The sequence below is a fragment of the Amblyomma mixtum genome, unplaced genomic scaffold (genome assembly GCF_055824585.1).
Source record: "Amblyomma mixtum isolate Tamu unplaced genomic scaffold, ASM5582458v1 scaffold_34, whole genome shotgun sequence".
NCBI lineage: Eukaryota > Metazoa > Arthropoda > Arachnida > Ixodida > Ixodidae > Amblyomma > Amblyomma mixtum.
This window is the reverse complement of record NW_028317731.1, coordinates 51,242-123,330: the sequence shown is the minus strand read 5'-3', so window position 1 is coordinate 123,330 and position 72,089 is coordinate 51,242. Positions and strand designations below refer to the sequence as shown.

The 72,089-nt window shown below is 44.2% G+C and overlaps 1 long non-coding RNA gene across 1 annotated transcript; it reads right to left on the bottom strand.

The window, feature by feature from the left end:
• Positions 1-52,851: 52,851 nt before the first annotated feature.
• Positions 52,852-64,747, bottom strand: LOC149324429 (uncharacterized). Its single transcript, XR_016286844.1, has 3 exons — positions 63,708-64,747; positions 62,551-62,624; positions 52,852-53,181 (listed from the first exon to the last, which is right to left on the bottom strand). It is a non-coding gene; the product is annotated as an uncharacterized LOC149324429 (long non-coding RNA).
• Positions 64,748-72,089: the final 7,342 nt, after the last annotated feature.

The following is a 72,089-nucleotide window of genomic DNA, read 5'->3' as shown; positions in this document are numbered from 1 at the left end:
GGCGGGCAGTGTGCAGGGAAAGTGTGCTTGCGGTGCAGGTTCAGGAAGCTGGTGATATAATTTGGGCGCCATTTGGGCTAGCGAGAACGTGTCATTCAATGAGTGTGGAAACACATCGGTGCAATGCTAAACTTGAATTTGTTTGCAGCTCGCAACAATAATCCCTCTGAAACCTCAGAGCGAAACGTTCTTAATGCTAGTGTGATTTAGCACCGTCGTACGGTACATCACTGTTCAACTGCACGTTAAAATATGACCTATCAAGAATTACAACAATAGCAACACCAACGTGTTTCCAATTGGTAGAGTTGTTGTACAGCTCTGCTGAAATTCTTTGTTAGTTCTGAAATGTTAAATCTGTTTAAAGACTGCCTGAGTACAGAATTTAAGGACGAATACGCAGCAGAAAGCATTGTTTTCGTGTAGAATGAGCCATCAGCGAAACTGATTCCCTGTAACGAAGTCATCATTTCGCTTATGTAACACAATATGTCACTAGCTCCTATTTTTTCTTAAAGTTCTTTTAATTTCCTTGAAGTGCGAGGCAATAATACTTGAGTATTCTATGAATTCATTCACTTTGTACCAAAATTATTTCGTTTGCTGGTAACTTTTTCGTAGACTTCATACAATCAAAAATTGTCACTAAATGTCTTCAATTCAAGGCACGTTTCTGAATTTCGGGATAAATGTTCTGTTATGAACTTTACCCTTTTCCCCGCACTCGAAAATGCGAAAACAGTAAAGCTAGTATTGAGAAAATTGAACTGAAATTTCTAAAAATCCACAGCGTGCTCGGCTATAGGAATGTGATTGCAAATTTTTGTTTCGTCTTCAAGGTTAGTTAAGTTGCCGCTTTGAAGTTGTCGGCTACAGTACTTGATTATTTTAGGCTTTTATTTGCTTATTCGCATCACCAAAATGCTTTCTCGGTTCGTAGTATATTTCTATTGACAGCAGTATATAAGCAGTAAGAAAATTGTATGAACTTTCTATCAACAAATGTTGATAAAATATGCCCTAAGAAAATGTGACTGCAAATGTTTGTTTCGTGTTCAAGGTTGCTTTAGTTGCATTGACATGTTAGGCTAGAGTACTTAATTAATTTAGGCATTTATTCTCATTATAAAACGTTCTGTCGGTGTCTAGTATGTTTCTACTGACAGCAGTACATTGAAAGCAGTAAGGAAATTGTATGAACTTCCTATCAACGAATGTTAATAGAATATGCTCGGCTAAGGGAATGTGAGTGTAATGTTTGTTTCGTGTTCAAGGTTGATTAATGGCTTTGAAGTGTTCGCCTACAGTACATGATTTGAGGCATCTATTCGCATGACCAAAAATGTTTTGTCACTTTCTAGAGTATTTCTGCTCACAGCAGTCCGTAAAGAACATAAAGTATTAAAATGGAATATATCTTTTGTTTTAAAACGTTTTCCCATATCCTGATTACATTCAAAACGCATTTGCTGCGAATAATGTTGGTCGCTTTTCGATATAGTGAAATTGTTGACTAGCTGCAACAGATTCCACCATGTAATCAGGTAAGATGTCGTCACGATTATGCGAACAAGATAGTGTTAATTACCTCGAACACCATGCAGTTTGTTCATTTATTTCTCTCAACGTGTCAAACTGCACCCAGATTTTCTAGTAACTTTCTATTGACAGGAGTAAATACAAAGAAGTAACTTCTACCAACGTTGTATGAACAATTGTTGATAGAATGTAAAAGTTACTACAAGGTTACTAGAGTCAATAGAATGTTAATACAAATTCTAAAGAAAGTTGATATCCATTTTTGTAAGCGCTACTCGGCGTAGCCGAAGATGCATAGCATCTCACCTTAGCGCAGAACCCCGCTTCCGGCTCTGGGGCCCAGTTTTAAAGCCCTAAAGGCCCGGCCCACATTCCATAGCTTCCAATCATGTTGCGGCCTTAACATCATTGGTTCATCCAGGGCATGGCCAGCCCTCTAGCTTCCGTAAGGTAGAGCACTCTCTCCACCACAAAATAAAAACAAACACAAATAGACATTCGTGCCAGCACGTGCGCGAATCGGTACCGCGGGGCGGGGTGGACACCCGTACTTCTTGGCGCGTTCGCGAGCGGCCGCGTTCCGAGAAAGGAGACGCTTCGCTTTGAGCGCTCCCAGCCGCGTTCCGATGACCCCGCGTACACTGACGATCCCTTACAGTAGTAATAGGGATTTCGAGAAAAAAACCGAAGAATAGTAAGTGTGAGTCAGGTTTAAACACATTTTCATGCACCAATGCAATACAGAGGATGTATGAGAGGGATTTTCAGCAGCGAATTTCCACCGGCACTGTGGACCTCCGTGGGGTACAAACGCGTGTACTGCAGTCGTAGCCTTGCTTCCGCTCGCTGTCCTGGCTGCTTTTTAGAAAACAGGATGCCGTTCTGCTAACACCCCCCACAGCCCCCCCCCCATCCCCATCTCCGTTTGTTTCTTCTGAAAAACCTTCCTTCTTTCTCTCTCCTCGCTTTTCATTTAGCGTTGAAACGTCAGTACACTTTTTTTATGCCTTTCAGCGTGCGTCTGTCTACTGTATAAGAATAAAGCTTCGGGTTCATACTGCCTCTTTCTTCAGTATCGTATGCGTGGAAAGCTTGGATGTTTCAAGTGCTTTCTTTTTTCGCCAGCTTACCTTCGTGTGTGTGTCTCGGAAATATCCTCATCAAAGCGGTGTTTGTATCTCACGGTTGAGCACATAGTCGCCTCTGCTTCCTGTTTTTTTTTTGTATACACTAGAATTTCTTCAAGGCCAAATTTCAGTCAATTGATGCTCTTAAATGTCAGGTCGAGCGCTGAAGTGCCCCTACGCAGGAGGACTTAGAGGACGAGGAACAAAAAACAAAGTATATAAATGAATTGCTCAAGAACTTAGACAGGACACAGGAAGAAACACAAACAACAGTTCACGTGCGCATTTGTTGTGGCGCAATTCACTTATATACTATGCAGAACCAACTAGCGCGACAACACGCTTATCTGAACAAGAAACAACAATAACAGATTGCGCTTGCGCCACGAGACTAAGATCGAGGGGAGAAGCCACTTTTGTAGACAAACTGATTACACACCACTCATGAAGCTACAACGACCGGAGCACTGCAACGCGAATTTCGACTGCGTGTTTGCGAAGTCACAGAGGCCTCCGCGTGTTGACAGAGTGTGCAGGGAACCAAAACCTCTTTAGTTAGGAGGCACTATTCAAAGGTGGTGGTGGTGGTAGTGAAAACATTTATTACGAATGAGCAGGAGGTATGTTTGGATCAGCCCGTAAGGGACCGATCCTTACAAACACTAGGTGGAGGTCCCTAGTATGGGACCCCAGTGGCGGTTGCCGCCCCCCGGGCGCGTCCGACTAAGGCTTGTTGGGCCTGTAAGTCGTGGCAGCCGAGCAGGGTCGCCTCCCAGTCCTCCCGGGTTGGGTTGGGGATGGGGGGAATAGCGGGGTTGGAGGGACCATGTGATAAGTGTCAGAAGACATTGCACTACAGTGTGGGCAGCTGCCGCTAAAAAAGGGGTCAAAATGTTTTAGCGCTGCCGGGCACAGCAATGTATTGGTGAGAACGCGGAGAAGGAGCCGCTCATCCGCCTTCTTCAGGCCTTTACATGGGCTAGGGTAAAGCCGATGACAATTTTGATAATATGTTGTAATATCTTTGAATGTATAGACCGGATTAAAATCGGGTTCCTGGTCGGACGGGGAGGAGAAAACAGCCCGGTGAGAGAGCGCGCGGGCGGCTGCGTCTGCTGCCTCGTTTCCTGCCAACCCCTGATGAGCAGGGGCCCATATAAAAAAACGGTGTCCGGGGTCCGTATCCCGTATGCAATTTTGGTATATTCGATAGGCTAGGAAGGGAGTGCAGCCTTGTTCGACGTTCCGACAGGCCCCTCGCGAGTCGGTGATTATGTATTTTGAATTGGAATATGAGGCCGCGAGAGCAATCGCGACCTCTTCTGCTTGTGTTGCACTTCAAAGGACGTTTTGCTTTCTTGCCTACAAAGGCGCTCTGGAAGAAACTTGGCACTGACAGCCGGAAGATTGCAACATTGGTGCAGTGTAGCGTGAATTTTTGACTAGGCAAAGGCGGTCGGCTTACTAGCAACTTCGTTTAAGTTTCCTTAAGTTTGAAAGGTTTCACCACGCTCACTGCACACACCCACAGCTTGTGGGACGACCACTATTCTTATAGTCGGCAGGTATACGCCGCTAGTCTGAAGCGTGAAGCAGCCTTCAGACAGGAACCCGTCGTTGAAGCATAGTGGCATAGATTGATTACATGGCTTATTGTGCATTTTTTCTGTCGCACTCAATAGGCTGCATCTTTGAAAACATTGAGTAGGGAAGAAAATGCTATATATCTTTGTTCAGCAGTGTCTTCTGGCGGGCTTGTTGATGCAGGTTGGTAATTTTGAAAAACTGCATGTAAAGGCGAGGGGCGCGGATCGAGAAAAGTCTTTAAAACACCAGTGACAAATCGAGACGGTAAAACTTTAACTTTGATCACAAATCAATACTTTTAGCAAAAAAAATAAAAATCAGTTTTAGGAAAGAAAAGGCCAGAGTAACTACCTCACTTCAATATTAACACCTCATCCGCGCTGCTGGGGAAAAGATGAAAAAGGAGGTGAAAGAAGGAAGTGAGAAGGAGCTGCCATTGTAGAAAGCTCCGGAATAATATTCATTACTTGGAGATCTTTTACGTGTAATGACATCGAGTAGCGCAAGGGCGCCATTTTCTTCGCATCGCCACAGAAATATGGCCTCCGCGGCCGGAATTGAATCCGTATCCTCCGGGTCAGTAGCCGAATGCGATAACCACTGAGCCTCCTCAGCAGCTGCCGAAGCAATTTATAACCTGCCGCTTCGAGTTGCGTGCGAGCTCAACTACCGAGTCTAACCGCCGATACCGCTGAATAAATTTTCTGCTGTCGCCGCCGCCGATGTATTAGTTAATTCATGATGTAGTTAGCCCCAAAAACGAGGACGAAGGTGGAACAAAGACATAACACGTTCATTGTTCATTGTGGGCAAAAGTTCGCCCAAATAAAGAATTTATTCAGCAACACACGAGGCTGCTCTTTTGTACATGATATCACGACACCATATGAAACTGTCATCACAATAACCGTGACATTAAGGAGCCGGATTAGCACGTATAGTTGAAGTAAAAACACTCTCAGATCATGAAAGTTGATAACCGTTTCCAGCGTCAGTAGCCGCTCGGGCGTTCTGTTCGTCTTGATTGGTTTGTTTGGTTTATTAGGGTTTAACATCCCGAAGTAACTCAGGCTAGGAGGGACGAAGTAGTGGAGGGCTCCGGAAATTTCGGCCACCTAGAGTTCTTTAACGTGCACTGACATCGCACAGTACACGGGGTTCTAGAATTTCGCCTTCATTGAAATTCGGCCGCCGCTGCCTGAAGGTGACTTCGAATTTGTGAGTTGTTAATTTGTGAAAAACAACGTTTATATATTGCTTCATTTCTATTAAAGTGTCAGTTGTTAGTCTAGTGTATCTACGCTGTGTTTCATTTCTCTCCATTTAACTTTTGAGATAATCTACAGGTTTCAGCAACCTTGTAGTCATCCTCTCCCTGCAGCGAACGCCGACCCCCCCCCCCCCCCCCCCACTCAATGACCTCTTTTCTTCCTCCGGTTCCCTTATTACCCTTGCAGTCACAGACTTATGTTCAGAAATTAGCGTGATGCATGAAGATCACGCGTCACCCCTGCTAGCTGCCATGAATATGCCGCCGAGTGACTAAACAAAACGAATGCCAATCCTGTACGGCCTCGAACTCGGCATCTTTATATCTATCGGCGCCAAGTTGCCGTAACCATGACCCTCGACCATTGTTCCATGAATCTAGTTGGTGCGTGCTGGGAAGTGTGGACAGACCCCAGTCGTTTGTCAAAGGAAGCCTTCTCGATGTGCATGAAACCTTGAGACGCTTCATTTCTCACGTGTTGGCTTGATGGTTACTGTCCCTGCCTTAAGAAACGCACCGGCAGCCTCTATGGTCCCACCCTGCCCGAGCGCAAGAAAATTGCAAAGTTTGATACATAAAATAATGCAATATTAGTCTTAATGCCGAATGATACTACTGTTTTACTCAAGTTAAACGCTAGTCGTATGTGTATTTGTACTGAGGTTTTAGCAGTATTTCCGTCCTCCTCTCAAACAGCCGTCAGGTTAATTAACTAAAGCCTTTCCGAGCTCAAGGGGATGGACTGACCATGTTGCACTGGCCGCTAAAAGTCCACAGTGCAGAGAACAATGTTGCCGCGGCGAATAGTGGACGTGATTTGCAGAAGACAGACTCAAGGAAAATGTGTACATTTGTGAAGACACATGTGAAAACCGGATGCTTTTCAGTTCTTTTTGGTGCCGTATCATTTGCGCACATGAAACACCGAACAACGAAACAGCTTAAAAGAAGCACAATACTGAACGGAGTTTTCTGAAAATTTCTGATACTTTTTGTAAGCATTGCGATTCTCTGGAACTAGAAATAACAAAGTTGGTTGTTACACTATGTATTTATGCACTGTGTAACGCTAAAACTTCTAAACACGAAACGTACCTTCCAAAAATATTAATAGCAAACACAGGTTCCGCTACCTTCTTTACTTGTTTATGGTTCAATTCATTTTTAGTCATTTCTGCGCTGCCTTATCGGCATGTGTTATTATTAGGCATTGTTAAGGTTACCTAAAACATCACATACACTTCTGTGCAGGCTCTCACTGCCATGGATTACCACGAAAGGAAGGAATGAAGTTTCTGCTTTTAGAAAGACAACAAAGACTTAATCTCCCTTTGCCCACTTTCTTTACCAACGCTGGTAAACTACAGCAAAAGAAAAATTTTAAGCCTACACAAGCCGCGGAGCATGTCCTGTCGCAGTAGTGTTCTTTGTGAGAGAAGTACGTGTACAAAAACTCGGCTGTGACGGTCGTTGGAGGAGGTCGGCGGAGCTTTGTTAAACAAAACTAGGTTTCGTAAAGGGCACCTTATTATAAATAAAAAGAAACAAGATCGAAGAAGCAGAAAGGAAAAATAACAATGTTCGTCCTTTGTGCTCGTAAGGGTTGCAGAGAAAGATAGGAAGAGCGTATTGGTAGACGTTCACAGCCACGCAGTAAAAAGGACGACGTGCAAATAAAGAAGGTAGTGGGAGGGGGGACCTGCTGGTAGTTAGCTATGATGGATGGAGGTTTCCTGAAAGGGCTACGTAAGTTAGATGGTGTTACCTCTGCCGGCAAACGATAAGCCTAACGCAACACAGGAAGAAAGAAACACCATTGTTCGGGGTTTTTGTCGAATAATAACCAGCCGGGAAATTCTGAAGAGGCTTTATGTACAGGTCCTTTGAAGGAAGAGAGGTCGTCGCTTAAAATGGCTGGTTTTCAACGGCCTACAGCAAATCCTATATGCGTTTTAGTTCTGATAATTGAGAATATGAAGAGTTCCTAAGGCCAGGGTTGCCAGATTGGGCTATTAATAGCCAAATTGGGCTACTTTTTGTCCGAGTTGGCGTCAAAAATTTCGTTTTGGCTATGTGGCTACTTTTGGGCTACATCTTTTTCATGCGTGAAAAAAACAGTTAAAGTAGTTATAATGTGCTCTGTTACAATTATAGAGTGACCGAAGTAAAAGGAATGCTGGAATCAAAATGCAGGCTATAGCAGGTTAAAGAAATTGAGCGCGTCTGCTACAAAATGACAATTTGTAAACGCTGTGTTTGAGGAAACTTATGTGTTTCAGGCGGTCAAGGATCATGGCCTTTCGATTTCTTTTATAAAGAGTGGACACTACGTGAAAGTTGCCCCCCGGAAACACGTCACGGCCTATAGATTCCACTTAATCCGCGAACTAACGCCACCCGCGCGCGCGCGCCACCGAACATAAACTGTTGCTGTCTTCACATGTGAGCGTTCTCCCATCGACGGTGCACCACGGGTGACCATGGTACCAGAATAGAGGGAAAACACTAAGAGAACTTAAGTCTTCTAACGTGGTGCGAATGCGTAAGCATTAAATGCTACTGTTTCACTTCTGTTGCCTGGTTTCGTGATCCTCACATGTTAACCGTTAATCGTAGACGTGGCCTAGTGGTTTGGGGCATCCGCTTCGGCTGCGGTAGGTGGCTGGTTGGAAACACACCGCCAGGCATGTTCTTTTCTTGTATTGTTTATTCTGGTTCTGCGGACACATTCTGCTCAAGATACGCATGAGGCAAGTAATTATTACGCATTAATAAGGTCTTTCTGTTTCTTCCTATTCTCGTGGTGGACACAGCAAGCGCGCCACTCGCAACTACGCTTTTTCTGCAGCCTCAAGCGGCACACGTGCAGCCCTCGAGATTCATTGCGAGCGACGCGAGAGTGCCGTGTCCGTTGCGTAATCTGCTACGTCGCTACGAGATCCGTCGCTACGAGAACTTTAATGAGAATGGGCGTGGGCGATGTACATCCGGAACTCCAAAAGGAATGGAAAAAAGAGCCGGAATTCAAGGGCAATATGTTTTTCTCATTATTGTGAACGTGCTGTTAGACTGAAGATAAAATCGACACAGATTACCATCTAATGGCATATATCCTTGATTTATTCTGAGCTCATGCATATCGTAGAATGTAGCTTCAAGAAGGCGCATGCTGGATGCTTTGAGGTGACGCTCTCAGTGAGAACCTTTCTCTTAAAGCATAAAATTGAAATGTGAGGCTGCGTAATTATACAGTAAAGTATTTTCACTGTCGATGTGTCTAATCTGCGCGCGAACATTTAAAAGGTGAAATATTTCTAAACTAGAGCTGTGATTACGTTATATAGCGCCGCCGTTCTTTTCCGCGTGCAGACTGGCTGTCGACACCTGCCTCAGGTGATATGGCCTACTGCGCACCTGCAAAGTGGAACTGCGGCCCCATCTTTAGAACCTGGTTAGCGCACCTGGTTAGCGCGCATGACGGATGGGAAATGTAACAACGGAAAGAACACGCCGTGCGCACCCCCTCAGACATCATGTGCAGGAAAGAAATCTAATATGTAAATAGCCGCCGCGGTGGCTGAGTGGCTATGGTGCTCGGCTGCTGGCCCGAAAGACGCGGGTTCGATCCCGGCCGCGGCGGCTGAATTTCTTTGGAGGAGAAATTCGAGGCCCGTGTACTATGCGATGTCAGTGCACGTTAAAGAACCCCAGGTGGTCGAAATTTCCGGAGCCCTCCACTACGGCGTCTCTCATAGCCTTTGTCGCTTTGGGACGTTAAACCCCATAAAACCAAACCAAACCAACCAATATGTAAATATTCTAGCCGAAAATTAATTGAATATGCTTAAGAAATGTCGTCACAAAAACAAATATTTTTGGCTACTTTTGGGCTACGCAAAAATTTCGCTTTTGGCTACGTTTGGGCTACAGCGGAGGCCAATTTGGCTACCTGAGGTCGGAGCCATCTGGCAACCCTGCCTAAGGCTGCAATCAGGAAGAAATCTGGAAATATGAAGAACAAAAATTAGAATGGCGGTCCTGTCGGGCAACTGTATCAGTGAAAAGTTCATGTCAGAAGGTGGGCGTGAGAAAAGGCAGCAGAGAGGCAATTAGTGCGCTTTCAATCACAAGTGACAAATAACGGAGTGCACTTAAACTGCTGACGCGGTTTCAATGCAAATGCATTTTTTTGTATTTCATTGTTCTTTTGCGTTTTGTAAATCCTTATTGTATTCTTCCTTTCGAACGACACACCTACTTATCACCATACGGTCGCAAGGTAACTCATATACTAGGCTCACCACTGTTCGCGAAGCAGTAATGTGGTTTGGTGGCCAATTTGTTGCGTGCTTGGCTTGCAATCAGAAAGTCCTGTGCTCCCTTCATCGCACCTTAGGAAGAAATTTAGTTTCCTTTGTCTGGTCGTATTGATTTTGGGAGGCCACATTTAATGAAGATTGGGTTTCGTTGCCGATGAGCCACATAATGCATCATAATTTTTACATGCAGTCATCCCTTTACCTCAGTGCAGGTAGCAAACCGGTTTATTCTTCCAGTTAATTTCCCTCTCTTTCCTTCCCTCCTCCTCCTCTGCGTTATGCATTCATATTAACAAATGGCAGACAGGAGCTGAGCAGACCTGAACAGCAAACGTGAGGCACTCCTTTTAGCGCTTGAAGTCGACCTGAGGGAAAGGGTAAACGCGCGAATGACACTGCCAGCGATGCTTTCTTTATTATGTTATCATAGTAAAGCGTGTTCTGTGCGTGTCACTTGATCGAGGACAACCGGAAGACACGAATGTGGGCTTCAATACACTTCCCTGCATAACGTTACGAGAACATCTTTCTGTCTGTCTCTATATTTTCCTAGCGTTTTCATATTTCATGTAACATTGAACAGACACGGACAGTGTACAAGAAGTAGGATCGAACTTGCATGTAAGCTTGATTCGCAGAAAGTCTGAAAAATAGGAGTGAAAGAAGAAAGAGGTGCCGTAGTGGACGTTAAAGATCCCCAGGTGGCCGAAATTATTCCCGAGACCTCCGCTACGGCACCTCTTTCTCTCTTTCTTCTTTCACTCCCACCTTCCTTCCACCCCTTACGGCGCGGTTCTGGTGTCCGCCGATACATGTGAGACGGATACTGCTCCATTTTCTTTCCTCAAAAACCAATTTGCCAATTTATTTAGTAAAAAAAACGTGCACGCACAACTAGAGTTCTGTGATGGATGTCCTGACATGTTGTTCGTTCTTGCTTTACGAATCATACGGCGAAGAAAGGACTTGGACAACACACGCGTCGGCCAGTAGTCCTGTTCCGTTCTTCGCACTTGTCTTTCCTTCTCTGTTTCTTCGAACGCGAACACTGTGACTTATGGCATGACAGAATGAGGGCGAGGGAAACAGAAACTGGCTAAGAAGCCTGCTTGTGTTCTAATTGGCTTTTGGTATGATTTTTTGCTCGATATGTCTGATACATAAGAATCGTTTTTTTTTTGGGCGTAATGAAAGTAAAAGGAAAAAGAAGGCATCATCATTTTCGGACTGTGGTTGGCACTCATTGTAGAGGCGCAAGACGCAATTTATTTTCAAAATACATTCGTTATTTACTAAGTTGTCCGAAAGGAAGTATATAATGCACACAGACTGGTAGACGCGCCTCAACGATGATGCTCTTCTGTATGTTTGCTTTGATGAGGGTCTCTTTTCTTTTCCAGTTGACGCTATGTGTTCTCCGCTTTGTGTTCTCCAGAGCCGTCGTGATCAGCTTTACGGAAACTGTTGCAGCGAGCAACGTCCAGAGTTTCTGTGATGATAAACAGTTCACGTTCTCTTCATCTTCGCTCTGTTTTTTTTTCTAGATTCTAGTTGCATATCTACTAGCACAGACTTCAGAGTCTTCCATAATGCGATGTGAAACTCTTGTAAGCCTCGCAGCAAAAGCACACTGTGCCTGCATCTCGTGATGCCAGCCAGGCTACGTGTATGGATTGCAAATAAGGGGCCGATAATTAGCCATGCCATTTTACTCAGTGTGGGTAATAGTGACAAGACGCGTGATATGTTTTAATTGATATAGCTGATAGTGGCCGTATCCTAGTATGCAAGCCGTAAACAGTGCGATGGCAAGAATCGAAGGCATAACTGAAGTATTACCGTAAACCATGCCGATTTATTGACAATAGTGCTAGACATACACGTAGTCATAGGTGATCTTGAAGAAAAGGCTACTGCACACAGCGCGACAGTTATATAGACATTTACACTTTGGTAGGCTTTCACGGAATAGAGTTTGTGAATGTGAGCGCGACTTTTCAAGCCTTTTTCGAAGCGTGCAGGGCTCTTTTCACAAAGCCAGTGAGACTGGTTATGTTTGAAATCTCTGATAGACAGAATGGTAGGACCACTTCGTGCATAAAAAAAGTGACCACCTTTTAAAAACATCAAATAAAGGTCAAAAGCGCAAAGATCCACTGTATACCTAGGAACTACTCTCTGATGCCGTAATTTCTTCCCTTCCTAACATGAAAAGATGGTTCACTATATTACTCTAAAGCTAATTATTTGTTGTGAAAAGAAGATGGAATGATAAACAAAGTAATTTACTGTACAAAAATGTATGTCAGAACAACAGGGCGTGAGCCTGAATGTCTGCCTCCTGCCTTAAATCCTAAAGTGTTTGGACCATAAATGTTATATTTGTGAAATGGGGGTTTTAAAGATGCATAAAATTATTCAGGCTTACCTCGATAGTATAACGTAATGAACCTCTGAAGGTTACAGTCAGCGGAATGTTTACCGAACATTATTTTTCGGAAATGTAGCTTCAGATTCAAGAATGCCCTAAGCGTTGAAATTCTTCATGAGCAAAGAATGGTGAACATGTAATCGCAAAGACCAGCACAAATTCAACATTGTCACTCACAAAAGTATACTTTCGTACCAATCACAAATAACAGATGAAATGTATACAGCGTAAGCTTTTAGCTGAATAAGGAGTTTTCGTAATGTATTCTTGTGCCATCTGTATACAGAGCTTTTGCCATCGACGAAAAGTGCTGTGAAGCAGACTCAAGTTCGAGAGTTTTTAGGGACCGCAGCTCAGTACGATGCACTCAAGATTCGGCCGAGTGAACAAGACACGAAATGGCACTTCTCTCTCGGTAGCCTCAATCGAAGACAAAATCGAAACCGAGCACGGCAAAAGCGCCAGCAGGACAGTTTCGCTAAGAAACTTCGCAGGGCTCTCACATTTGATTTTTTTTTGTTTATTCTGGCTTCTGCTGAACGATTACAAACACGGGCTGCTACGGGAAACGAGGAACAAGTTAACGAAAAAAAAAAAGAGGACGCTTTGCGAAAGGAATTGATTACGAGCCTTCGCAAGACTTCAAGCTTGCTGAGACTTCGTGGGCGACGAAAAAAAAAAAACTACGCGAAAAAAAAAAGACCTTATTTCGGGATCGAAAGGAACACATTAAGCGTTACGTTCTAAAATCTATGCGTTGCTCTGGTAAGCATATTCTCAATCGCAAGAGAACAAGCAGAAAAAAAAATAGAAATGCTGCTGATTGCTTGGAAGAGCGTCGCACTTTTGAGTTACTTTATTAGATGCACCTCTGCGGCCTGAAACTGGAACCGTACACGCCCTCACCTCTTTCTCTCTTATTTTATTTCCGACGATGCTCCCAATGAAGGCGAGATTGAAGTAATTCAAAATAACTTTTTATCAAAGCAAAAATAAACAATTAACAAGGCTTACGATGAGAAAAATTACAAGAGAATTTTTCTTTACTCACTTCCTGGCGGCTCAGGAAAAATTCTGCTTATTCCGCAAAAAATAATTGCGTTGTAAACGTGCGTGTTGTTAAATATTTGTATGCTAAAAATAATATGAATGAGTTACTTTTTTTGCACCACAATGAAATAAGTTGAAGAGTCATTCGTTGGCACAAGTTTGAATTTCTCTCTTTTCTGTACTTAATTTGATGTCGTGTAAGGCATGATTTCGTGCGTGAATGCAATACTGTATCTGACTGTTCTTTTGCATAAATTTTTATTGCACATTTAAATGTGAAAAGTTTAAGTGTAAGTCGGTGAAGACGTAATTGGCGCAGTGCATTGGCTCTATGCCTGAGCTGCTTGCAAGTACCCTTGTGCTTAATCACTCTATCTGTATAAGTGTATGTGATAGTTCTTGAATAAAATAACAGCAACCTTTTGTGTACTCCAAGCCAAAATTGTTCATTCTCGAATTTTCCCTTTCGTAGCCTGTTATGCAGTTCTCCAGAGCAAGGTGTGGGACGTCGAACCCACGTCCTCTCGGGATCAGCATTTGAGAGCACTACCACTTATGCAACGCGATGATTATTTGAAACATTAATCTGCTTCTCATTATTGCATGCCAGTCCTCACAAACACAGTTTTCCTGCCTGTTTCAGTGCCTCTGAGCAAGGCCTTTAGTATCACGCTTCACTCAGTCATTATTTCTAATATGCACATATCATGTAATCAATCGTTTTTAGGATGTGGTAATTCCTCTCCGAGCCCATTACGGTGTTTTATCTCCGTGCCCGCCAGTGTATCTCAAGCGGTGATAATGTTGCTTATGTTTAAGTATAAGAAAATAAAAAAAGGTTGAACCCCAGCGTATAGCGTTTTCGCAGGGAATTGTAGTAAAACGGCGTTATTTTATTTGTTGTTTTACTGCTTAAATTTGTGCGAAGGAACAAGTTCGAGAAATGCTTTTATTCAGATAGTTCAAAAAGACAATTACGTTGGTTAGTTAGTTGGCCTAAAATAAAATGGCACATACCCACTACGGGGGAGTGGCCAAGACACAGGCGGTGAACTGTTGGAAAGAGGAGCGTTTATAGAGAAGGAAAAGGAGCAGTAATAGGGTATAGGCTGACAGAATGGACAACGCAACGACAGGAAACCGGTTAGCTGGGAGATAGAAGACGGGACGACGGCTTTATGTGCAAATTCGAGTGCAAATCATGTGATGGTTCAACTTTGCACTGGCTGAAAGACAAAAAAAAATAATATAATAAAATAAAATTTTCAAAATCAGAGAAGTAAAAATATACAGAAAAACGAAATTAAATTAATATTAGCATGGGAGTCACTGTGTTTCTAGACGAAAATTTTGTACAGCACAGCCCGCACTCCTGTTGCTTCGTCAAAGCGAAGAAGTTGATGATGATGATGATGTCCTAAGGCTTAATTGCCTCTAGCGCTGGTCCTCTTTTTCCTCCTCGCTCCTTCCTTCCTCCTTGGCTCTTCCCCAATGACCGCTGTCGTTCGAATCAGCATCGTCCCCGTCCATGCTCGTCAGCTACTTCGGGGCCTTCACGCGAAGCTAGCTGCGAAGTCAATGGGGTGCTTTCTGCTAGAGAGGCGATATGCAAATCAGCAACAGCCAGCTGGATTGGAGAGATTTAAACTTGGTCATTTCGTCTCTAGATTGCGAAATTTCTGAGAGCCCAGCATCTTATAAAAAAAAAGGAACTCTCAACTTGGCACAGTGTTTGGCAGTTCCTTTCTCAAAATAAAGAAAGAGCAGTCAGGACACCGATGGTAATAAACTGCTTTTTTTTTTGGTACGTAAGTGACACGAAGCGCCGGAACGCGAAGAGTTGTTCTGGCTTAAGAGTTTGAGCAAACACAATCAACTTCCAGTGCCTGGAAACACAGTCTGAGCTCTCTTTCAGAAAGACAAAAAAAGGATGAAAATTGAAATCCACACGAGGTGCAACGCGAAGGATTCATTGTAAATTGCAATTATCTTCCCTGGTTCCTTGTTTCTCGCACCAAAATAATCTTACATTTTTTTTTTCTTGCCGTTACAGAGCACGGTCACAACTGCTGCGCGCTCAAAAACTTCGAGCAACGACTCAGGAAAGCCGGTGACGTTGCTAGCTGTCGGAGCTTTGACTCAGGCAATTTACCTCCGAGCATCACGCCTCGAAAAATTTGCGCGCCTTGGGGAATTTTGTTGAATTATGAGAAAGCATCTCCAACCATAGAACGGTCCCAGTGCGAGCGTGAATTAATCAGTGCTTGTTTAACCATCGCCGGTTAAGTTCTTTTTTTTTTAGCGTAGGTGTTCATCTTCCAGTAATCCGTGAATCAGGCAACCCGATCTTAAGTTTTACTCTTTATAGTATTGCGTTATATTGCATTTACCTTCAATGAATCGTGTGAATAGATCAGATGGCGCGTTCCCCAAACATTCCGCTCACAGAACTGGCTCTTTATCCACTGGATCGCGTAATCGAAGGTAATGATAATTGTCCATATGGCATGAGACACAGAAAATGCTTGTTATGATGACGCCTTTCAGAGTAACAACATGATGAACGCACCTCGGTATCCTCTTGATCTCTCTGCGGTTTCTTGCTAATGGCAACATAAATATTCCGTTGAGTTGACGTCCATTAGTGATTTTGCCAAAAGTGACTGCAGCGAAATGTGAAATTAATTTGAACAAATTTTGCACTTAAAACCTGTTGCACAATGTAGAAACGTTCGTGACGCAAATCACACCATCACACGTGAGATGCGGATGATGCTAAGCGGACTTATTCTCAGCACACACAATTGTATTTTGTTGAGAACGCTCTGGAAGCTTCTGAAACATTTCTGTAAAGAAACAAAACGAAGAGTCTCGCATGCTTTCCACGGCTTTGAACTTCTCACTGGCAAAACCGAACTTTTCACGTAAACTTCAGAGGTATTTTTTCATCGCTTTTATTGCTTCAAACTCTCACATAGGTCGCGCTCCTTCATTGTACATCCCATTAAGAACGTTGGGCCTGTGTTGTGGCGCACTTTTCAAACTATTAGTTCTAAAACAGTGTCTTTTGTTGTTGTGACGCCCCGAACGCATTTTTACAGTTATTTAAAAGCTTCCCCAGGTTTCATTTCCTTACTTAGCGCGTATCGTCGATAACACACAGGGCTTTTTGCGCTGCGAAGTGTCATGGGTTTCGACCCTGCTTAAATATGGTGACGCTGTTTTCAATTCGCGTCACATAATAATTCAACCTTACAGCAAAATTATGGAAGTGAAAAAGCAATTTAAGGAACAGTAATAAAATTATAATAGGACACTTATTTTTAACTTATATAACAAATACATTTTACATTATGTATGAATAAACATCGGCAGAGCGCCACATCGCTAGTGCTGCAGGCAGGTCAGGACACATTAATTATACTTTACGGGTTTTAGAACAATACGCACAATTTTTTATACCAAAGTAAAAAAAATTAGGGGGCACTTTGACGGTCTAAACTGAGCGAGGCGAAAGCATTTTCGCGCCGATTTGACTGTCCCTGTTGCTGCTGACTGATTACTAATTAATGACTAACTGCAAATGAACGAATAGTTATTAATTAATGAGTAATTTATAATTTATGATTACGACTTACTATGCGGCGATGAATTCAATGATTTTTGGTTACGGCGTATTATACCACTGATGACGTCATCAAGAGGAGTGACAGCTTCAGTGTGACAGTTTTCGCGGACGGTAGGACGGAGGGACAACTATGAGCCATTAAAGGCTTCCGCTTTATTATGCTGGAATGTTGGGCTTTCTTTCCAAGCGTCAGCCTGCTTTCCTCTCTACGACTACTTGAGACTACTTTTCGTGACATCTGGCTGTGCTAGAGTCAGCCTAAAGAACCATTTATGTTACCAGTCGAGGCGACAGCGCCGAAGGAATGGCGTAGAGCTACAGGTAAACACGATGCGCAAGCGTGTCACGTGCCCTCCTTTTCACTGAGACTACTCAAGCTTCATTCTCGAAGCATTCAGATTCGAAGGACACTATACAAGAACCACGTGTAAGGGATAGAAGCTCCTTGCCACAGCTGAAGTGACATTTGATAAACAGAGCACGTAGAGCATCGGAATTACTTGCGTCCGAATACGTGTACCATAGCTTCGGTTTCCTACTGAAATTTACATAGTGCTCCAGCTGGCAGTGTTTTGTAAAAATTTACGGTGTGCGAAGTCGCTGAGTTTGCTTGATGAGTCTGATGATGTTATTTGCTGGACATGCTCTTCATGCATATGCTCTCCAGTAGGCCTCCCGTTTGTTCGCGTCAAAAATCTTTTTATTGTGTGCAGCTTTCTAGGGCATCACCTTCAATTTGGAAGTAAATGCGTAAAGATTTTGGTGCGAAATTATTGATAGGAATGCCCATCTCCTTCTAAGTTCCTTCTAAGTTTGTCCTGCGCTCGGCAAAAGTAATTTAGGCGGCTCTGGAAAATCAATGGAGTGTTTTTTTTCGCAAAATATGTTTAAAAAAAACTACAATCGTCTTGAGGAAGTCTCAAGATATATACCGGAGAAGGCACTCATGTATTATTTTATATTGGCATCCACAGTACTAAATAAATAGCAGTAAACTCTTCAAAGTTCTCGAATGAACTATTTCAATTATTTTTCACGGAAAACAATACTACGAAAACTTACCTTAAAGCATTTTTTTCCAGCTGCAAAGGAAAATAAATTAAAGCAGATTTGCCGAGCTTTAACCACAAGGAGTGGTTTGCATCCACTCCTTGTGGCTTGTAAATTCGTACATCCATGTGAACACTGCCTACGAGTTTCAGTGGTTGCTAGCTGTCGTTCTTGACACAGAAGCTGATATCGGTCAATAGCAGAGTTTCGAACCAATGAATGAAATGTAGAAAGCTTCCAGAACCCGGTTCTTAAACTTCGGGACGGAAAAAAATTTTCATGTTTCAAGCAGGAAGGGAATTGCATGTAACTTTCACGAGAAAGGAACTTTATTTTCACTGCAATTCTGTCCCCAAATTTTCCTTGCAAACACCGCCTGCTTTCAGCCAATAAACCAAAAGAACAAATGTCTCGAAATCTGGTCTTTAAACTTCGTGACGCAAAAAAAATTTCCCGTTTCATGCAGAAAAGGAACCCACTGTAGCTTTCACCAGAAAGGAGCTTTTCTTTTCTCTACAATTCGTTCCGGAATCCGCCTCGAAAACAACTCCTGCTTCGAACCATTAAATGAAAGGGGCAAAGGTTTCAAGAACAGGCTCCTTAACTCTGCAACCAAAAAAAAGTTCAACCTTTCATGCCCCAAGCGCACTGGCTGCAACTTTGACAAAAAATAAACTGTTTTTTTTTTCTTTACAATGTCTTCCCGGAATCTACCTGGAAAACAGCTTTTGCTTCACGGCCCTCACGTACGTTACTTTCTTTTCCGAAACGGAAGTAGAAGCCCGAATGCAAACCGCTCGGGCCGAAACACGGCTTTGCTGTCGAGGCGGACACATAACTTCCGCGGAAAGAAAACTTCTGCTTTTCTGGCGAAATAAAGTGAGATCATCACACGTAGTGCGAAGTTTGCTCGATGGCAATGCAAGAAGAATAAATAAAGAAACGCTGCCCTTCGTCAAGGCGATACAGAGTACTATGGTGAAGCCATTAACTTTGATCGTTGCTCATTTTGCGGAGCGCTACTTTCGAGAAAGGGACTCTGTGGACCGTGAAAAATACCTCGAATACATCCAAGCAATAAACACTCCGAAAAACTCCGAAGCCAAACTACTCCCAGAAGAGTGGTTTGCGCGTTCAGGCATCGCTATCGAAGCCACCAATGCATCACAGCAGTGAAGCGCTTTAACGGTTAAAGTGTGCATTTTTGGTGTCGAGAGTTGCTTGCAGTAAGACACGGCTCTAACACAGCTTGCTTCTGTCGGGAGAAGGCGAATATTTCATATATTCGAAATACTATCACAAACTGCCATCTCTCTCGAAGTTTCTTGCAGGTTGATTGCTTCGTTAGCTGACCTTGCTATATCAGAACCGTCTGCCGACTTGCCTGACCAGCAGCCGATGGATAGTTAAGATTTTAGAAGGTGCCAAGGAGTTTTACATACCATGCAGTCATAATAATAAAAATGACTCGCAGAGTTCATGACATATTATTCTACTCACACAAGCAGCAGATATAGCGAAAAAGCAACATATTTGAGATTTCAGCCGACCAAAAAATCAGCGGGCAGTGAACTAAAGCCAATAAAATTTTGACAAAAAAGGGTCCTTCTGATTTCGACTGATTGCGGTGCCCTCCGCTCAAAAATCAAAACCTTGATTTCTTTTTGTTTTATATCAAATCTCGAGACTGTTTGAAGCCCGGCGTTCTGACACAGTACTGCACGCAAATATAGGAATCCACAACCCGGTGTGTATGAACCACGAGAGCAGGAACCAAAACAGCGCTTGATTGGCCTCCCGCCATGAAGACGAAAAGGAATAAATAAGTCGGAAAAGGATGGCAAGGCCGCTTGATCATCGGCCGTGAATGGGCAGGAAAAAAACAAAAAAATAGAGACGAAAGAAAGGGAGACATTTCCTTCTTGCTGCCTTCCTTCCCTTCTATTTGGAACGATCTGGAGCATGGCCTATCTGTACTCCATCGTGGAGACAGCGTGGCGCCGATGAAAAGAGCTGGAGCCATGAATCATTCACGGATGAAGCTTGTCTTTGGATGAGACCCTGTAGAATAAGTTCCCCAAACAGAGCTTTCGGAGTTCGTGAACACGAGTGCTGAAGGGCCAAACAAAAGAACCTAGCTGTTCTGAGAGATGGAAAGGGAAAAGTTTATTACTTTATCTAAGCTTAACTTAACTAGGTAGCGTAGTTTTTACTGCCAATCTTACTAGAAATCGAAATCAGAGCCCACGTTGTTTACAAGGTTGGGTGCGACTATACGACATACGGTTGGCTGTCACTGAATGCCAAGAAGCTAATATAAGTTAGTTTACTTATTTGCTGATATTTCCGCCTACTGATTAAGGTCGTCAGGTGTAGAGGAGCCAAGCAATAAAACATTGTTAGAAAATGTTTCAAGCCTTCTAAATCTATGTTTCATATTTAGAAATGAACCAGCATATAAACTAGCACCTTAACATGAGTTTATTTTTAAAAAAAAACGGTCAGCTTAGAGCATCATTTGTCACAAATAGTTTAAATTTTTTTCTACGTTTAGTTTTATTAGTAACAAAGAAAAACAATGGCATCAAAAAAAAGGAAGAAAACAACAACCAAAGCCAGATCGCTTGTTTGTTTCTGCTGTCCTGAATGACCATTTTGAAGCTTTCAAATCTTTAGAAAATGAGGTAATCTACAGCAATCTATCTAGATTTACGACGACGTAGATGCTGACCAATATACGAGAACATCTCCGCGAACACAATGCTTCTCGGGTGGAAAAAAAGTGTTTTGGTCTTTAATATACGTTGAAACAAAAACAATTCAGGAAATAAAAAAGAAGTCCACTGTTCATTCTTTGTGCGCAGTGAGTAACGAGATTCCAGTGCAGGTTTGTTTTGTTTTCGTGAGTGTCCGTATTACAATGAGAAAAAAAAATCGAAGTCAATCACCATGATCAATGTTGAGAATGCGTAGGCCGCTTTCAAACACAAATGTTCTCCATCCCCACGCGCCCTTTTTCAGGAGCGTAATCATTTGTGAGCAAGACGTGAAAACTAAAATAACCGCATCTGCCTCCAAACATTAAAAGTATGATGCAACTAGCCGCAGGGTGTCCATTCCCAGTTCTCTTCACCTTAACCTGAAAAACATGTGGAAATGTATAAATTGATGCTGCGAGCTCGTGTCATTAAAAAAAATACTAATGTGTAGTCCTCGGAAGTTCTCTGTTGTCGTTGTAGGGTGCAAGGTCGATAGCTTTTACGAACTCCGCCTTTCCTCTTATAAACAAGGTCACTGAAGGCTAAAAGCTGCTGATATGAATTTAAAAGCCCCGTCTGAGAAATTCATAAAGCGAGCGGCCGACGACAGTAACGTCACATACCACTGTCTCAGTATCACGAGTGAACACCGCTTTGTAAGTGTCGTGCCAATACATGTCAGCTCGCGTCAAGAGATGCGTACGAATACGGACGCCGCAATAGCATCGCGGGCACCCGGCGTGCGGTGTGCTGGATAGTATCTTCGTCTCTGTGCGTGCTTGCGTATCGCTTACATAGAGCCGTTCGCATCAGTACGAGGCTGCCAGCGGTGCGACATGAATGCTAATAAATGGTGGATACGCGATGAATAAGAATGGATACTGGTGAGCATCCACTGTCACCGATCTACGGGACGGCATTCGCAATACCGCGAGAGAAAATTATCTGGCTCCATGCAGCCCTTCTACTGCAACGCAGGACACTTGTATATTTAATGCATAATGCAACGGTCTGGAGAGAATCTCCTCTATTGTACGTAAGCGAGATGCAGCTGAAGTACCATGTAAATACATGACATTATGGGTGGCTTTTTACGAATAATAACCGAGAAAAATGTGGCGCAAGCCGATACAGGCCCAATACGTGATTTTCTACACGACATAAAACGTTTGTCAGTTCCTGAAATCGATTCATATTCTCTTGTGTTCTCGCGTGCTTCTTCGAACTGTCATTTCAGTGCAGTTCTCTTCGTAATAAGAGCAATTGAGAGATCAAACGACTTCCAAATTTCTGCACAACTTCATCGAGTTAATCATGGACATGTCCGCCTGAATTCGCCACTGGACATGTTCGCACGTAGGCATAGTCGCCATTAAAAAAATCACAGATAATTATCATAAAACTAAAAATGAAAGCCTTATAAAAATTATTAACGATACTGAGATTTCTTACGTACTCGGCTTTGGGGAATATTTATATCGCGTTTTTTTCAGTGCCAGCAGGGTTTCGTAGCCCCGAACTTTTTTAATTTTGCCAATTTTAGAAGTTCACTGTGTGCATTTCTATCAAATTTATATGACTGAATACTCATCGGGTCGGTCTTTAAACAAATCCCGCAACTTCCACTTATTCCGATCGTGTACGGTGAACACTCTGAAGCTTTCAGTGCACGGCTTTTATCGTTTTTCTGCCCACTTTTTTTATCTGTGATCTCATCTATATTTTATGGTTGGAGATTATTTACTACCGCGTTTAAAAAGAGCTATTTCTGAAGGTGCTGGAGCGCTTCACCACCGTGGCATGCACCAGCTTCACCAGTTTTGACAGACTTGACATATCGTATTTGCGCGCTACTTAAAATCTTTTCTGAAACGTGATTCGACTGTTTGTGGTCTCACCCACCTCTGAGCGTCCGTGTGTACACGAAAAAGAGCCGCGGATCGGTCTTATCGCACGTGCCTGCAAAATAAAATTTCTTCTGTTGTTTTTTATTCTACTTTTTTTAGGACGTCAAAATCGTGTATCCGGTGGCAATGTCATTCTTAACCAACGAAAACGACGGAGCAGTGTGATCCGTTCTTTTCCCTCTTTCCGCGGGCACGTGGATCGTTCAAAGCACAGGGCGGTTCTTCGAGCGGACGCCAGAAATATTCTTCGCAATCTGAGCAGTCCGCATACACCGCAGCAACGACCCTGTGAGTATCAACTATCCCGCTCGTTTAGTATAAAGAGCTCGTAACCGGCCTTTTGAGCCTCTCCAGAATAGCCTCACCGAGACTCTTCTCAAAATGTCCCGCGCCGCCGCTTTTACAGCAGTAAAAAAAAGAACTAAGCTAGAAGACAAACATGGACAACAGAAGAAGACGGTTCTACGCGTGTCCTGTCTTCTTTTGTTGTGTATGTTTGTTAGCGCAGTACCTGTTTTTAAAACGACGTCATTATAATTTTTTCAACCTGAATTATTTGAATTTTCAAAAAACAAAATTCAGTGTTGCCCGGCTGATTAATGTGTGCACACTATAGAAAATAGCGTGAAAAACTAAAATTTTTTAAATATTTAGGTCGCTTGATCTGCCCTGAAATCACCCTCATATTAATGTTAAAGCATGGAGAATTACTGGGAGCGCGTATGCGCCTGGTTCCTAACTAATGAATTTCTGCGCGCGATAGATTATGTGCCAGCGGACAGAGGATTTGGGCTCATTTTCTCGAACTGACTTCATTGAATGCGCCGGCGACGCGGTGTAAGTGCGAATTTTAAGGCGAAAGCCTTGAATGGCTCATGCTGTCGTCCGTTAGCAAAGGGTGTCACACGCGTTTAACTCGCGAAGTGAAAAAGATAGAAGAAAAACCAATGGTTGATTCAGCTAGAGGATGAAAAAAAATGAAATTAGAAAGCAAGTTTGATGGGTTTAGAGTAATTACTTAATTAATTATAGGCAAGAATGTCGAAAATGCGTCGAAATAGCGCGCATGTCGATATAGCCAGGGGGAACGGTGTGACGTCACATCCACCGGAAGTCGTCACGGCATAGTGAAAATTATCTCAGAATGGTCGGAAAAACGTCGGATTTGTGTGAAACTAGATGAAAAAAATGTGTAATTAAGCGCAATTAACAACTAAGATCCCCGACAGATGTATAATTTTGGTATCTATATAGCCACGGGAACGGTGTGACGTTACATGCACCGGAAGTCGTCACGGCATAGTGTCCTCAGCTTTCGCCTCTCAACACTTTAGTTGCCAAAGTGTCCTCGCAATTTTTGCACACTGCAGAAGCCGAGGAGAGAAAAGCAGAAAGGAGTAGACGGGGAAGATGGCGATCACATCATACAATCAGCCACATATTGTCACTGGCGTACTGGCATACACGGGATAACTGTTTCATTTTTCATTTAACCTACCACGGCTTCTGCCGTGGATAAGATCAAACCGAGTTATAAATAAACATGCTCAGTAGCCCATGGCCTGAGCATGCCCATTTCGACTGTTGCTGTTGCCGGAACACGAAATATTCTGTGTCCTTAGAGGCGACGAATCCGTCAAAGATTTTTGTTGAGAGAGAAGACCAGCTACCGTTAATTTAGCACGACGTTGTGACCCTGAGTAGGATTTCCGTAGGTCGTCTGGATGGCGGCGGTTGAATAAAACAGCCACCCGTGTTTTGACGAGAAATACTTACTACTCGAACTTGTTTTGTTGTTTTTTTAAAGAAGCGAACGTATTATTAACAGCGGGCTTGCAGCACGGGGTAACGGGGATGAGAAAGTTTAAGCGAGATTCGTAACGCTTGCCTGCATCGGGGAACACGCAATTCCCCTAAAAAACTGCAGGCCCTCAAGGTACCCTCTCATTTTTTGTTTTAGTTTCTTAGCTTCATACCCTTGCGGAACTGCTTGGTGTTCATGGCTCTAGGTACGCTATCTTTGCAATCAAGGACAAAAATATGAAAGGATAGCGAATATATGTGATGAACCGTAGTGTCGCCAGACGTCGTACAGGCCACTGCGCCACTGTTTCGGCCTCAACCGAGATTTCCTCTCGAAGTGACCCGCATCTTTGATCCATGACTCGTGGTAGAGGGCTTAAAACCTTTATACGAGCTACTTCGGCCACAGCTGCAAGGCACGGCCAACGACGACTCAACGACTTCTGGCGCAAGCCTTCTAGTCTCTTTTTTATATTTTTTCTCTTCCTTTCCTTATAGTATATGCTTTGGATGGGTGCTTCATATGGAGGATGGGGATCTCAAGCTATGCGGGTGGGCTTGGTAAGACGACTACGCTAAGGGCATCGGCCGATGAGACGTGACGGGCTTTCTTGCCGTCAGAAGCGAGACGTCCTTGAACCTAGGAAGAGAGAAAAAACTATGGGGGAACTGAGGCAGCCTAAAGTGCGCTGGGCGAAAGCCTTTGTCGCGCTACTTCCACTCCCAATGACTGCCTATGTCTTTACGGCTTCACCGCTTGGGAGCCATCCTCCTCCACTAGCTGCCGCACACCGACTGACGACGGAGCAGCGCTCGACTCCGCCGCGCCGACAGCTCCACCTGTCGACGAAGATTGGCAGCTGCGCTCGTCGATGAGTCACCCCAGGCGCTGGATGCAACGCCGGACGGACGGACGGGAGAATGAGCCATTAAAGGCTTTCGCCTTAATATAGGACTCCCCGTCTTCTGGAGTAGGCGATTAGGCGCGAAGGATGCGACGAGTAATGACTGAGTTAAGGGCAGTTGCCGTGCCATTTATATCAGTATTATCGTAGCAGACTTTAATGTTCCAATCGTGATGAAGGTGTGCGTGGAGTTCTCCAGCGCTGTTATCAGTATGATGTGAAAGGTTAATCCTCCATAAAAATTAAACTGCAGCTCGGCGTTGTGTTCACTCGTTCAGATGACATAAGTAAAAATTTCGCTTAGAGCTTCAATGCTCACGTCTGGTCCAATTACTATCGCCATTTGCTCGTCGGATCCCGCGTACAATGCGAATCAAAGCTGTCTTTTGCAGTGTTTCTAGCACATACATCAGCTCCAGAAGCCTAGGGACAAACGGAGATCAGAGTACTTACTGCGCTGGCTGCTTCCTAAATAATTGGGTATACGTAGGGCCATTCTGACCACCCTTCGAAGTTAATTTCCTTGCATGGCTCAGCTGCCTGCTGCTTGATAAATATCTCCGATGTTCCTCGCTGTCACGAAAGATATTTTGATACTAAGTGCACTGCTGCGTGATTTTAAGCTAAACTTGCTTTATAAACCGTTTTTCCCAGCTAATGGACCCGCTGACCAAAGCATGCAGACAGATGAAAGCAAGAGAACTGTTCAGCCAACTGCTGCGAAATTCAGCGTCAGAGTTAACAGAAATAGGGCTACACGCTCGAAAAGTATGTATTTAAATATTTTACTTTTGCAGGTGGCGCTGACATTAGCAGCGCTAGAGGTGAATTCAATTTCTACACACAGCGCGGATGTTTCAACTTCTCTAAGTCCATCACAAAATCACTCACTGCATATATTTTGCTGCTTCACTTTAAATGTGTTTTCCTAAAGCTGATGCGCAAGAAAAAATATTCTCTTCCTCTTTTTGCTTGAGAGAACGAGGTATTCGCCCTGTACTGATGCTGCAGGCCCGGAAATAACGGCTTTTATTACGTTAGCCGCGCTAGAACTGGCGAGAATAACCTGAATAAGCCGGAAGCTGCTGTCTCCAAACCAGCTTCCCAGTGAAATCAAAAAATGAAGACCCACACATTAGTCGCGTTGATCGAACCAGTCAGTGCTCTATAGTTGAGACCTAGAAGACAGAAAGAGCGTAGGAGCGAATTGAGTTCCATTTATATTGCTGGCAATTTCTGTTTCTCAACAAAATAAACACATAAAACTCTTCCTCACGATCAAGAAAGGCACCCACCTCTAGCGATTCCCAATCCGTGTGCTGCACTGGTTTGTTCCTTTAAGAGAATCTCGCAACAACTAGGCCTGAACAAACTGCCGCTCACTCTACTGCTATCGTGGTTTTGCCACTAAAAAAAAAGGACAGTAACTATGGAAAGGAAAATGATAGGTGTAACGTTAAGAGATTGGAACAGGTCAGAGTGGGTCACAGAACAAAGACGGCTCAATGACATCCTAGTCGAAATGAAGAGGAAGGAATGGGCTTGGGCAGCGCATGTAATGCGTAGGCAAGATAACAGATGGTCCTTAAGGGTAACGGAGTGGATTCCAAGAGAAGGCGAGCCTAGCATGGGGCAAGGAGAGATTTAGGTGTAAGGATCACATTAAGTTTGCGGGGCTAGCGAGGCCACAGCTCACACAGGACAGTGTTAATTAGGGAGATATGGGACAGGCCTTTGTCTTGCAGTGGGCGTAGTCAGGCTCATGTTGAAGAACTTATTTTCCCCAACGTCGGCTGCATGAATCTTTGCGACTCTTCGTCACGTAGGCGGACACCAAAATATATTTTCTGCTTGTATGTTAAGTGTGGGAGATATGCGCATCATTATTTCTTTTCGTTTTTTTATTGCGGCTATCCCTCTTATAAGGCAACGCCTTTCTTTATAAGGTTTTTGTGTTTTTCAGCCATTGTATATTGCTGAACACAAAATCTTCCCTTTATATGTTCCCCTTCCATGTTCCCTGCTTTTCTGTGAAAGAACAGGAGAACAAGTTGCAGAGCCCGCCTTGAGGAGTGAATACGTACAAGGCGCTACGTAAACGTGTACCGCCAATTCTAATAAGTAAGGAAAGGTGGAATTTGAAAGAAACTAGGTAGATCCTACATATGCAGCCAAGATCATTGGGTCTATCCGAATGGCAGAGTTCAGAATTAAACTTCATGCAGTGGTGCTAAAGGCACTTATAGGAATAGGAGCTAAAGGAATCAGTTATAGCTTTCTAGATTATAGCAATGAAAAAAAAAGGCCTAGTCCACAAGTTTAGAAGGGTAAAGGTCCTGGAAGAGCTCAATGGCGTAAAAACTGTAGCGTTATTACGGGGTGCTTGAAGTTATTTTGTACCGAGAGTTACATTACCCGCAGTCTCACCGTTTCGCTGTGGCTATCGATCGCCACTTGTGCGCATGCGCGAGGAGCCGAGTGACGTCAGAGCCGCGCAGCTGGCGCGCCGCGCGCCGACCACGGAGCAGGTGCCGCACCCCTCTTGCAGTCAATAAATCTGAATAGCACCTGCCGCCTTCACCACATGTCTGGTCTTAATGTCTAACACGCAGCCATGAAGATAAGCTAACCAACTAGACGTAACCAGGGCTATACCGTACCTCTCGCTACGTATAACCTGGCATAGCTGAGCTAAGCCACTGTCATTTTTTTTTAGGTTTGGAATGCAACGTTCAGGTCCAAAAGTAAACTGAAGCTAAGAATAATGTCTTCACCCGGGGCAGGTTAAAATGCCTTGTGGTGACCAGTGTCGTCCGCATTATAGAGACGAGGGGCGCCATTTGATAAAGCGAGTTGCGCATAGACAGCGCCACTTTAACTTGACGTTTAAGGCCGATTCACATGACTGTTTATTCGCTCGCGGCCCGTGGATCACGTGTTGATGCGTCAGCACATAGAGAGGCGCACTGACCAAGCCGTGAGCCGACAGCGCGCTTCTCAATGTGCTGACGCATGAACACGTAGTACGCGGGCCGCGGGCGAACGGACCGTCGTGTGAATCGGCCTTTAGGAGTGGTCGAGATTTCCGGTCTTCCATTCAGCACCGGTGTCGGAACCGCCAGGAACGGTGCAGTGGAGGCCAAGTTGTTGCTTGTGAAGGCAGCAAATCTGGATTCGTGTAATTCTGAGAGAATAGGTGGGTGGGATGCCGGGTTGTAGAACTTTTCATCCTGGTTCACAGGGAAGCCATTGGCTTCCATTATTTCTTTTTTACGCTAACACCCATGCGAGGCGATTGTAAAAGGAATCCAGTGGGGAAAGTTAACAAAGGAAAAAAAAATTCAGGTAAGGCTGGTGCACGTTGCGAGCAAAGTGAAGTAAACAAGAACGAAAAAAGAGAATGAAGAGAGATTTAGTTGTTGAAAACGCCAAGTGGATTAAAGGGCGCTGAACTGCGCGCCCGGAAATTTCAGAGAGGATTTTTACTCTTTGTTACTTTCGATCCTTTCAAGACAGGCATTTGTTAGCTTCTGAAAAAAGAGCTTTGACTAGTTCCGTGGTATTAGGAAAACATTTTAAGTTATAGGCAAAATAACGTGACCCCATTCGAAATCTTTAGACACAAAAGTCTAAAGACACACGGGATAGTTTAAGATAACATAGTTTCTTTCAAGGAGGAAAGAAGGTGGGTTTTAGTTTTTACGCACTGCAAATCAGATGCGTTCAAAAGTTTGCGTTTAAATATTACCTAGGAGATCATTCGATATTCGAGTCAGTCTATTATAGATTGATTATTACGAGAAGACAGTGCTTGCGGCTGCTTGACAAGAAATATTCAGGCTACCTGCATGCGCCAAACTTTATTAAACGATTATTTCAAGAGAATACAGAGCCTTTACTGAACGCCTTTACGCTAATGCACTCGACGGCTCGAATCTGCATTCAAGAAATTAGGCTTCGTGCAGATAAACCGCATGAAATATTCCTCTTAGTCCAAAATACAATTTCGCCTTAATGCAAACTTAGTAAAAGAAGCTTCTTCTTCACGTGAGAGACCACGTCCACAAATATTCGCTATGTCGTCCGGTGTATTTAAAAACAAAACTGATTAACCTATAAGTAACATGAGAAGAAATGTCTGAAAGTATTACGAAGTGAAACAGCTGCCTTTCATTCCTGGTTCCTGCAGCTTCTTTTTGGTGTAATGAAGACTACCGAATTAAAAATCCCTGAAAGATTCGATCAATAGGGTAACTGATTGGTTGAATGAGTTAGTGAGCCGTAATTTGATTTCGGTCAATTAATAGACTGGCTGGTTGGCTGGCTGACTGATTGACCGACCGACTGACCTACCGACCGACCGACCGACCGACCGACCGACCGACCGACCGACCGACCGACCGACCGACCGACCGACCGACCGACCGACCGACCGACCGACCGACCGACCGACCGACCGACCGACCGACCCACTGACTGCTTGATTGATTGACTGATTCGCAAAACGGCTAATCTGGCCCCTCTGAGAAATGTACGTGCGCTCCTTTCCTGCAATTGCATTCCTTTGCGCAGCACTACGTCATGATAGCGTGGGATTGACAACCACCATAGCCGTAGCCTCTGCGACGCTCGGCCAATTACTCGACACTCGTCGACCTGCCTCCACTACTGCACAGTTGATGACTGTGACTAAGCTTCTTAATTCGCAAACCAGTCGTACGGACCAGAATGTGTTTTTCAATTCGCTTACATACGGGAGGTGCGAAGTTCGAACAAAAATAAGTAAATACTGAACCAACGGCAGTGAAGTTAAACACGCATGGTTGGACTCCTTTCTCAATAAAAATAAAGAAGGAGCGGGGAAAAAGTCTGAAAACTGACAGGACGCTTACCACGGCGCAACGCAGATGCAGCGGCAGCAATTTGCAGTGTTGAATAGAAGAGAGAGAAGCCAAACCAACGATGGGGAGCGGCGCCATTTTTAATTAGCGTAACGAAACGTTCAAGCTTACAATGACATTAGATTACCAGCTGAAATAATATACCCAGTTTGTCCAGCTGTTGCAGAGGTTGATACAGAAAAGAGTAAAAAGTACGAGGAAAACAAGGCGTTCCAGTTTCGCGGCCCGAACGATTCTTCTGGCTGGAGGCAAGTGAAAAAAACAGGAGGACGTGTCCATGTAGCGGAAGGTGAGGAAGACATGGTCACCTCATTCAGTGAAAAACGGCTTGAGTTCTGCGTAGGCCCTTACATTAAAAGAGCCAAGGAACTGCGTGTCCTTGGCCCCAAATATTGTTTCCGGGGTGTGGTAGAGAGATAAATGGTCGTACGCTCCAGGGTCTTTTCTGAGTTTCGTTTCTTTTTCTTTTACCTTAACGATGCTTGTAGTTTTTAAAGCGAAAGCTTTACTACTTTCACTTTCATCCTTTGCCGTGGCGCGGCGGTGCCACCATTGACCTTTAGTTGACCTCTGTGTGACGTCATGTGTGACATCACGCCGAAGAGAAGAGCAACCGACCCGCGCCGTCGCAAGCCGCGGCGGTGCCATCACCGGCGCCTAACTCCTGCGCTCTCCGCTAGGAGCGCAACAGGTGCTTTGTGACATCACGCCGAAGATTAGGGCGACCGACTCGCGTCGTCGCAAGCCGCGGTGGTGCCACCCCCGGCGCCTAACTCCTGCGCTCTCCGCTAGGAGCGCGATTGTGGCGTTACGCTGAAGAGATTAGGCTCGACTCACGTCGCTAGAAAGCAGTAGCTGTGCCAACCACCAGCGGCTTAACATTGCTTCGCGATCTCGCACCGTCCGTGTGCGACGGCGGTGCACATGAACGGTGGCCTGACTGGACTCGATTGTACTGGACTGGATTGGATTGGATTAGAATAGAATAGATTACATTAGATTCAATAGATTGGATTGGATTGCGTTGGATTGAATTGGATTGTATAACAGATGAACCGCCGCAAGTCTAACCATAAGCACCACCACCAGCTACACTACAAGCTGAACCATGGCGTAGGTACGGATATTGCTTTCGCAATTACCGGGCTTAACCAAGCTTAGCCACAGCGAATTTTTTTTTTTATTTCTTGACATATACTCCGAAAACTTAGCACCTAGGTATATCATTGAATGGTTTTTTCGAATATGCATCTAGATTTCAAATATCTCAGCTGGAAAGAAATATATGGTGAAATAAAATATCCTAATTAGGTCATTTCTTACGTGACTTTACAGTAATTTATCAGTTTAAAAGAGATTTTTAAGAATAAGCAGACATTTGCGAAGGCCAAAAGCACATCCTAAAGCAAAGAAAATGTCTATAAAATCATTTTGTTGTTCATAATTAAATAACAAAGTTGAAAGGAAAAAATGAGGCGGCAGTAATTAGCCCACACTTGTCCTGATTGCTAATATATCATGTTTAAAGGAAAAAAAGCAAGCTTTACTATGTGCGGTGGGCGTTTGGGGATGCTTGCATATTCTTCACAAAAGCTTTTTTTTTTAACTGATACATTATAAAGGCCCGTAAGATATGCCATAATTTGGATGTTACTTTGTGATAAATCTTCCACGTGAGATATTTGAAATCGGCTTTCTATACTTTATGTCGTATCTTAATCGCCAAGTTCGCAACCAAAGCCGGACAGCTGCTTTAAACGACGCCATACTCAAAAGCACAAAAAGAATGTCTCATTTTATGCTGCATTCATTTGATCAGCGCTTCGAAAACCCGCTTATTTCTAAATACTTTTTCAGTTCATGCACGAAGCCGCTCGTCGCACACATGTCTTTTTACTGTCCATGTGACCATGGAGTAGTATATTAGAGCAATAACTAAAAAATTGGCTGTCGCTTAGCGAAGGTTAAGCCTGGATATCTCGAAGCGAAAAGCTGCGGCAAGGTGGAGGAGGAGCCGCGCGTGTAGTCAATATGGTGCTTAGAAGGTTGCTTTAGAGACATGTACTGTGGTGTCCATTCCTTTCGGGTGTACACAAAGAGATGAGAGATAGGTATTTCCTTTCCTTAACAGCAATTTTCATTTGATTTCATTTCCCTGAAAGGTGCACTGAAGAGGATTCTGAACTTGTCTTTTTGCCGCGGGAACTCGATCTACACGTTCTGAGCTTTCTTAGAAACTTCGATGTACATGTATTGCCATCTGTGGCCGATTTCCCTAATTAAATCGAATTAACGTCCGGCTCCCGCCTTTTTTTTTTTTGAATTCCCCCTCGTACAGTGGGCGGAGTCGACCAACGCGTGGAGCTCCTTTCACCCAGTCCCGTGGCGGTTTGCCGCTCTGCCATCGGCGGAGTAATACGTAGTAGTCCGTAGTAGCAAATAGTCCGCGCGTATTTTTATTTCTTCGGGCTTATTTTGCGGCTATATTATCTGCGAATGAAACTATTTATTCATGGAAACCTAAAAAACAAAATAAAGCGAAAGCAAAGCCTCCACGGGACTGGGTGAAAGGCGCTCCACGCGTTGGTCGACTCCGCCCACCGTACGAGGAAGAATTAAAAAAAAAAGGGCGGGAGCCGGACGTTAATTCGATTTAATTAGGGAAATCGGCCATACAGGGCAATAAGTTGCAGTTTCTAAGAATGCTAGGAACGTGTAGATCGAGTTCCCGCGGCAAAAAGACAAGTTCAGAATCCTCTTCAGTGCACCTTTAAGGCCCTTACGGTGTGGTTCGGGTATCCACCGAGATATGAGAGAGGCAGGAGTCATTTCCTTTGCTTAAAACGAACGGCGGCCTGACTGGACTGGATTGTACTGGACTGGATTGGATTTGGTTGGATTAGAATAGATTAGATTAGATTGGATTGGATTGGATTGAATAGAATTGAATTGGATTGGATTGTATAACAGATGCATCGCCACAAGTCTAACCACAAGCACCACCACCAGCTGTACCATGGCGTAGGTACGGATATTGCTTTCGCAATTACCGGGCTTAACCAAGCTAAGCCACAGCGAATTTTTTTTTATGTCTATTAACAATACTTCCGGTTTTTACAAAACCTAGCGACACTTGATTTTTGCTTCTTCGTTATTAGTTTAAGGTTGTAGAACTGAAGAAAAATGTTCGTTTCTCTCGACCACACATTACTTCCTCGGGTCGTGTAGCACTCTTGCAAAAAGCGATGACATTGGGCATTGTTCCTGGGTGACGAAAATGCGGAAGTATGTTAAAGCTGCCTATCAGCGCACACAAAACGGCTTTTTCTTCGCCGGTGCCCTTTTCTTGAGGAATGAAAGCAGCCGAATATCTAGTGAATCTGTTTAGTTAATTTAGAAAGATTCTGGGTACGTTCAGCGCAGCGAGGGCATCAATCATGTACTCATTAACGCTTCCCATGTGTCGCCTAACCTAACCTAACCTAAAGTTAAGGTTGTCACTGTAATGTTCTTATGAAGCCAACCTGCGAAATAACGACCGGAACATTCCTGCCAACGGTTCCTTTGGAATAGTGGTAGTAGTATAAAATTTTATTCCGCAAAATGGGACTGGGTTTATGGGTTGGGGTCTTGAGCTGCAGGTGGTTTCTTTAGAGCAATGCAAAACGAAACAGTGAGTGTCATTGAATGGGGGGTCTCGCTATATTCAGCAAACCATAAAAACGAGAGGAAAATAAATGTAACAAGCCGGAGGTAGAAAAGAAACATGCGCTAAAAGAGCGGCGAAGCGAACATTTAAACAGCATGAAATTAGTGCGCTAGTTCAGCGAGAAAATTACGACTCTGCCGGCAAACTGCATGCAATAAAAACTCCAAGTTCGTGACAACCCAAGAAATGTCAAAGCCTTATTAAGAACTGGAGCCAATTACTCAGCCCCCTCCCCCCCTTTCTCCTTGAATCCATAGTTTTCATTCAAGGCTTCAGGACGCAAGAAACTTAAAAAGATGCTTGTGGTCGCTCCGATTTAATGAAAACTGGAGTCAGTGTGAAACCAGGGGATCATTATCGACTGATCTGCCTTTAAATATGTGCATTACATTCCTTACGTTTTCTTTCTGTTCTCAATGATAAATGACCATCTGCCAACGGACGCGGAGCCGTCCTGAAGCAAATTGGCCGGTCCAATTATATGGGGGGTGCACAGACCCCTAAAGACAAGTAGAGCAGTTGAGTTCATCTATCTTCATTGTTCGCCGCGTTATCTCGCCACGGTGGAGAGACCGCGGTGTTCATTACACCTCGCTATCTGGGGGTGATAAAAGCGTAGTTTGTGAACCTGAAGTTCCAAATGACTGGAGCACAACCACATACACCGAGCCGTGAGCTGTGCACACTCACCTGTTACTGTTGCTAAAGCTCGCACTTGACTGGTCAGGATTTCAATAGTGCTTTTGAGTGAAAGAGATGACGGAATAAATTTCTCACTACTCAGGCGGTGCAAATAATTATAAAAGCTATGCAAGCCAACTTCATATTACTTTCTTCTGAAATAAGTAGTGAGAAACTGTGTGACACTAAACGCTGTGCTATCAGTGCGGAAATTGTAAAAGTAAAACCAGCCTCTTTTAATTCACAGAAGAACGTCGCAGACATGTATTCTATCCCAGATGTATTTTGGCGGGAGGCAGGACCGTGGATCACAAGGAAGGGGGGGGGGGGGGGGAGTGGGAGTTACTAGATCGCATTCACAGCCCGGCATTTCTTCGCTTCAAATTCACCTCCAACCATTTCCTCATCACCTTCTCTTCCTCCATGTGATTCGGACTACAACTTGCGCGTAACTCACGGGCAGCAAGACTGGCAGCTTCCATATAGAGAATCGTGCATCTCGCTTCGGGACCGCCATTCTGTGAAAAGTGTAAGACATTCCCTGAAATAACGACTACCAATGCGACCCTAACAAGAGCAGTTTAAATAGCTGCGCTTCCTCTTTTCAAGCAATCTCACGCGTGCCTCATTGCAGACCAGGGTCAAAGGAAAGCACTGGTAATCCGAGCTTAGCGTTAATCGCAGACTGGCTCCAGTAGATCTTACGTGTATTTGATATTGGCGAACACATGCGCTGTACCGCAATTGCACTCCATACCGATGTTATTGCCGCAACTATGGGGAGCCATGTCCATGAATGCAGACGCCATCGAATGTAAATATTAGACAATTCCTCACTGATGTGAATTTCCACAGTATCATCGGATTTTGACAAATTAACCCGTTTCTGTCTACCTTTTCTCCCGTTCTTCCATTCACTCTCTTTCTCACATGTTGCGTTGTACAATGAGATGAAGAGTTGAATAACTAGAGATGCACCACGGCAACTGGACGAAGAAATTTGTTTGTATTTTTTTTTCTCAAAACGCCGCTACGTAGCGCATTTTTAGCATTCATCACCCGTGCCAATGGCTCGTAGTAGGACGTAAGCCACACCTTTCTATCAGGGACGCTACGTCCTGACGACTATTGAACGCACAGCCTAGGCCGTTCCGGCGCACTTTAGGAGCCACTTTTACCCCTTGATATGGTGTTAATTTATGTAAGCTTTTTGTCGAGGTATTTTCCATCCAGCAACTGTATTTGAATTTGTTGAAAACGTGTCGTAATGATACATTAAGCTTAGAAATTTTGTACCTTTTGTAAAAAGGATAAGACATTGACAGTCCATTACTATAATTCTTAAGAAATATAGACGTTATATGGATGGGGTCAATGGCTACACGCAGTGGTACAACACAGAATTTAGAATCACAGGGTTTCATGTTCTATTCATATCATTCAAGAGATGCGAACCATTTAAGGCCATAGACACATGATTCTTTAACAGCCACCTGGAGCCGGTGTCCCGAATGGTTTACAAATCATACACTCGCCAGCTTAAATCTGTATCTCAATTAAAGGTCCTGGCTTCGAAGATTTAATAAAACTCTGCAACCCAATTTTGAAACTTATGTGTGCTTATGTGAAGGGTAGATAGAAAATAATAATCAAGAGCAACCTAAACAGGGAAAATAAGAGACACACATACAGGAATCACTTATTCAGGAATAGCTACCTTGATGCGGAACCGGCCACATTCCAAGCTGCACGCCATTCTCGGACTTGTGGCACATTTTCTGTTGAGTCATACAGTGCACATTGTAGTACAGTGTAGTATTAACATTCTTACGGATAAGGAAGGAGACTCCGATGTCATGGGAGATATGTGATAGGCAGGAGAATCAGGGAAGTCCACGCTAATTAACGCCAGCGCAAATAAATATTCCATCTTGATATTCACTAAGAGAGAAATGTTGGCAGGGATTTTGCAAACATATTGTGGTGGTGTTGTGGAAGCCCCACGACGGAAAAGAAAGCGGAGGAAAGAATGAGGAGGTTGAAGGTTCTTGGCCCCGGTCTACCCGTCGACCCTGGCTTGCGGTACCAGGGTTACTTCCCTCGCACCGTATGCTCCCGGTTTGTTGCACCGGCGAGGACGTCTTAGTTATAAAGTTATGAGTGCAACAATATGTTTGTTTTCCTAGTAAATCGCAGATGACATTTAGTATTCGGAAGAAATCCACGACAGTCAGCCATGCCAGTGACACATCCAAGCGTCCTGTTGTATGGATCTCTGGCTGCACGCTGACTATCCGCCAACTTTTTCTTTTGCAAAGCAACGACTGCTAAAAAATTCAGTGATACCCTGGCATAGTACTAAGATACTTTAGCTAAACAGATAGCGCTAGTTGAGCCAAGAACTTCACGCTACATAAAGAAAAATATTATGTTCGATCCCGAAGGATAGATCACGCCATACCAACACACAGTGGACTCCCTCAAGTGCAGCTTTTCTCTAGATATAAAAAGAATCCCCGGCTCACTATCCATCGCAGCACGATACGTCGGCGGTCATGACTGATTGCCCTGCAGCAATTGATCGCCTGCGAGTCGAAAACAAGCTACGAGACGGTGAAAACGTGCGTCGTTGTCTTTGCTTGTTTCAGGGTGGATTGTCCACGAAATTGAAATCCTGGAACAAATGATGCCACACGAAGCACCTGTCCTTCAACTCGGTTAGCGATCTTTTTTTGTATTTGCTGGTTTATAGACCCAGGACTGCCGTGTCATGTTCGCCTATAAGTAAACTCCGACGCGACATAAAGCTCCTGGACATTGTTGGAGACATACGCGGCAGCTCTTTTGTCAAAGAACTATCACCGGGTTTCCAATCTGTGAGGTTTCCGCCGCGCACGTTTGCCCATTAGCTTTTTCATCAATCTTCCGAACCTGAGCACTACGAAGAGGAAGCTCTCCTTGGGGGCGTCGCGGAGCGTTGTGAACAGGAGAGGTAATCAAGGCTGTATTCTCTCGAGCGGCGACGCGGGCTCGCATGATCGGCGTAGAGTCTGTGACGAGGCAGCTCCTCTCTTTCCCTCTTCAGCTGCTGCCTCACTCATATCCCTGTGCTCTTCTCCAGCCTGTGGTAGTATTCCATTAGTTGCTTCAGGCAATAAGTGTGCAAGCATGAAGATGAGAAATGTTGCTTGCGGAAAACTTGTTTAGCAAATTTTAGGTGAACAGCGTTAGTTCTGATGCATTGCTGCGCTAAGTTCAATTACTGCTTTGCGGCAGAAGGCAAGGAAGGGGCATTCTGCATGATAACTGCTACAGCGTGGGCATTCTGTGTCACAACCTAGAACTGACGCGCTCAGCAGCTACCTTCTCATAACGCTGTTAGTGTGAGTCCTGGAGTATCGATTCCGTAAATTCTGCCTTGTTCTGATAGAGTGCAAACATACTAAAATTTTATCGTGCGCGTGCTCATTTGCGAAGTTACAGCAACGCTACAGCGACTCAGTGCCGTCGACACCGCTTAGGTGTGCGACGTGTTTGTTCCTCCGTATATTGTAGTATTTCACTCAAGCGTCTCACTACTGCGAAAAAGCAGAACACCAAATTTTTCGAGCATTTATATCTATACTTTGTCCCTATTGACAATGAGTTCTAACATTTACAACACACGTCACAGAGAAACATGGTACGTTCCTAAAGCGAGCACTAACTACGGTCTGATTAAGAAACGCCAAAGCATGAGGACGTCTAACTCCACAGACAGGATAGAACTAGCAGAGCTATCGAAGTTAATAAATAAGCGCAAGGTTGCCGACATAAGAAAGTTTAACATGGAGAAAATCGAGCACGCTCTAAGGAACGGAGGTAGCCTACAATCAGTGGGGAGAAAACTGGGCATAAGTAGAAACCAAATATATTCGCTAAAAGACAAACAGGGCAATGCCATCAGCAACATGGATAAGATAGTTGAATTAGTCGAAGAGTTCTATACAAATCTATACAGTAGCGAATGTAATCATCAAGTTACTGAGGGAGGCAGTCGAGCACAGCAATAGGACATCCCGCGAGTAACGAAGGAGGAAGTAAAGAAAGCCTTAGGAGCAATGCAAAGAGGGAAAACAGCTGTTGAGGATCAGGTAATAGCAGATTTGTTGAAGGACGGAGGAGAGATTGTGCTACAAAAACTAGCCACCCTCTATACGCAATGCCTTGTGACCTCGAGAGTACCAGAAGCTTGGAAGAACGCTAACATTATCTTAAATCATAAGAAAGGAGACGTCAAGGGCTTGAAGAATTAGAGATCGATCAGCTAATTGTCCGTTGCCTACAAGGTATTTACTAAGGTAATCGCTAGTAGAGTCAGGACAGCCTTGGACTGTAGTCAACCAAATGATCAGGAAGGTTTTCGTAAACGATACTCGACAATAGACCACATTCATACTAGAAGTCAGGAGATAAAGAAATCCGCAGAATATAACCAACCCCTATATATAGCCTTAATTGATTACGAGAAGGCATTCGACTCTGTGGAAACCTCAGCTGTCATGCAGGCATTGCGGAGTCAGGGTGTGGAAGAGTGTTATGTGAAAATATTGGAAGATATTTATAACGATTGCACAGCTACTGTAGTTCTCCATAAAGGAATAAAATTCCCAAACGGAAAGGTACGTGTCAGGCAGGGAGACAGGATCTCGCCAATGCTCTTCACTGCCTGCTTGCAGGAGGTATTCCGGGGATTGGAATGGGAACAGTTGGGGAACAGTTGGGGATAATGGATAATACCTGAGTAATTTGCGATTCGCTGATGACATTGCCTTGCTAAGCCACTCAGGACAAGAACTGCAAAGCATGATCAATCAGTTAGACAGGCAGAGCAGAACGGTGGGGCTAAGAATTAACATGCATAAAACCAATGTAATGTTCCACAGCCTAGCAAGGGAACAGCAGTTCGCAATTGGTAGCGAGGTGCTGGAAGTAGTAAGAGAATATGTCTACTTAGGGCAGGTAGTGACCGCAGATCCGGATCATGAGAGGGAAATAACTAGAAGAATAAGAATGGGGTGGAGCGCATATGGCAGGTTCTCTCAGATCATGAATGGTAGCTTACCAATATCCCTGAAGAGAAAAGTATACAACAGCTGTATCCTACCGGTACTCACCTATGGGGCAGAAATGTGGAGGCTAACAAAGAGGGTTCAGCTTAAGTTAAGAGCAACGCAGCGAGCTATGGAAAGGAAAATGATAGGTGTAAGGTTAAGAGATCGGAAGAGGGCGCAGTGGGTGAGGGAACAAACGCGGGTTAATGACATCTTAGTTGAAATCAAGAGGAAGAAATGGGGTTGGGCAGGGCATGTAATGCGAAGGCAAGATAACGGCTGGTCTTTAAGGGTAACGGAGTGGATTCCAAGAGAAAGCAAACGTAGCAGGGCAGAAAGTTAGGTGGGCGGATGAGATTAAGAAGTTTGCGGGGATACAGTGGCGGCAACTGACAAAGGACAGGGTTAATTGAAGAGACATGGGAGAGGCCTTTGCCCTGCTGTGGGTGTAGTCAGGCTGATGATGATGATGATGATGATGAACAACGGTCAACAAATGTTCCGCCACACACTCCATCTTTGTTAAACTCATTAGAAACTCAATAACAGCCTATCTCTCCTTTTATGGGCTCATTGTGGATTCCTTTTTTTGTTTTGTTTGCTTTGCTGTAGTATACACTGACCCCATGAATGCCTAACCAATTTTCTTTGCTTGTTAGTAACTTATTATTTATGCTTGTTAATTTGAAAGCTGTTTTATTTGTATCATTTTATGCTGTACGCTTTCTGCAATTTAATTCCTTTCAGCATTATAACGTTGATATTTTTTTGCCCGTATGTATTTCTCTTATAGAATTTTCACTAATGCTTTTTCATTTCGTTTATCCATTATTGTATCTTTGCGTTCTCTTTATTGTGCGTAGTGCCATTTCTGTAGGGGGTACAGACCCCGTCATGCCAAATCCGTTTGGCTTTTTGTCTGCACTCCCGTCATCTGTACATGTATAGATGCAAATAAACTTGAATTGAAAGTTCATGGCAATAGTCGAGCATCTCACCTGGAGTGAGGTCTTCGCCAAGGTGAACACGAAACGCGTAGAACACTGGCGACTGTCCGGCGAGGTGGCACGTTGTGATGGGGATCACGCCAGAGTCCTGCATAGAAGACGGCCTCACTGATCCAAAATCCCGAATCATAGCGAGTTTCAGTGTGCGAAGCATGTCCACCTTAAACAATTCCTTTCAGCAGTTGATTCTTTGGGGAGATACAAATGCACACGTTCTAACAATTGAATTCCTGAATCGACAAAAAATTAAATCTGGAAAAGCTCCCATTTTTCTCCTCTATCTTTTGAGCGCCGCGAATTTAAAGTGATGGTCCTTCCGGAGCTTCCTGTCGGCTCTATAAAGCAAATACCTCCGACTGCCCAGCTCGAGTAAAGCAGTGACAAAATATTGAAGACAGTTTGGCAGCTGAATTTTAAAGAAAGCACGCAAAAGTTGCACGATGGAACCAGAATTCTTGGTGTTTCACTTCGAAGGCCTCCTATGCTGAAAAAAAAAATAAAAACGGCGTCAACCGTTTCAGTGGTGCCACTTAAGTCGGCTAGCCTGCATTTCCATGCCCTGTTATGAAAGGATATAAAGACATTTCTGAAAAACAAATGGAAATACTTTTTGGTCTGCACCGATGCAGCAAAATTGGTTGTCCGGGCTGTCTCTCCCATTCTCATAAGCAAGATTCTGGGCGCAGGCCAACTGCATGTTTCTGCATTAACGGATCCTCAATGTTCAGTATCACTGGCGATGACGTGTTTGCCACCGAAATTGCGGGTGACATGTATAGCCAAGAAAAAAAAACAATTAAGAGACTTTCCATAGGTGCTGCTTTGACGTGGACCCCAGCTCACTTTTTCTTTTATGCTACCTTACAAAAAAATATTATCGATCTATTTCATATTTAGTTGTCTCGTAAGGCTCGCCTACAACAAAGATTAGGTCGGCCATGCTTGAAAGACGTGTCATATATATCCGTAGCATTTTCACTTGCCTCCGGCAAATTGCTTTCTTAGATAGAAGACCTAACGTATTCTCGCAAAAGCACGTGGAATATGACGCGAGACGTGGTTTTTATCCACCCCAGCGCCCCGAAAGGGGCCCAAAGTAGAAACGAAAGGAAATTCTGAAATTAAATTTTCTTTCCAATCTCCCTCCCCCTTCCGTACTCAATCTATCCTTCGTACACTATATCCTTCCCTAATTCCCGCTCTATTTCTTCTGTCCCCATTCTTTCCTTCAGCCACCGTTGCAAAAAAAAAGACACTTCCCGCTTGTTTTGATAGTGACGTAGTTGCGTTTTAGCTCGTTTTGATAGATCAAGCCGTTCTCAAGTAAATTAGCCAAGTACCACTTTCTTCCGAAAAAATTCCCAGATACGTGCCTTACGCCGAACGTTGGTCCCAATTATTCCACGCAGCTTTTTTCTGAGATGGAAGCAAAAGAGTACGCCAGAAGCCGTGGCGGGACAGAAAGTACTTTCCAATGGCAGAAACTTTGGGAAATGTCAGACACTTTAATTATGGCCATACCGAAAGCATGCATGCCATAAATTGGACGGACTGATTTTACTGATGGACTATGGCATTGGCACAAAGCGTAGTAACATCTTTATGTTTTTGGCGCGATAAATGCGGGTATCAGTTTTCTGGTCTGTGCTGTTTTCCCCCAGCCAGTGCTTGGTAAAACGTCAGCATAAGTTACATAAAAAGCAGACATTGGCCCTGTTTCCGCTCACAGAATTCTGGCTAAAAGTTCGTGCTGACATTGGAACGAACCATGATCCATAGAGAATAGCTAAAAACCGTTCATTACAACCATACTTGAGCGCTTTCAGGCATTATACACACAACTACGCTTGCAGAAAGAGCGGGATCTGTTGCGTTAGGAAATTGCGTCGGAGGCTTGGAAAGCATCAATCGACTTAACGAGCCGTGACGCATTCTTCTGGGTGACGCGCTTTAGGAGGGAAACAGCAAAAAAAATAGAAAAATGAAAACGCGAACGGCATGCTGGTCGATCTTTACTAAAAAAGATTGCGGAGATAACGAAGTACCAAAAATACAAAAACATGTTGGTTTGTTACGACGAGCAACGCGTCGCTTAAACTATTCAGGAGAAAAAAATTTAAACCGCTGTGAACTTTACGGTGTCATTGACCTCGCTTCTAGGAACGTTTTTTAGAATTTTCTTGCGCGAGCTTTCATGCAAAGCCAGCATGGTTTAAAGCTGCTGTAGGAAACTTGGTTGGCTTGTGCCTGCTACCTCTATATTTTTGTTTTGTTTTTCGCTTGGTCATCTTTTTTTTTAGATTATCAAAGTGGACGCGGAAGTGAAAAGTGTAGACAACGTTGATTCGAGCGGGGTGCTTTGTAGTATGACTCGAAAGTGCTCTATTGTTATCTAGAGCTTTATTTTTTTTATCTATCTATGGATAGGCCGAGTCACTGCACTAATTTTTATTGCCAGAATTTTAAACATGCAGGCAATTTAATTGAATTTCTTTCTACTAAAATGGTAGTTTATGGGCTCTTGGAATTAAACTTTGGAAGTAGTATATTTTTTTTAAGAGGTGAGCAATAATAATCTCTTTTTCATATCTTGGGTTTAATGACCTGTCATATCATTTTTCGGAAGCTCTGGTCCTGTGCTTTAGTCAACCCGGGCATCGCTGAGATTATCGATTTAATCTCTTCTTGATTTAAGGTTATACAAACAAATACGACTTACAATGACAGTAATATTCGGTTGCTAATGACAACTTATCTTAGAAAGCTATCATTATTCAGTACAGTTTGCTAAGAGGGAAGTGCCATAGCACTGCAAATAACGTGATATCATTGCAAAGCTCGTCGCAGAAAAACCCCTTATCCAGATGTCAAGAAATTTTCTAATTGTTCTAGACAATGATGACGTGTTAGGTGTCATATGACTACCAAATAATAATGAAACCACGCCGCCAAATTTGACAATCGATCACCGCCGGAGGAGCTCGGGTGCTGCAATAGTGCCGGCATCGCTACTAAAGTGAGTAGCCTTAGATTGGAGCGTCTCGCGGTCAGGTGTGCAGAAGACATAATTAATAAACTAAATAACAAAATGCTTTATGACCGCTAGTCTGAATCGAATCCGTGGCTGCGCGAAAAGGTCCGCTTTGATAGCCAGTGTATTAGACCACTCCGTCATCGCCGTATTTTAAAAAAATACACCATCTTCATATTGGTTGGTTTATGGGGTTTAACGTCCCAAAGCGACTGAGGCTATGAGGGACGCCGTAGTGGAGGGCTCCGGAAATTTCGACCACCTGGGGTTCTTTAACGTGCACCGACATCGCACAGTACACGGGCCTCTAGAATTTCTCCTCCAAAGAAATTCCAGCCGACGCGGCCGGGATCGAACCCGCGTCTTTTGGGCCAGCAGCCGAGCATCATAACCACTCAGCCACCACGGCGGCCCATCTTCATATTCACTGCACTGAATATATGTTCTATATACAAAGATTTTAGAAAACGCTACAGTAGACATCTGACAACAGATCACTAGACGGAGGGTAGGCTGTGCTCATCGCCATGATAGAGTGCACTCTGGTTTAAAGTAAGTCTGTTCATGCCCTTTCCTCAGATGAACAATCATTTAGAAGAAAGATTTTGTCGAAACAACTGATTCACACTGCTGGTCTATAGTCTAGTTTTCCATACGCTGTTTATTCAAACGAGAAAAGAGCTTTTAATAGGTTCATCCATGTAGTGCCCTCCATTGAGGTATCGTGTGGCATGAGAAGTCGAATGAAATACCTTTTTTAAGATTGTAAACATCCCAGAGGAGAATTTCGTCCTTACAATAGATGAAGCAATGTTCAGTTGCTTCTGGAACATAAGAGAGGCGGCAGTTCACAGATGACATAAAAATGCCTTTTGTCAGAAGCCAGGTCTTCACAGGCAATGTCTTCGTATGTAGTTTGCAGAAGAAAGCCTTAGCGGCCACCGAACGTGCCGCGTGTTGAACTGTCGTTGTCTCGGGCTACGTTTTAGGCGTTGTGTTCATCACCAGTCATGCCGAATCTATTCAGAACACACCGCTCTCAAATTTCGTTCGTAAAGAGATTGAAGTCACCTCACAATTTTTGTTTTCTGCCAGCAAATATAATTATGGCACCGTTCAGATCGCTTACTTGGCAACACTCGATCAAGGAAATTTTGCCTGGGTTATGAGAAGTTAATGCATGATTACGCTACTTATGAACAGCCTACTATTGTGAGGACTTCAGATGCTTCGGATGAAAGGAGCAGAAAGCTGGTGTTAAGTCCCCATGCCAGTTCAAGTGCTTCAATTTGCAGGGGCACCCTGAAGGGGGAGGCTCAAACCTGCAGGGCAAAGGCCTCTCCCATGCCTCTCCAGTTAACCCTGTCCTTTTCCAGCAGCGGCCATAGTGTCCTCGCAAATCTCTGAATCTCATCCGGCCAAATAACGTTCTACCCACCCTTGCCGCACTTGCCTTCTCTGCTGGAGTAGATATGAACAATATCCCGTCACTTCTCATCTTCAGCAAGGCACGCTAAGAGATAAGGCACCTTAAAAGCACCCTAGTCCCATCGATACGTGTCGCTGATTCAAATCGGTGCGGACCTCTAGAGTTCTCAAGACAAGTGTGGGAATATCTGTACAACTGAAAACAAATGCTAACAGACAGTTGACTAACAATGCTGCTTTTACCGCTCTGGCAATTTAATAAAGCCAACACAACGCCGAGTGATGCAATCAAAAAGCCTTGCGTGAGTGCTTGTGAATTCGAACACGCGTTCAGTCAGTCTATGGCCAGTGGTGAGCTACGTGCCCACAAATGTCGACGTCACGTTTGATTCTTCCTAACACTGCATTTTCAAGCTGGAATAGTGTTTGCTTTGACCAGACGATACAGTTCTACCTCATATAGGCGCCCAGCGGGCCCACCACAATAGCATTACTTTTATTCTTTACCCATTTATTTCTGTGCTTCGTGTTTAGTTCTTACTGGGTTCCTTGAAAAATCATTTCAACGTTCTTGCCAGCTACAAGCTTTCATGTGGCTTGTGTTCCTGAAAGAACGGTAGCGCCTAAAAAAAGAGAGAAAAACTTACAAGAAGCTGCAGAGAAGCTGCAACCGCAATGACGCATCTTGTTATCTTTGTATCACCGAGAGAAGTCGGCTCATTTTCTTTGGACGCAATCGTTTTCCTTTCACCTTATTTATTTTTTGTTTAGATAAGAAGCGGGGTATGCGTGGGAAGCTCCTGCAAGCCGTGGGTTCCGTGTTTGCTTCGCGGTTCGCTTAGGAAATAAATGCTCTTTGTCTCGAGGCTCGTAACTCCGCAATCCTCTATCAGGTTCCGAACTCGGAAGAACGATATTGCAAAAGAATGGACCCTTAGCTTCCCTCTGTTAGTTCATCCTTAGTGTTTCGAAACACGGTATCCCGTGAGTGATACAGCTTTGTACGCGGCCTTCGTGACTTATGGTCCTCAGGATTAGAAACATTCCGTAAGCCCAATTTTCTCTTGGCCCACCGTGCACCTTCAACTATAGCTTGCGCGTTTTTCTAACAGCATTGTTAGGAAAGAGAGTCTGAAGGATTTTCTTTGCTATCAAGCCGAAGATTCTTGGAGATTAATTTTAATCAGGGGAACATTTAAGGCAGTGTTATTGAAATATTGAAGGTGATGACCTATTCTTCTGATTAGTAGCAAGAATTTTCTTCTAAAATTGGTTTATCGCTCGCATCAAGCAATTATGACCACCACAGAAAACGAAGGAGAATGCGTTTGACTGTAGCAAGAACGCTGATTGATAGCAAAAAAATGGAAGCCTTAGAGGCGACATCTCCTGACATAATGATTGTTATAGTGCAACCATGCGACATATGGGTTTTGGGGAAATGAATTGAAGCAGAAACTGTCTCATATATCTCGGTGGACACCCGAACCGCGCTGTAAGGGAAGGGATAAAGGAGAGAGTGAGAGAAGAAAGGAAGAAAGAAGTGCGGTAGTGGACGTTTCTGAAATCATTTTGACCACCTGGGAATCTTAAACATCCACCGAGCAGCAAGGCAGAAATTTGGGCGAGTTGGTAAGTATTCATGATATTGTTCACAGCGCAACAAGAACGGGAAAAACGAAAGACGACAGCGCCTGTTTGTGTTACTCTTTTGTCTTTCGCTTTTCCCGTTCTTCTTGCGCTGTGAACAATATCATGAACATCCACCGAGATCGCAGAGCACAAGGGAGCCTTTACGTTTCGCCTCCGGGGTACACTGACTCAGTAGACGACTCAGTAGACGGGATTTCGCTTTCCAACCGGGGTACGCTGACTTAGTGGACGAGCACCTTAAAGGCCGATTCACACGACGGTCTGTTCGCCCGCGGCCCGCGCAAACGTGTTCATGCGTCACCGCATTGAGAGGCGCACTGTCGGCCCGCGGCCTGGTCAGCGCGACTCTCAATGTGCTGACGCATGAACACGTGAGGCGCGGGCCGCGGGCGAACGGACCGTCGTGTGAATCGGCCTTAACCGGAGCCACCACGGCGGGGCCTTTCGTTGCCAAGAGTACTGCGCGTTGCCTGCGGCGTTGCCTGAGCCGCACCGAGGTGGAAGCTGTGTGCCTGGCATTGGGGCTAAGTATTTCCCGCCGTAGGGAATTCAGCAGCCGCAGGCATACTTTCTAATAATTCATAGCACATTATTACGCTTTTGCATTGCCTGTCATGTCACACTTTAGGTAGTGTTTACTCAAAGACCAGTCAGAACTTAAATGCGATGGCGTCAAATTCGAGTCTACCACTCATTATGCGTACCTTGTCTCTTGCGCGTCAGATTTTTCCCTTTACAGCTGCTCTTGTAAAAGCATGTCTTAAACTTTGGGCATTACCCAGTAAATGGATGCGTTTATTTTTTTTTGTCAACTCGTTTTCTTGTCTATTGTAACACCAAAACCTGCACATAAAGAAGTATTGCGAATAAATTGTTAGTACACTTTATGAGGTATTTCATTAGCATTCAGAGGGAACTTCATGTTAAAATAAGCTCTAATTCGGAAAGTTTTGCAGGATACACGAAGGTTAAAGCAATAGCCTAGCATCCTAGTCGAAATCCAGAGGAAGAAGTGGGCTTGGGCAGGGCATGTAATGCGAAGGCTGGTCCTTAAGGGTAACGGAGTGGATTTAAAGAGAGGAGGAGGAGGATAAACTTTATTTCCGTCGACAAATGTATCTGACGGTGTGGGGTTACAGCCCCATCAAGTGGCCATGAGCCCGTGGCGTTCGGCGACTTCTAGGGCTCTTGTCACAACCCGGATCTGTGTGTCCGAGTCGGAACTGAGCAATGCGGCCTCCCACTGGTCTGGGTTCGAGAGCTGCAAGCCTCGAGGGGGGGAGTCCAGAGGGCAAGCCCAGAGTATGACAAGCGTAGCAGGGGGTGGCAGAAAGTTAGGTGGGAGGATGAGATTAAGAAGTTTGCGGGGGTACTGTGGCCGCAACTGACGAAGGACAGGGTTAACTGGAGAGACATGGGAGAGGCCTTTGTCCTGCAGTGGGCGTAGTCTGGCTGATGATGATGGTGATGATGAAAGCAACATTACAACAAATTTGAAAACGGATACTTGCCGGAAAAGAAAGCATCCACTCATTATGAAGCGCAAGGAACGCTCTAGTGTTGCATCTGCTGAGTACGCGCCGAACTTTCAAGGACATGCCATTACTGCAAGCGAGGCCCGTAAAACTTATTTTTCAAGGGCACGGGAAGCATTTACAACAGGCCCCTGTATTGATGTGTTTTTCTCTTTTTGCGCAAAGGGCAACTCTTGTGCTGCGATATGTTTCTTTCTTCTTCAACTCCTGCGCAGTCAGCAAAGTTGACGTAGACTAATTTAATGCTTATCTGAAGTTGTTTTCAATGTTTGCGGCGGCTGTTTCAGCAATTTCTACTTCTTTTGTTGCAGCTTCTGAGCAATAAAAGTTGAAACTCTTTACATTTTACGACCACGCACGGGAAGCGCCAGCCTTTATTACAGCTCGTAAAGTACGACACTTCCGGTTGTTTGAGGAAAATTATTTTTTTCATTCGAGGATTAACAGTTGTGAAGACTTCAGTGTTTTTACTTATGGGATGGAATGGTTGAAAGACGAGCGAGTTTTTAAGATTAGACCGACCAGAGTTGGGATGCTCAAAATGCCAGAATCACTTGCTTGTGTCTCTTTTGTTTGCAGTCTTCTATGTAAATTTTATTTCATTCGCACTTTTCGTGCTAGCACCATACTTCTTGGAAAAAACTGTTCTAGCCTTTAAATTGGCACTTTTTGCTTGTGTGTGTCCTTTCAGCCTTTTACATTGACTGTTCCTTTCACGGCAGTTTATTTACTTTCCCAAAGTATAAGAATGGACAAATCAATAAGGGCAAGTGCAATTTCAACTGTTATATCCTAAGAACTAATATGAAAAAAAAATATTCACTTTGTGATGTTACCCTGAAACATTTCATGAACATTTTTCTAGTTTTGTCTTTCTATTACAAGGATTGTTGCAGAACGTTTCCACGGGCATCCTCCACATCATCGGCATCAACATCGCATATCGAAGCCTAAAAGCAGAGCCAATGAGCTGACCTATTAAAACGGCATAGAAATGAGCCGAAACTGCTGGTGACTTGCCTAAGTCTGTAAACTACAATCGAGGCTTCATCTCTTCGCTTAAACGCAGGCACCCGTAGCTTCTGACTAGCAGGCTACTTTGAAAGGAGCCGTTGAAATAGCCGTTGTTGCCAGTCTGAAAAAGAGCTATGATATAGTAGGAATGAGTCTTTTGGACTGTTGAGAACAGCTGATTTTAGCAGTCACTGTAGCGATAGAGCAAGCTCTGTTCTGTCTGACCTGCAATTACCTCCATATACAATGCGTCAAGTACCGCTAACTGAACAATACCTGATATCCAGTTAGCAAGCATCCCGGTCATGACAGTCAAATTTCGATGGAGGCGAAATTCTAGAGGCCTGTGCACTGTGCAATGTCAGTGCGCGTTAAGTAACCCCAGTTGGTCGAAATTTCCGGTGCCCTTCACTACGGTGTCCCTAATAATCGGAGTCGCTTTGTGACGTTAAACCCTAATAAACCAAAACATTTAGCAAGCAGAAAGCCCCTTAGGAAGCGTTGTGACATTACAAGAAAGAAAGTTGAGTAGAAGAGAGGAAAGTAAAGCTGATCACATAGACAAGCTACACGGAATCCCTGCCTGAAGAAATGCAAAGTTTGTAGCGAGTCACCCAACAAAACAGTGTTCGGTTGTGCATCAATACAATGTTTGTCATACTCTCAGGTTCACGAAGGTTGCGTCGACGCCCATGCCGCCAAAATGATGCGATTTGGTTGCAATACCGTGTAATCCTTCTATTTTGGAGAGGTGGTACATTTTGCCTCAAGTGCAGTTATGAAATTTATGACCGTGAACACGGCAGCGCTTGCCTGATAACCTCGAACCCTACCCGGGGCGGTACGCGGCGCCCGCTTTCATAAACAAAGTAGAAAGGGAGGTGTATCCTTCCGGCTTGCCAGAAGCAGCCAAGACGGCATAATCCTTTCCATCACGTCGCGGAAAGCAGCTGGAGCGTATAGCCACAAGCAGGGCTCTAGGCTCTCTGCTATGCGCTCCCCTGTTCGCGCTCGTAAATTTCATTACCGTAGTGGCGCATTTTTCACCAAATTCCAGGAACAAATGAGGCATTTTAAAATTAGTAGCATCCGAAAACTTTTCCGCGCATAACTTCACCTGCTCTTTTTACAATCACTCAGTGGGAGGCCGTGGCTGTAGCAAAGTATACTATTATATCTGTGCGTTTGTACCTTATAATGTGCCTGACCTGGGCCTCACTGTACACTTGTGACGCTCTCGTACTTAGTGTGAAAACTAGTGACAAAAGTGAAACTATACGTTTCGATGCAACACCATTGCGTCCGTGTCGCCGCCTTCGGGTAAAGATCTAACCACCATCTAAACGACCTGAAAACATGCCTCATCGGTTGCTGACAGGCAAGTAGAGGCCTAGAAACGCAAGCACAAAAGAATCACTCGAAAGTCACTGTGAAGGCGTCAACAGCTTGTAAAGCTATACTATTGCCAGCCAGCAATGCAATTAGGTGTACCTGTGAAGTTTTTTTTTTGTTACCTTTGTGGCATTGCTAACTTGGTAGGCATCTTTTTTACATCACCGCCACGGTATAAGATAGGGGAGGTGGCTGAACGCGCTGCGCTCCTTTCGGAAAGGGCCTGCGGAGTAAGCGCTCGCAGTTCGCGCGCCTTCCGACAGATGTCAGTTGAACGCTGCGGGCCGCGGGCCATGCTGCGGGCTCACCGGGCTCTCTTTCTCGCGCTTGTGGTTGGCGGTGCTCCGTCGTTGTGTCGTCCATGGTATCGTGTTTACGATTGTTCAGCGAACGTGTCTTCAGCAATGGGAAGAAAGTGCTTTGTGTTGCGTTGTAACACCGGCTACAAGTCATGCCAACAAAAGTTTTCACTATTTTCGGCGCCGGAAGACGAAGCCCGCCTGAAGTTGTGGAAGCACGTCATTCTGCGGAAGGATCGGATCCTTCAACGGTCGGGTCATGTATGCGAGAGACATTTCGAGCCTCGTTTTGTCTCGAAAACCTGCCCTGCTGAGTACTACAGTGAGGTACTTGCAAGTACTGCACGTAGAGCATGTTTGGATGACGACGCCATGTCATCGATTTTTCCAGCTTGTCCAGCGCACTTATCCAAACTAATCAAACATGGCAAAAGACCAGCGGTCAGGCAGCTCGTCAACATTCCCAGCAAAAGGCGTGTTCATCGCACTCATGAAGCCGAGAGTGCTCAAGAGGCAGATTATTTGAATGAGAGTGACCGTTATCGTATAGGACTTTCATCGTTTGAAATCTCCGATGCAGCTCCCGAAGAGGTTGATGCCCCGGTCTTAATTGATGTCACCAGTGGACCAATTTTAAAAGAAAAATCTTGCTACGATTCGAAAGAACACATCATCCCCTTCAATATTTTCTTAACACTGCCTTGCAATATTCCCGTCATTAAAGTTTATGTCCAAGAAACCTCGACTTTATAGTAAAATCCTTGAGATACTCTTTCATTAAAAAAATGCTGGTAGATGTGAGCGCAAACTCTACTTAAAGCTGCAAGGTGGATCAGAGAAAAAGTAGGTGTTACAGACTGTTTCTATTTCTGAGGAGCATAAGTTACGAAGGCCACGTACAAAACTGCATCACTCATAGGATATTGTGTTTTGAAACAGTAAGGATGGACTAATAGACGGAAGCTGGGACGGAAGCTCTGTTGCAACATCATTCTTTCGAGTTCGGAACTTGAGATAGGATTGCGGTGTTCCGAGCCTCCAGATCGAGAGCATTTATTTCTGTGAGCGAACCGCGAAGAAACCACGGAACCCACGGCTTGGAGGAACGTCCCAAGCACGCATCCCTCGCTTCTTACCTAAACAAAAAATAAATAAGGCTAAAGGAAAACGATTGCGTCGTAAGAAAATGAGCCGACTTCTCTCAGCGATACAAGGATAACAAGATGCGTCATCACGTTTGCACTTTCTTCGCAGCTTCTTGTTTTTCTCTTTTTTTCAGCTCTACCGTCCCTTCAGGAACAGAAGCCCCATGAGAGCTTGTAGCCGGTAAGAACGTTGAAATGATCTCAGAAGCAACTGACAACTAAACGTGTAAAACAGAAATAAATCTGTAAAGAATAAAACTAATGCTGTGTTGGTGGGCCTGCTGGGCGCCTATATGAGGTAGAACTACGTTGTCTAGAGAAAGCAAACTTTATTCTAGCTTGAAAATGTCTTATGAAAAATGGAACGTGATGGTGACATTTGTGGTCAGGCCGCTCACCACTGGCCTTATACTGACGGAACGCGTTTTAGAATTACAAGCAGTCACGCCCTATTGGAAAAAAAGGCAATGATGTAAATATTGGAAACCAACACTGGAAACCTTGGTGGATTATGGTAATGGAAAATGCGTTGGAATGACTGGGCATGTTGGAATGACTGGGCATGTTGGAATGACTGGGCATGTTGGAATGCCTGGGCATGTTGGAATGACTGGGCATGTTGGAATGACTGGGAGATGTTGGGGCAGGGGCCATGCAGCAATGTTATGTCTGTCGCAATGAGACAGCAAATTTCAAAATAGATGAAGCTCCTACAGCCAGTTTTATTTTGTGTTCATGCTCCTCTTGCTCTTCTTTAGCCACTTGTCAATGCAGCTGGGCCCCATGAAACAGCCTTGTTGATGTACCACCGCTCGTCCTGTCCTCTTCTCGATCTTCAGTCCTGTCAAGTTCGTGGTTATCCCTCCTCCCCAACATACCACCGGTACATGAGGGCTTGGGAAAACTGGGCGATGCACTCTGCAGAAAAGATTGAAATGAAAGAATCAGGATCCACAGGTTTTTATTCTTGCCAGTATTAGAGTGCTAAAAAAGTAAACTCCGTATTGTGGCCACAGGAATAAAGTGAGCTTAAATCAAGAACCACTGAAGCTATTCGCACTCAAAAAGAAAAATAATTTGAGGTTCTTATTCAATATATCATATGCTCGTCATTAAGTACCATCATCAGCAGCATAACTAGCACCACTGCAAGACAAAGGCCTCTCCTATATCCCTAAACATAAGCCTGACGTGTGCCATAATGAGCAAAATAAAAAAGCCATCGTTTTTTGTCCTCTGAAGGCTTTTAGTGGGGTATTAATAAGAGGGACAATATAAAGGTAACATCAGAAGGGTGACTGCAGTAGCACAGCTGAGATGTCGCAGACGATACACTACGAAAAGAGGCATACAATCCATTGATACATCAGTTGCAAAAAATAAAAACAGCAGCAAAGAAAAGGTAAAACAAACCAGTGTCAATGCTCCAAGCGATATCACTTATTTCCATAATTTTGAGGGACCACATGCAATGAAAATGTGGTGAGGTAGAATCACAAGCGAAGGCCATTCTGTTCTCGATTTAATTATTACTAACTCTATGCAGCTGAATGCTTTTTCTGGTGGTTTATCTTGTTGTGTTAGTGACCATCTTCCTGTGTTTGCTTGCATTGAGAACACTAGTACAATAGGAAGTAAGTCCACATCAATCACATACCAAGCTATTACAGAATCATCATTGAAATCCTTTAGGGATGCGCTCATGAAAGTATATTGGAGTAAGATAGCTGAACTTCATGATGCAAATGTTGCCTATAATACGTTTGTCGATTGCTGTAAACAGATATATCACGACTGCTTTCCTCTTGTAACACGCGTGAAAAGTCGCAGAATCCGCAAGCCATGGGTAACGCCAGAGCTTCGCGGAGAAATACAAATGAAAGACAAGCTGTACAGAAAATTTTTGAGCAGCCGGAAGGTTGAGGACCTTGCGGTATTTAAGAAATATAGGAACAAATTGACTAAAAAACTGCGGTCTGCACGAACAGCCTATCACGTGTCACTTCTAGATGTTAAGAATGCTCGAAATGGTGTACTATGGTCGAGATTAAATACACTTCTGCAGCGGGACAGTTCACGCACTGCATTAACAAAATTAAATATTGATGAAAAGGAAGTTTCTGGCGTCGAACTGGCTAATGTATTCAATACTTTCTTAACGAGCTTGGCTACCCGTGCTATAACACGTGCTGCCGGATCTGACGCTTGCAAATATGTTCGAATTCAGAATGATGAAACAATTTTTCTGCACCCAGTCACGGTAGACGAAGTAGTGTCGGTGATAACAAATCTTAACAATAGCAGTAGCTGTGACATTGATGATATCCAAATACGGCCAGTCAAGCATGTAGTTGACATAATTGCTCCCATACTTGCTCACATCTTTAACATCTGTTTAGAAACTGCAGTTTTTACGGAAAAAATGCAATTAGCAAAAGTTGTTGTTCTTTACAAAAAAGGAGATCGCAACGCCCTCGCCAACTACAGACCAATCTCTATTTTGCCAGTGTTTTCGAAAGCATTTGAGAAAATGCTGCATCTAAGAATGTCAAATTTCATCCATAAATTTAACTTGCTAACACCATTTCAGTTTGGCTTCTGCAAAAGCAAATCCACTGAACTTGCATTACTCCAACAAAAGGAATATATAATAAAGCAACTTGAAAACAAATCTATTGTCATTGGTGTATTTGTGGACTTCTCAAAGGCTTTTGACCTGGTAAATCATAAAATCTTACTAAATAAATTACACTACTATGGTATCCGAGGAAAAGCGCTCTCATTGTTAAGTTCTTATTTGTCGTTTAGACAGCAAGTGGTGTACATAAATGGTATACAGTCTGAACCGAAGCCGCTCTTCTACGGTGTCCCCCAAGGCAGTACGCTAGGGCCTCTACTCTTCAATATTTACCGAAACGATATTGTCAACATTAGCGATAATACAAAGTTTTCCATCTATGCAGACGATACGAGCGTATTTTTTTCGGGTGAAAATGTTCATGAACTTATCAAACAATGTAATGCCACAATGCCTCTTGAGGTCTGGTCTGCAGTTAACCTGATGCAAATAAATGAGAGTAAGACCAAAGCTGTCATATTTAGGCCGAAAAATAAAGTTATCCCACTGCACGAGAATATTATATTAAACTCGCGGGCTGTAGAAATTGTTGAGCAGTTTAAATGCCTTGGGGTCATATTTTCTGCCAGTATGTCATGGGATTACCATGTCAATTATATCTTGAAAAAAATAGCTCAAATCACTGGTGTTATAGGCCGTCTAAAATACATACTTCCCACAAAAACTAAGATGCTGGTATACAATTCAATATTCAACTCGCATTTAAACTATTGCCAGTTGGTGTGGGGCACTACAACATTCACTAACTTTGAACGTATTCATTTAATGCAAAAAAGATATCTCCGAAATGCATATAATTTACCGTTCCGACATCCCAGTGCAGCTTTCTTTTGTCGCTCCAGAGTTATTAAAGCACATAACCTTTATAAATATCGCCTCAGTGTTACTTTTAAAACAGAAATCAAGAAGAATGTAACAAATCTTAAAAATTTTGCAGAACTAAGGAAAAAAGAATCAGTCTATCCAACAAGACGTGGCGAAGAATGGACAGTGCCAACACCTCGACTAAATCTTGGTAGGGAATGCCTTTAGTACACACTTCCATCTCTTCTAAATAGGTATATCCACATTAACCTCGATTTGTTTTCTTTTTCACGTCATGAACTACATAATTTGTTTTTGCATAACATTGTTTAAGTTTCATTATGTATACATATTGCTGTTTCGTGTATTCTCCGGTGCTTCCTTAATGTGCTTGTTTTTTAAAATTGTATAAACTCTTGTGTTGCCTCCCTGTCAATAATAAGGATTATAGACTCGTCAAGCTGCCCAAGGGCAGCTTTTTTCTACGATTCCTCCATCTGTAGTGCTAGATGGGAAATAAACTTTGATTTGATTTATTCTTCAATGGGAACAGGAAAAATTTCTTGATTTAGTTGTGATGGCATCCTGGTCTGAAGCGGGGCAGCAACATTTAACATTAAGTTGTGGAAAAGTATTGTAGAGTATATGGAACACACCTAAACGAGCGTTTCCCCTTTTATGCAGTGATGTCTGGTGGTCAAATGAGATGACTGATTACACATATGCTGTACCAAGTGTCGCTGTTGGATTAAAGGGAGTTGGTGGCGTAGCATCAAACAGTTTGGTGCAAAATTGAAAGAGCTAGGGAATACTTCAGTTTGGAATCAATAAAATTTTTATGCATAAACTGCGCAGCATGGCAAGAGCACACAGATCATGACATCTCCTGATAAACCCGAGTGCCCTTGTGGTGCCAGCAGCATGTATCGTGACATGCTCCAAGTATGTGGGGCTGCATCTGGTTAAGGTTTCTCCATACCATTAACCCTAGAGGTGGGAAAGGAGGTCAATACGTTGTGACAAAACAATGCAGACAAGACAAGGACAACGAAGGAATAAATATGATGGCATGAGTGCTGACTATCGCCAATGTGTATTGGAAACCACGTCAAAATATATACACTGTAGCCTAAAAAAACAACGAACAAAGGGCACCTTGTGTCAACCACATTGCATGAGTGTAAAAGAAAACAAAAACTGACAAAGAAGCATTTAAGAGCATGAACTCTTCCTTAGGAAGCGATAAAGAAGGTGTGCTAACACAGTGATTGCGGTTTTTTTTTTAATTTCAGTGGCCTCGATTATCTCACGCACAAACTTTTCTGTGTCTGTCAGGCAAAATGCAGAACATGAATTCCGGTTCACAGCGTTTAGGATCTGGCAAACAATTGCAATTGCAACAGTGAATCATCAAAGTTCTCCCGCAAGCTTTGTTCACATCGTCGTGGTGGTCTTTTAAACCTCTCAGTGACACACTTGCCTGTTTTCCCAATGTAAACATAGCCGCATTTCAAGGCGTTCGAACACACTATGTCTTCTGTGCAGTGCACGAAGAGACTCTGATGGATAATCTCGGTTGACTACAGGTACTGAAACTTCATAGGGTTAGAAAAACAATATCGACGCCAACTCGACTGCCTATTTAACCGGTGCGACCAATTGTGGATGTAGGGAAAGGTACGTACAAACTTCCTTTTGGGAGTTACAGTCTCGACGGGGGCACAAAAAGAATGTTTCAACTTCTGCTTAAAGCAATCGGCTAAAGACACTGACAAAGGTTCTGAATATCCAGTAAAGGACAAACGGCATATGAGCTGGGCAAAACTGGATGTCATGGCAATCAAACAGGATTTCATTAAGGAATTTTTGAAGCAAAGGTTAGTGACACCGCTTGACCAGCTTAGACTGAACCGAAGAAAATGGTAAAAGTAGCTTGTTTTCCCTTGGCTCGTAAGCCCAACAAGTGTAACCACCCAAGATTGAGATCCAATAAATGTGATGACATATTATCCTCTATAATTTCAGTGGTGATTCAAAGTGGACTGAGGCTTTGACTGAACTCCTCTCTCACCTTAGACAATGCTTCGTCAGGATTGGAGATCCTGCAATAAGCCACGTAACAGCGGCGCTAATAGTTTTTTTTGCAAAAACAAGCTATTCTGAAATGTAATAAAGATGGACTGAAGGTATGAGCTTAAAAGTGCGACAAAATTATTCACCAAAACGCCTGAGACGTTTGGAATGCCACTGCTCCATTTAGGTTAATGAATTCTTCAACACATTATTGATCCTGATTGAGGGATGGCGTAATATAAATCCTTGATGTCAACATAGCACCCTATGAAACTGGTGCGAGAGTTATTGTGTAGAAACTGCGTTACTTTCTCTGCAGATCTTACACGAGAGGAGTCATCAATGCTCAGCAACTTAATTTTATGTCGCAAAGAGAAGGCGATTTGTTTCTGACAGGTTCCATTCTCTTAAACTACAACCCTCAAGGAGCAGTCACCTTTATTGGTCTTTGCGGTAAAGAAGATAGCTGGACAATTTTTCTTACTGAAGTTGATGGCATTAGCCTGATGGTTAAACTCTAGATTGTTAATGTTTCTTGGCACTGGACTCTGCTTTTAACAAATCAGATAGTAAGTGGCACTCAAATTCAGAATACACTGCATCTGTGGCCTTGGACTGAAAGGCGCCTTTCGATACGACCACAAAACCACCGTTTATCAGCAGTTGAAAGCAAGAGGGCCCACCCTCTTAAATACGACACAGTTCGGCCTGTGGGCAAGTTCCTAAAGAGGGTTCAAACCGTGACACTGCATCAAAACATCCCGAAACACACCTGTCACACTCAGGTCTGTGCGTGGAAAAGGCAACTCGTCAAACCATGGCAAGCATCTCCACAATAGTTCTCTTCGGAGGAACGGAAAATTTTGGTCCATAAGCACTTCAAGGACCAGACGAGGCAGCGACTCCAAGCTGAAGGTGTGCACCTTGTTGTCAAACTCTTGTGCCTGAAAACAAGCCAGGGAGTGGCTGGTTGACGGTGTCACGCACCGTTGACCAGGTGAAAGCCATCTGGAATGCCACTTTGCAGCCACTTTGCGCTCACTAGCCCGGAGCAGAGAAGCCAAGGCACGAGTGTCTGAAAACAAGGTGCACAATGTCGACACTGAGTTGCTGCCTCGTCTGCTGCTTGAAGCATATACGGGCCAAAATTTGCCATTGTTCCTTCGAAGAGGACTATTCTGGAGCTGTTTGCCATACTTTGACGTCTTGCCTTCCTGTGCCTGGACCTGAGCGTGACAGGTGTGTTTCAGGGGGCGTTGGTTGATGGGGTGTCGTGGTTTGAACCATGCCAGGAACTTGCCCGCAGGCTGAACTGTAACGGGTTTAAGACGGTGGGCCCTATCGCATTCAACTGCTGATAAAGAAGGTGGTTTTGTGGTCATGTCTAAAGGCGTCTTTCTGTCCAAGGCAACGGAGGCAGTTAATTCTGAGTTCAAGTGTCACACAACAGCTGATTTGTTAATAGCAATGTCCAGAGCCAAGAAGCTATGTAATAATCTAAAGTTGAACCATCTGGCTAATGTATCAACTTCAGCAAGAAACTAGCAGAGGTGCCAATGAGAGGTCAAAAGACCACCGTTACGATGTGAACAAAGCTAGCAGGGGGAATCTGATGTTTCCTTGTCGCGACTGCGATCGTTTGCCACATCCTTTATGCTGTGAGGCGTAATTTCTTGTGCTGCATTGTGCTAGACAGACACAGAAAAGTTTGTGCATGAGATGATCGAGGCCACTGAAATTGTAGAAAAAACGCAATCAATGTGTTAACACACCTTCTTTATCGCTCCCTAAGAAAGAGTTCATGCTCTTAAATGCTTCATATTCAACTTTCGTTTTGTTTTTGACAGATCCAAAGTGAATGTTACAAGGCGCCCTTTCTTCATTCTTTTTTTAGGCCACAGTGTATATATTTTGATGTGCTTTCCAATAAATCTTCTTGAAAGTCAGCACTCGCACCGTCGCATTCCTTCCTCATCTTTCTCTTCTTTGCGCTGTTTTGACACGATGAATTACAAACAAGACCATTCATACGTCTTGCAAAAGTCAATACAGTCAGAGTAGCTGAGATAGTTGGGGCATCCTTCAGAATAATGCAGTCATAAAGACAAGGTTGGGACATAAAGACAAAGACTGTTATTGAATGGCTAATATTAATGTACTTTAGTAATGTGCTTGGTTTGGATTATGGGGGTTTAACATCCCAAAGTGACTCAGGATGAGGGACGCCTTATGATTTTGCATATTGATATGCTGGGCTTCATAAGAGAAGAAGTACAATAGTTTTTTAAGGCCAGCCGTAGAACAGGAAGCAATGAATCTACACTAATATCAAAGAATGAAGGCTCAAGCATGAGAGTGTAGCTAAAAGGTTATAATGACAAACATGAAAAGCTTTGGAGAAATTCAACTCGATGACACTTGCCTAAAATAAAGAATCTAAATTTGGGTGAAAATCTGTTGTGAATTCAAAAAGTTGGATTGCACATTAGTAAAGAGAATGGGAGCCGTGATGACTGGTATAGAAATATTAGTTTGAATTATGGTGGCAAGTAATATGCGGACTCATTTCGTGCTCTAACAGTTCATGCAAAATGCACATCAATAAAATAGGAGAACAGTTTGGGGATCAGAACGGTTTCCAGCCTTAATTATTGACAGGTCAGCTTCAGGTTGTCAGGGATAGAACCAAGAGGTTTGGATTGGCTAACAATTATTGGTAAAATCTGTCTTCAGATATCCTCAGTAGTTTAAAGTATGTCAGAAGGCTTCTCACACAGCCCTCAGGTACTCGAAAGCTTGTGCTTATCAATGACTTTCGAGACATGATGAGAAGCAATGGTTAATGCAGTGAAATGGGAAACAAATAACTGATTTTTCTCAAGAAAGTGCCCATGAAATATGCTGTCAAACAAATTCCCAAGGATCCTTCAATTAAGCCCAAAATGACAGTTTATGGGTAGCCACTTTGTTATAACCATCACATACAAAAAAAGAGACACCAGAAGCCCTCCTTATTCACTGAAAACAAGGGAGAATTATGAGACATCATTCCGGCACACAAAATCACACGGATGAAGAGAGTAGACTCCATGGACACCATATTTCAACTGAGGTTTATTCCACAACACAGGCTTTTTATGTGCAAAGGGGTACTAGTGATCCCTGGGGCTGAAAAGTATTTCCGCCACAAGATAACAATTATTCAGGACGGCAAAAACCAAAACACAAAAAAACAGGGGTAAAGGTATCTTGCCACTCACATTAAACACATTGGCACGCCTATGCATCACCTACCTGGCTGACCCAACAAACATATTTGCCTCCAGATAATCTATTTCTTTTTCTGGAGCGCTGCAGAAGGGCTGCTGACGTAATTCTCTTTTTCAACAGAGATACAAAAGGCTTAAAAAATTTCCCAGCCCTTTCAAGTGCTAAACTTGCACAAGGCATGTGTTTCTTTCAAAAACGCCTTGCATGCTCGCTTGTGCGAGCAAAGGCGAATGTGCTCAGCTAAATGACCTCTGCCACTTAATGAATCAGCTGTCCTGCAATGTTCAAGCAAGCGTTCATTGATGCAAGCCTCGTCTGTCTAATGTAATGTTTGACACAGGCAAGGAGGATGCTGTACACCATGTCAACCTCATGTTTAACGAGGGGTTTGGTGTGCTTAGTTTTGTAGGCAGGCTTTTTCGTAACGTCATTTATCAGGTGGCACATGCATCCCAGCTTTCCCAAGCTGAAAATACAACATGTACATCGTGTTTGTCACTGGCCTTCTTGAGGCGGTGTGACACCTGATGGCAATACGGCACAATGACAGGTCACTGTTGCGAATGTGCGTTGTCTTCCGGCTTGCGCTGCCCAGCACACTTCATCTCTCGAACCTGGCTTTCTACCACTAAGGCTACAATTTCTCCTGTGAAAACTGCCTGCTCCAGTCTCCTTACTTGCGCACTGATGCTGTCACAGGGTCGTGACAGCGTCAATGCCGAAGTAAGGCGACTGGAGCAGGCAGGCAGAAAAAGAAATAGATTATCTCAACGCAAATGTGTGTTGGGTCAGCCAGGTAGGCAATGTTTAGTCACGCCAATGCATTCAACTTGAGTGACAAGCTAACCTTACGCCTATGTTTTTGTTTTTGCAACATTGAATAATTGTTACCTGGTCGAGGAAACACTTTTCAGCCACAGGGGTCACTAGTACCACTTTGCATGTAAAAAGCTCATGTTGTGAAATCAACCTCAGTTGAAGTATGGGGTCTATGGAGTCTACTCTCTTCGTTCATGTGTTTTTGTACACTGGAATGATGTCTCATAATTCTACCCAGAACCAATTAGCTCAGCTCTCCATGCTTAGCAAAAACAAGGCAGCAGTAATGAAACCAGTTCTCATGTGTGCACTTTTTCTTTTACATCTGTGACCTGCGATGAGTGGCATAAAAACACATATTTAAGTTAACACACATGCATCATAATGTTAATATTCGTAGTCAAATAGTATCACATAATGCAGCCAAAAACATGCAGACATTTCGCACTTCATGCATAGAATGCAACGGTTAAAAGACGAGCAATATTGAATGTAAAACTTCAAATGGCCTGCAACCGGCCCATTCTGACAGCCAACTAATATTACTCATATAAACATGTAAACATATCAGGCCAGAGCTATCCAAACTGCTCCAAGCAGTAGCATTAAGGAAAAGAGCAATGAAAGTAAGAGAACATTTCATGGCAACCACAAGAACAAAGCACAATGCAGTAACAACTTACAACACAGCTTTTGACTTCATCTGGTGGCCACAAAATCCATGCCATTGACTCGGACTGGAAGACAGATGCGCCACCTGCGGATACCAATTTCCCATTATCACTATGACAGGAGTACAAAAACAAGCATGCGAACTCGGTCCAACAGTGAATATCACATGAATGTAAAAAGATCAGGAAAAATATACTTGCCCAAGTATACGCCTCAATACAAAGGAAAACTACCCTGTTTAAAATGCATCAGTTCCCCTAGCACTAGTAAAGGAATCTTGCTATGAGCAAAACAAATCTGCGTTCGAAAGCGTAGATAAACATCGTAATAACTGAGACAATTATTGCGTCACTTGTTTTCCTCAGAAACCAATTTTCAAACAGCAGAGTGATCAAAATGCAAGATCCTATACTCTGGGTAGCCAGAAACGCTATCGGTATCATAAAAAAAAAAATCTTCACATACTCATTTAAAAATTAGATCCTGACGGCCGGAAATTAACTTTCGTTGGTAACTGCAACCTGAGACAGTGCTTTCTTTATAGTGGGGTTTGAATTCAGATGCGGAAAATGGGCACTGATCGTATTGGAGGGTTCCGGATTAATTTAGACCACCTAGAATTTCTTAACGTGAGCTGACATCGCACAGCACAGGGGCATTCTTTTTTTCATTTCACCTAAATCGAAATGCGGCTACTGCAATCAGGATCGACCCCACGACCTAAGGTTTAACAGTCTAGGGCCAAGCAAAAACCGCGGCGAATAAAAAGTGTTTCAATCCCCCTCAAAGTGCTAACGCTATCTTGAAAGACAATCATACATTTTACGCACAGCCAAAGTGCCGGTCCTTGAAACGTGCGCGGTGGTGTGAACAAGCATGGGCAGAAACGCGTAGAACGAGGCATATACGAGGACAAATCTGTGCTCAACAAGAAACAAAACGCGCAAACATGCGCATACCAAAATCATGCAAAGCTAGCGCACGCACGGTCGCATCCCCTTCGCCAAAACAAGTACCGACAGCGACAATTCTTGGCAGAGCAACTCACCGCGGCGACAACAAAAGCGCCTTAAACGCTTTTTATAGCATTGAACACGAATACTGCAGCAGTACGACAGGTCACCGTTCCAGCATTATATGCTTCGGATAATGCACGAGTACTGCTTACCTTTTCAGATGATTGCGTAGTCGTGCAGAACGCTGTTTGCCTTCGTGTCACGGGCACTACACCAACCAGTGAGATTTCAGCACGAGTGCTACGTAGCCGGCACTCTCTACCACGTAGTCACACAGAAGAAAATATTCCGGGCCTTATTTGGAATATTTCCACCGCGACACTGCCCGCGCGTCTTTGTGCCTGGACACCCATCCTGGACTACACAAAGAAGCGCACAGACTGAAAAGTTAGAGAGACCAGAAAAATGACACTTTGCCTCGAATAGGCTACGTCGACAGCACTGCGCGATTGTGCACCCTTGAGCAAGAAGAAACACACGCAAACCACAACACAGTTCACGACGGCTCACAATCCAAGTAGCGAATTGTAGCAAGCGCCGAAGCGCGATGCACGCGACGCAGCACCCGAACCGCCATGAGGGTTATACAGAAAAACAGCTACCGGCAGCCACCTGGCGGTGACAACCAGTTTTTGTTTCGGTTTCGTTGTGAAAAAGCTTGTATCCTACTTTTTATTTTATTTTTGGTATTTTTATTGGGTATTCAGCCGTATCGGCATCCACAGAAATTGCAGCGATTGCGAGCAATTACCACTGGTAGAAACGCGCGAATTAACGACCTGTTGCTTGCGCTGCGATTGAAAAATGCCTGAGTTCTCACGGCAGTATGGCTTGCTGCTTTGCTCATTCACGAAATTACATGCCGATTTCTGTTTGTATGGGGAAGTTTTTTTTTATATTGATGGGAGATCAGCAAGGCTAACAAAATACCCAACGTAGCAGTCGTAGAGAGTAGGTTGTCGTAAAAACATGGTGACGCTGTTTGATCGGCAGCACGACGTGAGAGGCGGCAGCGTTGAAACGCGCGTCGAGAGAACAACCTCCACGGTATATGCTTTCTTGAGACTACAGTGAAGGTGTGCATTTTTTATAGTGGAGTTCTCTCATCCAACGTGAAAACCAAATCAATTCTTAGTATGAAATATGCTGTGTAATTTATATCCTCATATTGAGTTTATATATATCTGCATTTCTATTTTGAAAAACAGTGTTGTACTGGTAATTGTGTACAGAGGTGCATGTATAAGAGTGCAGCCTTGTCGAAATATTCTGTGTATATATTTGTATTCGTAACCCTTCTACAAAGAAGCTGTGGCCAGCTATGTGGTTAACAATTTGTTAATTGAATTAGTATATGTCTTGAAATGCACGCTCAATAAAATTTTCTGAATGAAATTGAGTGTTCGGATTCAGGCATGCAGGGCTCTGCAAACCTGCAATTTATTATTTTGTGAACAATGAAGTTAAACTTTTTCTCAAATATTTTGCTAATGATAATCTAAGCCCAAGTATATATAAGTCGTTACTTTTTTAAAAAATTTTCTGAAACTGTCAAGTCAACAAATGCACGTGTAAAAAAGAGAAATTTGTCTTGCAGTTTTTATTCTAACAGCATAAAGTGCCAAGTGTACAGTCTTTGTCAAAAGTAACCAGGCTGCATGGTTTGCTTCTAGCTCGTACAGTGGATCCCTCACAGCTTCCCTAAAGCTGGAATGGTAGCTAAAGGTAAGGACTGAGGGTCTTATTACCTTCCAACACGTTTTGATCCTTAGGAATAACACAAGGGCTCCACTATACAACCATGCAGCCTGGTTACTTTTGACAAAGACTGTACGTTTGATGGATTTGACCCACTGAGATTGTTAGTGCATTGATGAGTTTCATTTTGTCAACCATATAGGCACATGCATGCAGTATCTGCTGCCCAGCATCGGCCATTCAAATACAGCCATGGTTTGTGCCATGCCAAACAAGTAGGTACAGTCGTGGGTAAAAAAGATTAGCACACATGACGGAACACCAGAGCGCCGGAATGACAACGCCTGGCACTGCGGGTGGCGGAGAGGCTGATAACGGGAGTGCCGGGCCGTTCCCATTCTACAGTATTAAGGGGGTCTGCCACGGACAGTAAAATTACTGCGGACTGCCACGGACAGCAAACTGCTGACTAAAAGCAGCGCTATCATATATTGTTCCCGCGAGTTCCTTTTGACAAACCATCGCGGACATAAAAAAACAGTAATAAAAAGAAGCCATCTGTGCTCATGATAACCGAGCCAAAATAAATTCCGCAAGCACAGTCACGTAGGGTCGGCACTTCAACGCTCGGGCGGTGCACGCTTGATAAAGCTTACTTCCTGCCGCCCCCCCCCCCCCCCCCCCCCCCCGTAGGCTGCAAACATGGAAACGGCCCGTTAGGCAGTTCTGCCTACCGCAGCGCCGCGTGGTGAGATATACGAATTCTGATCGCCAGTGATCTGTGCTAATATTTTTTGCTCGCGACTGTACACATCCATAGGCTCCCACCGTGGTTTCCACATAGTCCAGTGTTGCCTGCCAGGCCCACCGAGATAATCACGATGGATACCACCAAGCCCATCCCGTCCCACCGTGTTCACTGAAGTGTCCAGCGTGGTTTCCATTCAGCCCAATATTGTTTACTGGAAGTGCCAGTGCAGCCACCACAATTTCCACTCAATCCAGGGTGGCCCAAAGTCGCCATTAGTGCATCCAACATCTCTCCCATTCGCTCCAACAGCACCCAGCGTGGAAACCAACACTTCCAATCAGCCCACCGTTTTCTCCAACATGGAAACCAACACTTCCATTCGGCCCACCGTTTTCTCCAACTTGACTTTTGCTGGAATTTTCAACAGGGCGCTAGGCTTTTTGATTGCTTTACTCGGCGCTGCATTACCTTTATTAAATGGCCAGAACAGTCAACTGCCTGTTTAAGTGCCTGTTTCTGTTTGCAGTTGTACAGACGTCCCCACACTTGTCTTGAGACCTTTAGCGGCCCGCACTGTAATGAATCAGCGTCACGTATCGTTGGGACTTGGGTTCAATGTGCCTGATCACTTTGCGTGCCCTGCTGAAGATTGCTATGTTGGAGCGAAAGTGGACGGATATTGTTCAAAACTACTCCAGCAGAGAAGGCATGGTGTGGCAGGCGTCGGCAGAAAATTAGGCGGGCGCATGAGATTAAGAGGTTTGCGGGAACACAGTGGCTGCAGCTGACAAAGGACAGGGTTAATTGGAGAGACATGGGAGAGGCCTTTGCCCTGCAGTGGGGGTAGTCAAGTTGATGATGACGGCACCAGCCTGCTGCTTAATGCGATGTAAACCTCCACTCAAACCCGCTGAGTTTACCGACCTATTGCAGCTGTTGTGTGCAGCTATCGCTGCCTGAAGAAATCTTTCTACGAACTGACCAAGGCTCTTTCGACTTCAGTGCCGTCGTAACCAACCGGGCTCGCCCAATAAAAACTGACAAAAAATGTGACACGCTTTCTTAACGGACGACAGTATGGGCTTTTAAAGCTTTCGCCTAATAAACAGATTTAGCATGTCATAGGAAGAGAATTGGTACACCCTGTGGTGAATTACCTGTGGTCGTGTTAAGGTGGAAAACTTAAGTGTCTTCAATTGCCTCTTTTTAAGTGGGCAATAGAAGTAGCTTGCTTCAGGGCTGAATATATTGTTTAGGCGCAAAAAAATAAACAATGTTCAACGAATCAAAGTAAAGGGGCTGCCCGAAAAGGTTGACGATAGATACAGAGAAAGATGTTAAATGCTAAAAGTAAGCATCAACGCTTCAGTAAATTTTTTGTTTGTCTGATGAGCTGTTTCTTATCTTTCACATTTGATTCACCATTATGTTAACATCTACCTACCACCGTGTAGCCCCTTCTACCCTTCAGAAGGTTTCCACCCGCTCCAGCTTAGCCTCCCTGATCATAAAAGCGGCTGGATCGCCCAATCTTGCGGTGTGAATGGCAAGCAGGGGTGAGGGCCTCCATCCGTGCATTATTTGAAACGCGTGCTTCATCCACCTCCATTGGTAGCTAAAAGCTGAATGTCGAGATAGAGACATCACTTGACAGCCATTTCTAACAGAATTCATTGCGAGTTAGAGCGGCAATAAGTATTTAAAATATCGCTATCCATAAGAAAATTGGGGTAATTTTTTTCATTCATTGACATCTTATGAATACCCTGAAGAAAATTAGGTACGTGGAGTGTATAAGCAGAAAAAAAACACTTCGAAGACATTTTATGCCAGAGGATAGCAGAACTGAAGGGAGGTGCCTGCAAGTGAAAAGTACCGGGAAGCAATATCTAATAAAAGTGTAAAAGAAGCGATGGCACGAAGCTTAGAGATGCATTTAATGCCACGAAAAGCCGTTTATAAATACTTCATATAAAATTCAGAGATATTTTGATTTTCAAATGATCATTGCTTTGATTTCCTCCGTAAGTATGATGTCTTGCGTAATGGCACTACCAAGGAACTCTATCTGCTGTTTCTTGAGACTACATTTGAGAAGTGTAGGGGGGAAATACACGCTATTAGGATGTGGTGTAGAATAATTGATCAGAGTATAACATCAGGCGGATGTGTTGAGAATTTGTTGCCCGTCCAAAAGAACATGTTCCCAACTTCAATAGACTAAAGAAATTCGTGGCAATGATGCACACAATATGGAGCCCCTTGGTAGCATAAATACTACAGCGGCCAATGAGAGGTCTGTGAAGAAATTTAAGAACCACTCAGCGCGATGAAATGACACAGAACAGGAGCACGGCATCTGAAGGAAGTAATTCTATTCTACTCACCTGGGTTACGTTTCAAGAAAAGTACATAAATGGACGATTGCCTACTACGAGGATTGTTTTAGACCGGCGCCTGACTTTTCGCATCTTTATCGTAGCTTATACAGCGCTGATATAGTTTTGTTCGGGCCGGTTAAAGATATTGCAATTGCTATAAATACGCAGATTTCCTCAAGTACATTGAAGATCGGATGAATTGTGCGAGAAAAAAACAAAACGGGTGTCCATAAATGCCATATGCGCCTTGTTTGTTACTCTTTATTAAGAACATTACTTTTATTGGTTATAAACATTGCCTTTATTCGTTGCTCTACGATCTCGAGTCGCAAGCCCAGCTAGGTTGCTTGTATATTCCCAGACAGAGTGACCTGGTTTCACAGCTTGACAGGACTCTCCATCAGTCCAACTGCCGACGCTAAACCTGCCGAGATGAAAGCCGACTCTCTCTTTCCGGTCGTTATAGTGACCTCGTCAAGACGTCGGGTACATCCGGCAGCCAATTCGCTGGACGGCGCTGGTCGCCCCTCTTCCGGTCGCCTTGAAAAGGTTTCGAAGTTGCGCATATTACTTGCTGTTTTACTCTTTCTCTAAATGTCCGCATTTGCTGGTTGTAACATGCCGACGAATTTTTCAGATTCCTAGCATCACGGCAAAGACGACGCTTTCAGTTCGAAGGAAGGAAGGGAAAACTTTATTTACAGTAATGGTTCTTCTGCGGTTTGGGGGCTTCTTCAGAGACGTCTTGGTTCTACCCCCAGGAGCCTTATCTGTCGAAGTCGTCCGCCTCTAATCAGTGGTCGGTTGCCCTCAGTCCAGGGCTCCGCTGGCCACTGCCGCCCGTTGAGCTCGCTGTACCAGACCTTGTTGGTCTTCGCAGCGGTCGCTGGACAGCAGAGTCTCCCACTGCTCCGCACTCGGGTTTTGTATTTTGGGGACCACGTCTATGTTTTGGCAGGCCCATGTGATGTGGTATAGTGTAGGTTTTTCGTCGCACCAGGGACATTTGTTCGTGTATATCGTAGGGTGCATTTTGTTTAGTATATGTAGGTTTGGGAAAGAGCCTGTTTGTAATTGTCTCCAAGTGACAGCTTCCTCTCTGCTGAGAGATTTGTGCGGTGGGGGATATCGCATTCTTCTGCCTCTATAGTTTTGTAGTATGGCCGAGTATTCCCTGGGTGCTGGCGCGAGTTCCGCGGTCTCGTCGGAAGCTCGGAAAGTAATGTATCCTCGAGCTATCCTGTCGGCCTCTCGGTTCCCTGCAACCCCCGTGTGCCCCGGTACCCACACAATTTTGTGTAGGATCTTGTCGTTTTGTTCTTAACGGTTTTTAATTCTGTCACTCGCTGCGAGGAGTATACGGATCGCGTGACGACCTATCCTGCCATTCATGTAATTTCGGCAGGCTGTTTGAGAGTCCGTAAGTATTGTTAGTGACCTCCCGGTTCTATAGCCCTCCGCCACCGCTAGAGCAACGGCTACTTCCTCGGACTCTGCAGCTGTGCAGCCTCGGAGAGACGCGCTGGTCATTTCGCGTAAAGACAAATCGACCACCGCCGCTACAGCGATTTTGGTATCTCCTCCTCTCCAAGACGCGTCTGTATACACGGTCGTGGCTTGAGGAGCGTATGTTTTCTCGATGAATTCGGCCCTCGCTTCTCTTCTGCCTCGATGGAGGTTGGGATCCATGTTTTTTGGTATTGGCGCTACCTTGAGGGTCTTGCGAAGCTCGTCGGGGATCGTTGCCGTCGTCGACATTTCTCGCATCTGCTCGCGGTATCCGAGCCTCTGCAGGAGCGCTCTTCCTGTCGTTGTTTGCAACAGCCTGAGTTTTTGCGACTCATGCTGCGCCTCTCGTAGCTCCTCAAAGGTGTTGTGTAATCCCAGGGCCATGAGTTTTTCTGTAGACGTGTTGCGTGGTAGTCGGAGCGCTGTCTTATACGCTTTGCGTAGCAGGGCATCCGCTTGTTGTATTTCATTTTTGTTGAGGCACTGGTAGGGTAGGCTGTACGTGATTCGACTAACTACTAGGCTTCTGACTAGTTTTAGTTTGTCTTCCTCACGCATGCCATGTCGCCTGTTAGTGATGCGGGTGATCATGCGTGCGACTTGTAGCGTTGTTGCTTTCAGTAGGGTAAAAGTGTGAGTACTGCGCTGGTTGGATTGAACCCACATGCCCAAAATTCTTATTGTTGTCTTTTCGGGTATGGGCGTCCCATCTAGGTAGACGTTGAGTTTTAGGTCCTCGTTGGTTGGGACGGTCCGGTTTTGCTTGCCTCTCCAGACTCTCAGCAGTTCCGATTTCTCGGTCGAGCATGCCAGTCCTCTTTCTGCGAGGTATTGCTCTACACAAGAGGCCGCTTGCTGTAGCCTTTGTTCCTTCTCTCCGAGACAGCCCGTGTTTGTCCAGACTGTTATATCGTCAGCATACATTGCATGCCTGATGCCTTCGATGTTCTCTAGTTTTCGAGCTAGGCCTATCATAGCTATGTTGAAGAGTAGGGGTGAGATAACTGACCCTTGGGGTGTTCCTTTGTTTGGAGTGCGAATTTTTTCCGATCGAAGGTCTCCTATGCCGATGGTGGCAGTTCTATCGGACAGGAAGGCTTTGACGAAGCCGTGGATTCTGCGTCCGCAATCCAGGTTGTCTAGGCCCGTAAGGATCGCTTCGTGGCTGACGTTATCGAATGCCCCCTTGATGTCCAGGGCCATTATGACATTTTCTCCCGTCCGAGGTACGTTTCGCAGGACATCTTCTTGTATTTGGAGGAGAACGTCCTGCGTCGAGAGCTTCGCTCTGAAGCCGAACATGGTATGTGGTACACAGTCGTTGTCTTCCATGTAATTTTGCAGTCTGAAAGTTACAACCCGTTCGTAAAGCTTGCCAAGGCACGACGTGAGTGATATAGGCCTGAGGTTTTCAATTTGTAGCTTTTTACCAGGTTTAGGTATCATTATTACTTCGGCGTGTTTCCAATCTTCGGGAACCGTCTCCGCCTCCCAATGTTTGTTAAGAAAGGTGACGAGCTCTTTTATGAGGTCGTCGCTCAGGTTGCGGATTAAGGCGTTGTCGATTCTGTCCGCTCCGGCTGCCGTGTTTCTGGTGGTGTTTCTTATGGCCGCGTAAACTTCTTCCACAGTTATGGGGCGGTCGAGTTTCTCGTTTTCGGCTCCTCGATACGTTCCTTGGTATCGCGGGGGGTTGTGATCGCCGAAACATTTTTCTCGTGCCTTCTCCAGTAGGGCGATGTCTGATCCCTCGAAGGAGTGGATGGGGGACGCTACATGGCGGTTCAAGCAAGCGGACGCGCGTCGCATCGGTTCCGCACATTTTGACCGAATTCGACCGGACCGAATCATTCTCGCCACCGGATTTTCTTCGGAACGGAAAGATATCAAGTGCTGGATCCCCGGGATAGAAATTTCAAGCGGTAGGACCAGTTTTCGGCTTTCTACCGGACTTGAAAGTTACACAGCGGACGCCGGCCCGCTAACCCTAACGGGCCACCCAGCTCGACATCGTGAGAGCATGGGCCGCTAACCTTGTCGACGACGCCGACGCCTAGCATCGACGCCGTTTCAACGACAGACCGAATGGCGGGGCCCAGCCAAGACAACGATGTGCCACTACAATCACCAAACGTCCTTCTCAACGAATTCCAAGAGATGGATGAAGGCGACTTCGGAGACGCCGACTTCGGAAG